Source organism: Saccoglossus kowalevskii, chromosome 17 (genome assembly GCF_978046115.1).
Source record: "Saccoglossus kowalevskii chromosome 17, keSacKowa6.1, whole genome shotgun sequence".
Taxonomy (NCBI): domain Eukaryota; kingdom Metazoa; phylum Hemichordata; class Enteropneusta; family Harrimaniidae; genus Saccoglossus; species Saccoglossus kowalevskii.
In genome coordinates, this window is record NC_140657.1 from 15,437,379 (window position 1) to 15,509,467 (window position 72,089).

The window sequence follows — 72,089 nt, forward strand, 5'->3', positions numbered from 1 at the left end:
AGGTTCGTTCATCTTGATAACACCAATGATTGCCGTATGCACTTGTGTGTAGTAATCCAAAGTTCTACCAACCTAGAATGCCATTCCATTTCGACCCATTCAGTATCACAGAAATTCTTTTTATGTAACTATTTTAATTCGGTATATCTTATTGCGATGTTCATGTCACTGTCAATTTGTACAAGCAGCAGTATCATCACATTCCTGGCCTGAACAAAATATCCATATCACGCCTTAGGGGATACTCATGTGCATCGTTCACTTGTGTTGGTCACGGTAAACTGACTATATGTTTGCTGATGCAGTAAATAACACTTAAAATAGTGTTTCCCTATACCAGCATTCATTGTCTGACTATGTGATTCTGGTTTAGCGAGAGCTTGTTTTTAATTAAGTAAGCCATAGAGAAAGAGTCGAAATGATAAAATACTCAAAATGCTAAAAAAAATCGGCAGTGATCCCACCCCAAGACTTGATGCTTAACTTAAAATCCCTACAGTTCAATGCCAAACACGTTGCGAACATTACTGAAATGATTTGATGTTATTAAACTTTCCGAAATGTATTAAGATTAAATTGCAGATGCTTTCCACTTCTCTATCTCTGTTTTCATAATTAATACACTAATATATTTTGTCATGTATTATTTTGAGGATGAGGGTGGAATAAAGAACACTACATGAATAAAAGTCGAGTGATTTGTATCTTGATTCAAAATGTTATCACGGACTAAATTTAAAGAAAGATTTGGTGCATTTTACAAGACATGTAAAATAAGGATACAACATCCCATTTATCTACAGATGACCACTTGTGTGAATAGTGTAACAATATTTTCACCGAAAACAACTTGGGTTATTTCCTAATACAACGTTGGCTTTAGTCAATTATGTAGCCGTGTTGGTGCTTTCAAGTTTCACAACAGCAAACTGACCTGCACTTTCATTTTATATAATTTCAACATAGTTCAGTTGAAAAAAATATTCTCAAAAATATTATTGTTCCTTTGACTAGATGAATGTTAATATGATAATCACGTGATCGTGCATTGGCCAACATATCAATAATAATATTGTACTAATAACGAATAATTGCATCCGTCATTTCAATGTTATGAAACAAGAAGCTGATAGTCGCTGCAAGAAAATAATTAAAGCTGTCAGCGGGGCCCAAGTTAGTTGGTGATCAAGATATGTTTTTCTGTGCATTGAATGAATGCAATATTAATAGAGATTGATATTAATATATATTGATGAGGAAAATCATGACATTGGCTGTTACGAGACTGCTAAAAATTGCATGCAAAAATGGTAGCACACAAATCGTAATTTGTCAAAAATAGTTCAGACTTCTAGTTTTGGCTGAAACGAGGATAATAGCCAATCGAGAGGTCAAAACCCATGTGCTTTGAGTTTCATACTCTAGCGGCAATGCAGAAAAATTACAATTAATTATAACACACAATTGGATCATTAGATAAATTTTAAACCTGTTAAAGAAATAATTGGCCACAGACCTACTTGCTAACCATGAATAGCTCTTATCTGGTAAATGAAAGCAACTTGTTTCAAAAACAAAGTGTCACATTCAAATACTTCCATGATAGCAAACACTAAGAATTGTTATTACTCAAGTTTTATCGATGTGCATGGTATTGTACATGTCAGTGATGGTTAAAGAGATTGATTGAGATCCTTTTGGAAGTATGGAGGTTTATTTTTAAATATTTAAAGTATATGTATCTAAACAAATTAATTGAATTCATGTGAGGAGCCTACATATTTCCAACAAATCTAGCTTGAGGTAGAGATGCAGTTTACGTGACAGGTATTTTAATTAGTTAATTAGGAAACCAAGATGACCTCCCTTGTCTACAAAACTAAATATTTTCGGAAAGCTTATTGTATGAATTTTAAAATTTTTGGTCAAACGTGATTTAAAAAAATTAGCTTCTAAACCATGTTTCTGTTTCCTGTCAAAATTGGTTTATGGGTACATCTGTTTACTATGAAGAAAGTGCCGTCTTGAAAACTGTTTACCAGTTGTCAATTTTGCAGGACAGCATCTCAAATTTCACTACTTAAAGTTTATGACATAAATTAAAACCCTAGGCTAGTTGGATGTACGATTGTTGTAACACATTGTCAATCATTTGTGAAAATTTCAAAACAAAATGTCAAAGCGTCTAGGAGCTATTTTTTTAAAGTTCTGGGATGTGCACTAAAAAGAAGCTGAAATAATTGCTAATTTGCATAACAATTCACTCAGTAAGAAGTTTGCTCTTGCTCATAATTAAAATGACTGTAACAGTTCCAAATTTAAATGTATTATCGTTTTGTAATAAGTTAAATATAGTGCATAATATGGAGATCCCGTCATTACTTTTTTTCACCATGTTTCTTTTTTATTATTTATGTACAGCCTTGCTAAATCTTGCTAAGCATTCAAAAGAGAGAAAGTTTGAACCTGTTATCTATATTTTAAAATCGTCTTTTGAGTATGTTCCATTATTCACAATTCTACAAAATTTGCAAATTTTTTGCCATATCTCGGGATCTAAACACTGTAGAAACATAATTCAAACAGCATTATCATTTTACGACTATGTATGATCATGACAGCAATTTAACAATTGATGGATATATTTTATTTTATTTGGTTTTTGTATTAGATTTGAATATATACACAGCGTACAATGCAGTAGTGTTGAATGTACCAAATAATAATAGATACCCTGGATATTCAATACATTATATGAATGCTATTCACTATGAGTATTAGAACAAGCACTCAGTAAAGTAGCCTGAATGAAGTAATAGCGCCATCTATGTTGAGAGTGAGTGTAGTTACCTTTGACCTTTGCTAACTTGTATAATCATCAGAGGAGATCTCATTGTGTATCAGTTTTCGTACATTTTATCCCATATACAAATATTACATTCTGTTTGATGGTGAAGGTAGGTTGTTCAAGTACAATATTATTATATATTTAGTGTTAAATTGATTCGCACTTTTCGCACTGATATTGAATAATTGCGATGCATACTAACACATGTGTACTCATTCAGAGAAGCACTGAATATTCAAAAAATCACATTCTACCTTATCACATGATAAGAATTATCCCATGAATATCCGCTCGCATAATTGGTGGCTATACAGTTGTAGCATTTTATTTTACAACAGAAATAACAGATGTTGGAATTACTAACTTAGATAATTCAATGCAATGATCAATAAAATAAAATACATAAAACACAGAACATCCAGACAACATCCACATAAAGGCAAACAATTATATACGTGATACACTACATTATATTTCAGAAATATAATGGAGTCAGAAAGGGAAGTTCCGACCAAGTGCAAGCCAACAGATTTCAGTCTATGCATAAAATGCCAAGATTGCAAAAAGAATGAAAAAACCACTAAGAATGTAAGAGATGTATCAACATACAAAACATTTCTGCACTGCGTGACTAAGAGAGCTGAGCTAGGAAATCCTGAATATATTAGTGTGGGACAGCGATTGAAAGGATTTACAGAAGAAGGTCTCAGTGAGAGGGGAGCACAGTGGCATCACAGCTGTTATAGTGAAACAACTAGTAAAAGCAAAATAGAACGAGATGAAAAATGGTTTAAATTTAATGCTGACAAGACAAGAAAGAGAAAGGGGAGACCTTCTGCTACATCAAGTTCAACTGATAACAGATGTTTGCGATCCACAGTTGAACGATTCAACCGCCAGGAATGTTTTTCTGTCAAGGAAGTGATTCAAGCAAAGTGAATGAAGTTGTACATGCCTGTCAGAGTGAAAGCAGTGGTAAATCAATACAACAAATTGTAGAGAAGAGTGACAATAAAATATGGAAAGTGCAGTTAGCTGATATCATTGCAGAGGGTGACTTTCTTGCAAGAGACATGGTTTACCATACCAGCTGTAAAACTACACATTGGCAAAAGTTTGTGCAAGGCCCAGAAAGGCGCAGTGCTTCTGTCAAGAATATGGAAGACAAATTAAGATTCATAGCTGCTGAAATGGAATTTTATGATGAGCTTCAGGAGCGAATTGAATCGGGAGAGTACATTACTACAGTTGAGGTTGAAACACTATATGAAGACATGATATGTGATCACAGGGTAGTTAGCACATCAATTACACGCAGAGCCTTAATGGTGAAAGTTACAGAGAATGTACCAAATGTTGTGATGTCTCCAAACAGAGATAATTACCTGGTGTTTTACATTCCAAGAAAATTGGTCGTGAGGCAGTATATATAGCCAGAGAAGAACACGATGTATTTGCTGATTTTACTGTGATCTTCAAGTGTGGAAAAATCATCAGATAGTTGATTACCAATGCAAAGAAAGAGTGTCCTTGGGTCTTTACAGCGTCACTTGTTGGCACCAGTGAATGTGGTGTGCCAGTAGAACTGATGATATTGTTAAGGTGGATATTACAGGGTTCTAAAGCGGCTACAACTAATAAACGAGACGAGGAATTGCATAGATCATGTTTAATTATCTCTCAAACCATGATGCAGGACAAAGATGATGTAAGATAAAGAAACAAATGACACATGATGCCAAATCTGAGTCAGCATCATCTACTTTTCGCAAACGACTGGAAAGCCCATTTGCTGTAGGTCTATCACTTTGGATGTATCATAATCTTCGTAGCCAAAAACTGATAACTCTACTCAGTAATGCATGTGCTGGTATAACATTCAACAGAGTAACACATGTCTCCAGTCAAATAGCCAATGCTATATTACAGAACATTCAATCACATGTGGTGTTTGTTCCAGTTGGTATTGTGTAAGGAAGAACAATACGTACATCGGGTGATAACATTGACAAGAAAGTTGATACTCCTGATGGCAAGAATAGTTTTCATGCAATGGCATCGTGTATATATCAGTCAACCTCTGATGGTGAGACATTGGTTGAACCACTTGACCTCTTCAAGGTACATTCTGGTGCTCTGGTGGGTGTACCAAATACATGCATCGATCTGGTAAATTGCAACATAAATGGTAATCCAAAACCACGTTCTAGCCCTTCTTATAGTTCCTATAAATTAGACTTCCATGAGGAGATATTTGAGTGTGCACTCGACAATGATATGGCATGGATGATTGCAAGATATATTAACCGTCCACCAGCACAGCCACCCACATTTAATTTAGAGGGAGGAGAGATGGATGTTAGCACAGATCAAACGGATGATGTTATTGCTATCAATGAACCTCCTACTTTTCCAGCAGGTGAATGTAAGATATCACCAAATGAGGAAACACCACAATCACTGCTGCCCAATGCACTGGAGATATCAACAAAACAGTGATGTAAACGAAGTGTCTTCAAATAGAGTGCCCACATTACCTGGTGCCAAAGTGAATTATATTTCTAAAGATACTTTTGTCTATTAGAAAGTGCCTGTATTGTCAGCTTACAATTCACTTGTAAATACATCAGAATCTGTAACCCATCCATCTATTATCGACTAAGTATTTACATTGCCTATTATCAATGCCCCAGTCCATGAATGGTCAACACTGGTCACTACATTGTATCAACTCTGGAAAGTTAATGAGTTGGTTACAGGCAGAGGTAAAAAACTGATAACAACATTTGATATGGACCTGTATAAAAGAGTCCTGAAGCTGGAGTATCTTGATGATCAATACAAAGGAAAAGTGGGTATTATGTCCAGGCGCTTTTACAATACAATACAATACAATTTTATTTCACCAGATAAATTACATTACAAAGTACAAAACGAAGATAGAGATATACATAACTATCTGGCGAGGACAAGAGAGGTAGTTCTAGTAGAACTAATCTAGTCTCTAGCCCTTGCATATTCACTGATAGCAGAAAAAAACTGATAAGGACAGTGAAATCATAAATCATATTAATATATTGTTTAAGAGTACATAATACATAAGGAGAAAAATTATATGAAATATGGTGGTAATAGTGAAATGACAATACTGTAAATTGAATGATAGAGAAATAACAATAAAATTGATGTTCAATTATTTAAAAGAAATTGTTTTAGGGTAAGCTTGAAGCCATTTCTTGATGTTAATGTTTTACTGGAAATTGGAAGATCATTCCTGTGTTTTACTAATGAATATGTTAAACTGTTTTTAGGTGAGCTTAGTTTTACTTTTGGAATTTCAAGTTTGTCAGAAATAACTGATCGTGTCAAATAAGAGTGAGAGATTGAAGAGGCATAATGACCCAGAGAACGAGCATAACGATCGCCCTTCAGGTCATAAATAAACATGCACGTTTGGAACTTGCATAATTTATGCACATCAAGAATGCCCAATCTTTTAAAGAGTTGTGAGCTACTTGCACGTGGATTTGAAAAAGTGGCTAAGCGAATAAATTTTTTCTGTAATTTTAAAATTGGATCTATAACGGTACTAAAAGTGTTGCCCCATATTTCAATACAATAGCTTATGTGTGGAAGAATGAGTGAATTATATAGTAATATTATAAGTGATTTGGGTAGGTAGTGACGCAGATATGAAATGAGTCCAATCATTTTACTAATTTTTTTAACAATATTATTAATGTGAGGTCTCCAAGTAAGTGATCTGTCGAGAGTGACACCAAGATATAGCACAGAGGAAGCAAGTTCAATAGGATAGTTATCAATATTTAATAAACTTTGCATATTTGTCTTCTTTTGAGCTGTTTTGAAAACCATAAAATTTGTTTTATCAATATTTATGGTTAATTTATTTGCCTTGCACCATGTGCAAACCTTATTCAATTCTGAATTAAGTAGGCCAATATCAATAGAATCATTTTTAACGGAGTGAAACAGATTTGTGTCGTCAGCAAAAAGCCTAAACTGGAAAGTGTTGGATGATTTTACAATATCATTTATATAAATTAAAAACAAAAGTGGTCCAAGAATGGACCCTTGTGGGACCCCACAAGAAATTACTTTATAATCAGAATTACAATTATTTAAATTAACATATTGCTGGCGGTCTTCTAAATAAGATTCAAACCAACTCAAAGTAGACCCTCTTATACCATAATAATGTAATTTAGACAATAATATGGTATGGTTAATGGTGTCAAAAGCCTTTCTGAGGTCTAGAAAAATACCAAATGTGATAAAACCGTCATCTATTTGTTTTGAAATCTCAGCAGTAAGGTCAGCTAAAGCTAATTTGGTGCTGTGATGCTTACGGAATCCATATTGGTTTTCATCAAGAATTTGGAATTTTTCTAGAAAAGCACACATCTGTTCATTTACTAAAGATTCAAACAATTTGCTAATAATGGGTAACACTGATATCGGCCTATAATTACCAACTTCAAATGCACAACCTTTTTTTAAATAATGGAGAAACCCGGGCTATTTTTAATTTATCAGGGAATATACCCGTGTACACAGAACAGTTAAAAATATGAGCCAGTGGTTCAGCAATTTGTTCAGCAGCCTGCTTGATAAGTTTAGGGAACATATTATCATAGCCAACTGCTTTATTAGGATCTAATTTATCGATCTCTTTTAAAATATCATGAGCACAAACTGGGCTGAAAAATAATGAATGTGATTGTCTACTATCAAGGTAATCATTGAAGTTGGCATTACAATTGATTTTAGATGCATAATTTGGACCAACATTAACAAAATACATTGCTGTGTGCAATCAGATGTTTAGGAAAGACTATAGAAAGGAGTGGGATTGATGAAGCCTGGGTGGAAGCAGGATTGTACAGTTCTGTAACAGTTAGTCAGATTATCCATGTAATTGAACACGAAATAGTATGCAGTATTGATAAGTTTATCGCCATCCATTAAAATTCAAAATAGTAGTCATTTTTGTTTTTTCATGGTTTCTAAAATAAAAGCAGGACTTATTCTTTTCAGGAAAGCCGTTGGAATGAATCTTCTAGGCAAAATGAAGGTTGATATATCTTAAATATTATTACCAATGTATTAAGAATGGCGGCCATTTTGAAATTCAAAATGGCCGCCCTCAAGGCGGTTGGAAAAAATGGCAACAATTGTTTTGGAATTTCCTGATATAAAATGAATATTTCCTGAAAATTACTAAGATTATACCCAAAAATGCATATGGGTTCCACAACCTCACAGACTAATACATATTTGAAATTAAAGATGATTTACTGACACCTTATTAAATTCTTGTATGTATCAACTACTTTTTACTTGCATGAACAGTTTTACCCTACTTGTAAAGTATTTAATCAGTTTCAGAAATGTACATACCCACAAGCTATGCGTCTTTGCATGGGCCTCGGAATTGGCCTAACAACTTCTATTTGTATTTACCAAGCAAGGAACGCGTATCTCATGGTATCATTGGAATTAGCTTGTGTGTCCGGTGTTCTATGGAGTTCGTATGTGTCTGGGTGGTGCACCATCATAAACCACGGGAAAATTCTAGATATTGCCTTCCATAGTATTGGGAGCAGTTCATAAGATCTGCAACATCTCTTGCATGGGTAGTGAGGAACATATTATGTTATAATAGTTGCTATACAACGGACAATCAAGGCAAGTGTATATGTGTAGCTATGTTGTGTTAATTGACATGTTTGTGTTGGCTGTTCAGCATAGGTCCTTTCGAACTCATCCAGTTCTTGATTTATGTTTTGCAGATTAACATAACCAATCAACTCGCCTGTAACTCTGTCATACACTAACTGTTTTTATCTTCATTTCTCATAAAGCAGCACAAAATATCTTTTGTGTTGGGGCAACTGTTTTACCTTGTACTTGTACCTTGCAACACATGTTTATTAATACCAGTCTGGAGTTTAATGTTATTTCTATAGTCTTGTAATGCAGTGCATAATAAGCAGGAGACTACACAAACACCATCTGATAATTGTAGGGTGTCATCTCATCTGTCGCAAATTTCCAAAGTTTTCCGCTTTTCTTTTGTTCTTCCCATTAATACGCGCCTATTTCTTTATTTTGCTTGTTTTTAATTGTTTATCTTTCGATGCCCCCACAATGGTTATAACATATATTTACGTGAGAAGACCTTAAATGTTTCCAGGCGAACAATTTCATAGATTATTTTACGTGTAATAGTTTAGTTGGGGGGAATTCGACTAAAACTGAATCTTGGGATCCAGCACGCATTTAGTCACAATCGAAAACAAGTATTCGAATAATCTCGCTACCTTAATGCATTTGATTGAACAACAACATACACAAACCACTCTGTATTGTTGCATTAAAGGATTTCCCATAGTCAACATACACCAGTATAGCAGTACAGGAGGTGTACACAGTTTCTCTAAAAAGGCTTCTTGGCACTCTCTGGTCCATCTGTATATCTGTATGGGGACATCTGCAACCAGTTCAGTTTTCGTTGGCTGCCCTGCAGTCAACTGATGTATAGGTCGAGCTATTGCTGAATAGTTTGGAACAAATTGTCGATAGTAACCGACAAACCCTAGAAATAAACGAAGCTCATGGACATTAGTTGGTGTTGGCCAACTACGAAGCGCTTCCACCGGTCTCCACACCATGCTCAGGCACTATTGTCTCATGTATCTAACTCGATTTCGAAATAACCGAGACTTGGAATACTATATCTGGAGGGCACTTTGTCTTAATCGTTGAAGCACTTACTCAAGTCGACTCACTTGGTCTTCAAATGTTTCGGAGAACACAATCACATCATCAGGTAGGCCTGACAAAAGCTCATGTTATACTCGCCAGTGCCTTCTCACTGCTCTTTGGCGGGAAGCACCAGCATTCACGAGATCAAATGGAGTCATGGTGTACTCATCAAAACCAAACAGGATAGCAAACGCTGTCTTTCTGATGTCTTGTAGCTATCTGCCAAAACCCACTATTTAGATCGATGGTGGAAAACCATTGGGCACCCTTTAACAGATCCATCACCTCTTCAATCCTTGGTAACGGGTATGTATATGGGATTGCCTGGTTATTAGATCTCCTGTAATCAACACATATTCATGTGGCTCCATCCTTCTTCTTAGAATGGATTTAAAAAACTGAGTAATATATAAGAATAAAAAAATCACATTTTAAAACGCGATTAAGTATTCGATTATAAAACTGACAAAAGATGGATAAAACTACTAATCTATATAACGGCAGGGAGGGATCATACCTACATCTTGTCGTCTCGTCCACTCTGGACGAATCTATATAACAGCAGCGGAAAAGGTGTCAGGAATATGAGCAACGGATATTTGGATTTTGAAATAAAACGAACATACCTGACAACGCTGTCGATTTGTTGAAATCTCTGAACAGTTCAATCGTTAAGGATACACCGCGCTTGTTAGGGTAGCCATTTTAACACATAGGTTTGCCCGCCAAAAGAATTTACAGTTACATACAGATTTTGGATGGACATAACATACGGATGAACATGTTCTCACCTCTCGGAGCGATGGTAGGACTTTCACTAGTTGATGGACGCATTGTACCACTGTCAGATGTTTTTGGTGTAGCCAGCAAATTCGCAACTTTGCGTCGTTTAATATGAGTTGAATTTTTAGAAACAATGGGCTTGAATTGTGGTGTAGTATTAGACTTACTTTGTTCATATGTCGAAGGTAGCACGTCCTGTACGAGACTGCCAGAGAAATCATTTAGGTATGTGTGCAGCTGATTCTATGCTATCTCGAAGCAACGGTAATCAACTATAGAAATGAATTGTAATACTCAAATCTTTGGTTCAAGTTTTAAATCTCCATCACTGATTCGACAATTTCTCAGGGTAGAACATTTTATTTATAGAAGTGTTGAAAAACACAAGCCACAAGTTACGACATTCCTCGGATCCATTAAACTTGGTGATAACATAGATACACCACCACTATGTCAACTATAGAACTGTTAAATACAGATGGTACAAGATAAACGTCCAAAGGTTGTTTTGTTTACTAAAAGGGCATGTCAGCATTTCTTGTAGTAATCGCCATTGCACAAAAAAAGCAGCAAATACTGTTACTGAAGCACAGAATTTGCATAAATGCTTCTCATGGTAGTTCGCGCCAACTGCAAATCAAGTCTTTTACTGCATCCATAGTTGTTGACACTTTCATCCGCCTTAGTGGATGCATTGTGACGTATTTTTATCCCCTGATTCTGACCTTGCATTCTGGCTACATTTACTGCCCTTTCATACCAATTCGATTTCCTTTCATTATTTCATTTATATGGAAATGGTATGAAATCATAAAATGCGTGGACAGAAAATACATCGAGCACCACTTTAATGTCATCCGGAGTGCATAAATCTCTAGTTGTATATCATATTATAAAAGAACAAAAAGAATCTCTCAACCTGTGACTGTCCACAGACGCCATGTATAAGGTTTGACAACAAACTTGAAAAACATAAAATACAATGCTGACAAATTACAATATAAAATCCATTGCTTAACAGTAACATCTGCGTCAAAAAATGATGGGGGTGGCTAGGATCGACAGTGATAAAAAGAGGAAACTTCGGCGAACTTAGCAGTACGCAAATCCAAGATGGACGGATGCTGGAGCATAACCTTCGACCGATCAAGGGAAAGTGAATGAAGAAATTGCTCCCAAATAAAAATGGTATTAAATCTAAGCATTACAATATCAAAGATAAAAAAACATACAATTAGGCACTTTACAATGTCAGAAAAATAATTTCACAGAAAAATCTCAGAATTATCAAAAAGGGTGTACTGCAGTTGAGATTGATTGTACATTACAGTCAACCAGTCATTGTCTAGATTTCAGATCTCGACACTTATGCAAAATTTCGTGCCCCCGCATTTCACATTGTTGATTGCACTTTCCTTCGATCTGCTGTACATTTACTAGAAATGTTGATAATAACTTGCAACATTTACATAATCAATATCGTTCAAAGAGTGACTGAAACAATAGTAACTATGATTACTCAGTACAGTAACTACGAAGGTATACATTAGTTCTATGGTTATAAAACAATACAAACGCAAATTCGGAAAGTACAGATTACAGAATACCAGAATGTGCTAAGGTTATGAACCCTTCCTTCATCCCCTCTCTTTGCTCCCCTCCTCATTTATTACCACTTCCTCCCCTCCACCTGATGAGGAATCGTTGGTTAATGAGGATGCAGATGATTTTTCAGATGTTGAGTCTGTGGGTTCTGTAGTGTCGGACGGTGTGCAAGATCAACCGGAGTTTAAAGGGCGGCAGTCGTCGCGCCGCGTCCTGTTCGATATGGGACTCATAGCGACGTATACAACGCGTGTAAAATACATTATTTATTTACATGGAATTCGAACAAGCGCTGCGCGACGACCACGGCGCTTTAAACTCATAAAATTTTGCGAAATCTTTGAATCATCTTGCCAATTGGGTGTTTTCCATTTGCGTTGTCCATACCTGACCCGACCCTAACCCTAATGCCAAGACACGTTCCTGTTAATACTTGTAGCTCAATACTGATACTTTGTTTTGCACTATCTGTGGGTAAATTGCATCAAACAAGTCGCGTTTAATTAATTTCCACAATTAACAAGTGGTTAAATTGTGACAATAAATGTGTGGACATATATCTGAGACATATTTTGGTGTAAACAAGTCTTGTTTAATTAATTTCCACAATTAACAAATGGTTAAATTGTGAAAATAAATGAGTGAATATATATTTGAAACTTAATTTGGTGTAACAAGTCGCGTTTAATTAATCTAATGTGGGTTATTTGAGTTGGAATTCAACTTTCGCCAAATGTTGTTTAATATAGCCACTTACACTTATTATATAATTGTCTATAAATTTGGTGTTAATTTTCATGTTACTTGTGTAATACTTTATGTAATGCAGTTGTTTTCAGTGTTCAGTTTCCAGAAGTATACAGTGATGTGGATGCAAAGCACATTACTAAACTTGTGCTATTTTTACTCTATTTTTGGATTTGATTTGGTGCGGCCACCCTCTGGGTGAAACCGCATGTGTTTGTGTGTGCATTATTGTTTAGAGGGGTTTAAGGCTTTATTATTTGGGAGACTGGCTTGGGACCTAAAATGAGTGGTTGGTCAAAAGTTTGATGAGTCAGGTACATCTATTGGCTAAGCTTGTTGTACATAGATGCAAATGAGTATAGGAATCATTAATGCGGTAGGGTGTATTGGGAGGGGTGGAGGATTTCATTTTTATAATGTAAGTGGATAACAACAGTCAACACAGTAACAGACATAGCCTTTTAATCAGGATGGATATTGAGCAGTTCCAGTAAAGAAAACATGAAGCAGGTAGACACATTTACAAGTGATCCATCCAAAGTAAAAGAATTTATTGAGAAATACATTTGGAAAGAAGTGGAAATAAAGTTGAACCAAAAAAGTGTCAGCATCAAATCAAAAACTAACCTGAAGGAAGTTTGGCTGAAAGCAGTTAAAGCTAATTTCCCAAAAGGCAAATATCGCTATGTCAAAAAAAGCAGCTGGGAAAAGTAAAACAACTACACCTTACAGAAGGTGCTAACATGATAACAATAAACACAGGCACCATGCTAGTTCAAAGTAACAGTTATAAACAATGATTAACAACAACTGGAGTGGAACTATTTACAACAATACAACAACTACTTCACTTGAACATTAAGATTAACTCCAATAACAATATAAACAATACAACAAGATAACAAGATTTAGACGTGATACTTAACCCCCTATCCGATATAATCCTGATGATTATGAACTGAATAGAGATGAGAGAACACAAAAACAAGACATCACAACTGTACAATCAAAGACCACCAACTCATTAACAAAGACGAAAGACACAACAGACAAGAACAATAATTCAGAAAACAATTCTGCTGATTCAAGTAAAATCAAACTATAGATATATCACCCACTAGATCATCAAGTAAGTTTCACGTAAAGGAAGATACACCTTGTAGAAAACCGGTGAAGGTGAAAGATGGATCACCTACCATGATAAAACAACAACCAAATATATCTACAATCAGTAATCACCAACTAGTGGAATTATTTGAAGACACACATCATCAACATGTGTTACTGCTTACATCAATAGACACTAAAATCAGTGATGGATTCAACCACATAATTAGCAATAAATCCTATTCAAAAATACCATACTGTATTGCTTAGTTGCTGTGTTATATCCATGCAGGTTACTATGGTGCTGTAACTGGGGGTAATATATGGAGTCGACAGACGCTCGATGAGGACGAATGGCAGAAGATAGATGGCAGTTGTTGTGTTCAGTCAATGACAACCTTTCCATATGGTACAATCGCGGCATTGGAACAAATGATCAACTTTAACGCAGGTCTAATGATAGCAGTGAATGGGTTTGACCTGATGCAGATAGTTGCTGTGTAACTGATGTTACATACATGAGTGATGGCTCGCTGCTCGGTATTGGCTTTGGTCAAAAGTTATAGACGCGTCCAGGAATTGAAGGCAAATGGGTTTGACCAGTAGAGGATAGTTGCTGTGTTCAATCCAGTTGGCGTCTGGAGAAATGCTTGGAGTTGGTATGAATGGAAAACTATGGACTAGGCCAGGAGTTGAAGGCAGCTCGACAAAGGTGAACAATGGTATAGTTTCTGATGTGACACTGAATAGCGATTGTAACATCGTTGGTATTGGTACAACATATGGTTTATTTGAGAGAGAAGATTTGCACAGTGAATGAGGAAGTTAAGTTAAATAGCAAATGTGTCACGGAAGTATCAGTAATAAGTTCTTACTGGTAGTGCAGGTAATTCGATGTTTGGCAGTATAAAATTTAATATTATTTAAAACATACATTCTAATATCATATAAGATTATTTTCACGAACAATGCTCATCTATCTATCATGGTGTTTATTTTTACGTTATCTACGATCTCTCTTGAATCCGTAATTAGGTACATCAAACGATGCTTAATAATACCTCTACTGAAGCTGTATATAACAACCCCACCAAATGCTGGTTTGCTAGTTTTATATCTTTCTACTATATACTAAAAAAAACCACATGCTATCTCCAGTATGCGAACAGTTTTTAACAATATAATCTCATAATTTTACAATTATCTTGACTTTGAATCCTGAAATATTATTAGAAGACGTCAGAAATCAACTGAAAATTAATAAAACTCTTTCGTAATCCACATGTGAGATACAGCTTTGTAAATGACATTGAGAGACTGATGTACTGCTAATGCAGATCTATCGTTTTAGGGCTCAGCAAATCATTTATTCTTCCATCATAGTGTCATTACTTTTTCGCATCAATCCAAACTGTAAGAAGATATCGACATATACCAACGCATCTAGATCGATATGTTAGCATCGTGTTTATTCTACTTAGTAAATTTCATATCATTTGTAACTAAAAATCACTTTCTGACTATTCCAGTGAACAAAGTCAGCCAAAACGAAGACGACGTATGATGCCATTTATGGTGCCAGATAATGGTATATTTATTATATGATTTGCAATTTAAATTTAAAGATATACTTTGGTGTTCATTTCTATAGCACATAATCTGTATGGTATTAGCAGCATATCCCTATCAAAATAAAAAAGCTTTGTGATGTCACATGCAAAAAAGGAACTGGAATGATCGTGTAATACGTCGTCCTAAATCTTTTCTATTTTACTGCTTGCTTGTCGGATATTTATTAGTGGGTTATAAAGATAAATAAAGCGTATGAATACATCAATTATTATTTATCATGTTATTCAGTCTAATTCTTACTTTTTATATTGACCAGACAACTTGTTAGGATGAATATTTGAGAATATCTCATTTGATGCGTGTTTTATTTCAGTAGGATTTGGAAGGTCTGACATTTACTTTATTATTCCAAAACTAGTGGCGTGATTTAAAACTGTTATTATCATGGATCAAGAAAAGAACACATTTATATCGTATAACCGATATGTTAGTGTAAAGAGATGTAAAACAAACAAAACGAAAGTATTTCATTATTCTAACACTGATGGTGTGATGGAAAACTGTTATTATCATGGATCACGAAAAGAACACATTGATATTGTATAATTGATGTGTTAGTGTGCAAATGTAAAGAGATGTAAAACAAACAAAACGAAAGTATTTTATTATTTCAACACTGGTGGTGTAATTTAAAACTGTTATTATGATGGATCACGAAAAGAACACATTGATATCGTATAACCGATGTGTTAGTGTACACATGTAAGGAGATGTAAAACAAACAAAACGAAAGTATTTTATTATTCCAACACTGATGGTGTGATGGAAAACTGTTATCATCATGTATCTCAAAAAGAACACATTGATATCGTATAACCGATGTGTTAGTGTGCAAATGTAAAGAGAGGTAAAACAAACAAAACGAAAGTATTTTATTATTCCAACACTGATGGTGTGATTTAAAACTGTTATCATATATCTCAAAAAGAACACATTAATATTGTATAACCGATGTGTTAGTGTGCAAATGTAAGGATATGTAAAACGAAAGTATGTTATTATTCCAACACTGGTGGTGTAATTTAAAACTCTTATCATGGATATCAAAAAGAACACATTAATATTGTATAACCGACGTGTTAGTGTACAAATGTAAGGAGATGTAAAACAAACAAAATGAAAGTATGTTATTATTCCAATACTGGTGGTTATATTTGAAATTTTAATTATCATGGATCCCAAATAGAGAACATTGAAGTCGTATATCCGATGTGTTAGTGTACGCACGTAAGATGTAAAAAAAAAACTAAACGAAAGTATTTCATTATTCCAACATGGTGGTGATATTGAAACTTTAATTATCATGGATTTCAAAACATATTGAAGTTGTATATGTTAGTAAGTGTACAGATATGTGTGAAAATGGTAAACAAACAAAAGTATTTATCTCAGGTGTTTTCTGATGGCAATCTGTGCTAAAGTTTACATTAAATAGTTACAAAGTGGTGGTAATATATAAGCGAATGGCGATCATTGTGTCAGTATTGGAACAATTGTTAAAAAGTTAATAAGCTACTAGTATATCTCAAATTGTAGACTGGTTACATAGAGTGAAAGATACACGTATTTTTATTGGTTATGCACTTTTTGTCATTTTTTTAAAAAGCCGTAGAAAATATTACCCTGGTTTAACTCTGTGTTTTCTCTGCAACTCATTTTATTAACATCATGTTTTAATATGTAAATACATATTTGAACGTGACATTTGAAAATTCATGGAGAATCATTTCATAGCTGTATGTGTGATGGGTTACCATTTGATAACAGTGATTGCTCTTCGCAAAGCTCAGTTGCCACCAGGAAACACGAGGCACGGAATGTAAATTTATTATTTTGTGTGTAGTATAATAAAACGTACATATAATTGAAAACCACGTGTGTATTTTTTTATGATAATGTGTGTTTATTGTGAATCTGTATAAAATGATTTGCGTTTGAAAATAACTTTTATTTATGTGTATTTTAAAAATGACGAGTGTGTTGAAAAATGTATTATGTGTGAGGTCGGGGAGGCAATAGAAAATAAACGAGTGCATTACCCTTTTTATGCCTTTATGTTGAGGGCGCTCTTTTTTATCGAATTTGTAATTGTCGTATAAAATCGCGTGCGTTAATTTATGCACACCTTTGGGGTGGCGTTGTCATTTTGGTAGCCATTTTGCAACGTAGCGGTAGGGGTAATGTTTGTGGATTTCTATAACGTCAATAAGGTAAAAGATAAAGAGCATATTCAGCACGAACGTTTCATTTATACGGCTCTCTACTTTTACCGACTCTATGTAAAGCACTGTGGCCTGGTGTGTGATTGGTTGCTGAAGACGATATCGGAACATGTCCCGATCCAAGTCCAGACGTCCATTTACATGTCTGTATTAATTCAGCAACCAACCACACAACTAGATATCCTGGCCGCTGTAATGCAAATTACATTACCGTCAGATGGAAATCATTATCAGTGTGCTGTGTATTCAGTCGCAATGGCACTACGATTGGTGTAATTTAAATGTTTATCTGTTGATTTCTTGGTATAATGTACACTGAACTGGTTGCGCGTTACATGCACCTTTCTTGTATCATGGATATACATAGCAGAGTGGGCATACTCCATCCCGTGCAGGCCGATTGTGATGACGATTACTAGTTACCGTGATAATGATATAACTCAGTAATGATGTCAATTACACCGCAACTTCTGATAGACAGATTACAGGCAAAAAATATAGATATTGTATTAAAAATGGGTATTAATACTTAATGAAAACTACTCAGATTGTTCGTTTAGCTTGAGACATAATCGCAAACACAAATCCAAAAATGGAAGTATTCCATTGTAAATGTACACAGAACTACAACGGCAGATATGTTACACTGAAATTAACTAATAAGCCAAGTATTTAATCAATTATTTAATATATAAACAGCAGTTACTCATTGTATGGGTTTGTGCCGTGACACAGTAACATTTTATCAGCTTTTGACTACAGTTGAGCATGTTAGTTTATGATCATGCATGATCAACAATGGTAGTTCTAGATAACCACGGTTGATCATGGTCACTGACGATGATATTTAGTTGCCAACAATGGTCAATTACCACTCGCTCAAACCGTTTATTCGTCTTGTATGGATTAGAGTGAGATTGTCTGAATTGTCCCAAGAAGCGAATTAACTAAAAAAAACAGATTTCGGGGCCTCGCCATGAGTGCGTTTTTATTTGTGTATTTTCAACTGTTGCGTTGACAAGTCTAATGCTTCAATGCCTATCATTGTAGAAGTTGAACAGACAACTACCAGAACTAATTTTTATCATAATTTGATTTAAATGTGATATGTATTAAAATATATATATATGTGTGGTTGTGTAGTGTACGTGTTTAGGGATTGAATTATTTATTTGAATTTAATTTATTTCTTTTGCACTTATATGATTTATTATTGTTTATGAATTGACATTATTAATGATTTTGCTTGTGCACAGAGTATTTCCTTAAACTTGTATACAGTAAATTTGTATTTGTAAATTTGTTTTAATTACATTTTAATTATGTTTAATTATTTTGGCAGATAAAGTGTGTTTCAAAACATGGCGGCCTCGTATGTAGAGATCAACGTGTTTCCAATAATTAGTTTTCACTGAGCCAAATACTCGTCATTAACATTTTCAGTCAGGTCCCAGTATTACTGTTTATGACCAGTATTGTTCAAACGTGCTGCTCTGTGTCTTAATTTAAACATGTTCATTTGGTGATGCCAAGTTCTCCAGACGGTACGCCTAAGCATATGTTTGTTACAAACGTATTGATGATTTCACTAAATTAGAAAACTAACAATGTCCACCTGGGTATTAAATATACAAGTAAAACTAATTATGCAAAATCAAATAATGAGCTTATATTGTCCCACAACTGAAGTTTATGTGCAAAAATATAGATGCATTGGTGACTTCAAGTGGTACTAATCATATGCTCTCGTAACCCTCGGGGAGTGCAATATTCAATAGCCAAAATGTTATACTAGTATAACTAAACAGAAAGAGTCATAAACTTTCATGGTTGAATTTTCATGAGATGAAAGAAAAGTTAGAGCACAGTTAATATACATTTTATCAAGACCTGATTTAGCAAGATAAGTGACTAGACAAGGTTAATAATAAGCACAGAAAAGGAATTCCGGAAAGAAATGTTGGGTAGTGGTTCAGTTCACCGGGTTTACAACGAGGATTCCAGAAATTATCTGTTGTGGTCGAGATTAGATAATATTGTCTTTGGTCTGCCAGATGAAACATAAAATACTATTCCTGCAGATTAGCATCATCAATAAATTTGTAATTATATTGTTTTCAATCATGAAAGCAACTAGAGTTTGATCCAGGATATAAATCAACAGAACTCAATTTATGAACTTCAAAATAAATATTTGTTTTTTATCTAAATAGTGATCAAAATAGGAAGCATGGTATTGGACTTACTCAGTATCCTATTTCAGCAAATAAATTACCAGTTGTATTAGGTCGTCATGTAGATACCAAATATTTAGAAAAAGTATGTAAAAACTTTGTTGGGGATAAAATTCATTATCTTTTTAAATGTACAAATAAAAAGATTTGTAAGAGTAGGAATGAATTATTTAATGCTTTATTTATATCTGCACCATATTCGGGTAAAAAATGTAATAGTTTGTGGTTGTATTTCTCACAAGCAAAGGGAATTTATTTTGGCTTAACCAAATTAGTCACTTGTATTTTAGAGTCTATTGAATGGTACATTCATCTGTGATTAATTATTGAGTAAAGTATTTGTGAAAATAGAGGGCCATGAAATTGGAAACGACAACTCGGAATCACACCTATATGTTGCAGTCACTTGTATTTTAGAGTGTATTGAATAGTACATTCATCTGTGATCAATTATCGAGTAAAATATTTGTGTAAATAGAGGGCCATGAAATTGGAAACGACAACTCAGAATCACAGCTATATGTTGCATCGCGCTGCCACAGCATCGATATGATATTAAAAGAAACATCAATCCAAACAACATAATGACCTCTAAAGAAAAAGTTCCACAAATGTAGGAGAATGCAATTTACAGTTTTTTTTTTATATCACTTTTCATTCTCTAGATATTCAACTTTTCATCAGTATTATGTAGTCAACCATCTTTATTTTCAAGCAAAGGATTATGGGTAAAGTATGACATCATAGAATCTGTTGTCAGAAATTGAGAAAATGATTTCGTCATCTATAAGATGAATTCAAATTGGCTGAAAGTTTAGAAATAGGTAGCATACATGTACTGGTGCCATCCATGCTTATAAAATAGTTGTCATGGAAACAGAACTGAAAATATTTATGTTTATGTTTCACTACCAAATGCTCAAATTTCCTTAGATTGTATACAATTTACCAATGTGAGTAGGTTATATAGGTGATATATTACGTGTTGACCACAAAAAGGGAACAAAAAAGTGTCATTCTATATTTCACGACTAAAATATCAATTTTTATTTTTTTTAACATTTTTAGCAATATCTTCACTTTATGTGTATTTGTAATATTCTAATTTCCATTACTATAATTATATACATGAGTAATATGGACAAAGAAAATTTGAACTAATTCGCATCAGTATTTTTCATGTTATAGATGAAATAATTTTCTCAATTTCTGACAACAGATTCTATGATGTCATACTTTACCCATAATCCTTTGCTTGAGAATCAAGATGGCTGACAACATAATACTGCTATAAAGTTGAATATCTAGAGAATGAAAAGTGATATAAGAAAACTGTAAATTGCCATCTTTGCTTTTGTCAATTTTGTATTACATGTCAGAATATCACAAATAAGGACACTAAACAAACTAGGTTGTTTTCTACTTGTGGTTTGAATAACAATTTTACTGTCCAGGGATGAAAATTGCCAGACCCGATTATTTGTACATAGCTCCCTGTTTTGTTTTGTCGTGTCATTTGAACAAAACGTATACACATCGCACATATACACTTTTTTGTTGTGTCGTGTCATTTGAACAAAACGTATACACACCCCATATACTAATTGTTAAAATAAATTGGTACGGCTGGCAGGACAACATGTGTATAACCCAATCGTTGTTTTTTTTATATCAGGACTTTTATATAAGTTTTTTATGCAGGAAATAGCGTTTCAGAGAGTCTATATTTAAACAATATTTAAGAGGGAGCAAGCCCCCGAGCCCTCTGGTAAGGTCGCGCCTTCGGTGCAAGGTTAGTGAGCAGATCTCACCCCATGCAAAATCCCTTGCCGTCAACGACCTGAATTACGATAAAGTAGTGGAAATTCAATATCATCTGGCAGACCCAGGGAAAGCAGTACGATTACACTGTGAATAATACTTTGTGTTTGTGTAAAGGTGTGATTGGAATTAATAATATTAGCAGAGTATATGGGTTATTCAGTTGATCTGACCATTTCATACCATGGTGAACAAACAAACAAACAAACAAATAAACAAGCAAGTGTGTGTTCGACATAATTCTGAATCATTATTATGCAAATTGCCAGACCACTGATTTTTGTACATAGCTCCCTGTTTTGTTGCGTCGTGCCATTTAAACAAAACGTATACACAGCCCATATATTAATCGTTGAAATAAATCGGTATGGCTGGCAGGACAGCATGTGTATAACCCCATCGTTCAGGATTTTATATCATTTTTTTATGCAGGAAATAGTTTTCTGCGCAAGGTTGGTGAGCAGATATCGCCTCCAAATTTCTTGCCGCCGCCTCTGTAGATAAACAATTTCTGATGGGTCTGTCCAGAGATAAATAAATGCAATCGACTTAGTGAAAAATAAATATGGCAGCATGTATTAGGTAAATATCTTACTTGTGTTCAATCAACTGTCTGCAATAAAGTACTGGAAATTCAATCTGGCAGATCCAGGGAAAGCAGTACGATTACCCTGGGAATAATATTTTGTATTTTTGTAAAGGTGTGATTAGAATTGATAATATTAAATGATTTTATTAGAGTATATGGGTTCTTCAGTTGATCTGGCCATTTCATATAGTGTGTGCAAGAAGACTGTGAAAACATCTGTCTGTATCTGAACATTAAGTTTTTAACTGTGACAAAATTTGATTGGTAAGGGGGAAATCATTCAGTATATTTTGTCGGACTGACGGGGTTATACATCGGCACAATTACACAAGATAGTAGCGCCTTTAATCAGATGTATGCTGAATTGATTCTGAATACATGAAATGTAGTACTGAGTGAGATACCGTGGTGAACAAAAAACAAACAAACAAACGAGCAAGTCTGTGTTCTGACATACTTCTGAATCATTATGGCCTCTCGCACTCAAGCAAGCACAATACATTACAGTTACAAACAAACGCAAGCGGCTCATTAACTTTGATGGTATTTTTTTCAAGCAACAAAGGAAAACAATGAACTGAACGCATACATTGCATACTGTGATTGCCGGTACAAACTTTTGATGTGGTATCATTTCTGGCGTGAGCTCATGAAAAATACTGCTCGTCAGCTGTAGCTCACTCTTACGACAGAGAAAAGTGACATTATGACAATATTAATGTTCAGTTTAATTTTTTGCAAATTACGATTTCAAAATAAATAAACGATTGCATTGGAGCCTGAAATCGATCAGGTAACTGAGGACATGACTGTCTGGGAATATCAACACAAATATTGGGCATCAGGCAACGTGATTTATTTTTCGCTGTGAATAATTTCGGACCGTTGATCGATCGTCAGCAGATTGTTAAATTACACTTTCATGGGCGATTGCTCTCATCTCGTTTTGTTTACAGTTCATCTTTTGAACATTGAATGGCTGCCGTGATCTCAGGTCAGCGCCATGACGTCCATTTGATTTGCAGTCACTGAGGTACGCTCTTGATGACAATAATTGCGGTGGATTTATTATTAAGCATCACGCCATGTCTTTCCTATGAACGTTTCTTTTCATGTATTGCACAATAATTGATCCATATTTACAGCGACAATAGAACTCCGAAGTTTATTTAAAGCAACTTATTTTAATTAGTATGGACTTAAGTGGAATAGAGAGCCAATCCGATGTTGCAACGCAGGTCTATAATCCATCCATACAAACCATCGTCTCTGCATAGCAAAAACATTTGTTCATAAAAATAACAAAATAGATAAAATAAAATGAATGTATAACCATGAACAGCTAATTCATTACACACACCACCCACATTGTCAGGTAACACACATGCGCAACAAATGGCAAATATCAATGTGAAAATGCGTAAAATATTATTGAGGACACATATGGGCTTGTATTTAAAAAGATGCGACGTGTCCATTGATGCAATTCCCGTACTGCGCGTTATTCTCGCAATAAACTCATAATATATATTCAAATTCAGGTAGTTGAATTGGCGACAAAATGGAGATAAAAATTATATTTAATATTACGGTTTATCTTTTTTCAGTATATCCTGCAGCCATACATATAATCACTGGGCGCAGTGGAAGGTTACCACTGAACTAAATTGAAGCAGAATTAACAATTCAAGTATTATTTATGTTGTGTTTAAATATAATAATTGAATATAAAATATCAGTATGATATACCGGAACTACTTGGATTATGTAAATTATGCACAAATAGAAATGCATTCAGATGGTGCATCTTTGCATCTCTGAAACAGTAATAATATATATTGGGTAGACGTATATTGGAAATCATACTACGACGTGTCTCAGCGATAAGAAGAATGTTGCGCTTACTAATACTACTCTCTATTGCCAGTTTTACTGTAGCAGCTTCGGCGAGGTAAGTTAACAATGAACAACCTCGTCTTGCTTATTTTAACCAGTATTTAAATTAAAAGTGATAACCACTCCAGCTAGCAATGATTACCCGTATAACGGCGCGTATCGCTCGGACCAGTAATTGAAAATAACACTTTTCACTTTTAAAGGAAGTGCTCTTCTATGGAAAAAGCAACCTTATTAGCATTGACATTAGGAACATTAGAATGTTTGTTTTTTTCAAAAGTGTAAAAAATAATTTTAAATATGTGTTATTAACCGAAGCGTTTTTGTTTCTGGTCATTTACGTCAGTTATAGTATTAGTAAATCAATAAACTACTCGGTTTCACTCACTCACTCGCCAGGCATTGCCTGCTAGATACATATTATGTCTAGAGTTTGTTTTATGTATGCCAGGAGGGTCACTCTATATGCCGTTACTACCCTATGTGCGCTTCAAAATTTAGCTGGAAAAGGGGGGTCACCTTTAAAGTGGGCCCGCGCGGGAGGTAAATAGGCCCCCTTTAACATGCCTGCAATAGGCCCCAGGAATAAACTCACAGGGTTGCTGCGCCCGATCTTGCAACAACCACTCCCATACACCGCCCTAGACCCCAAATTGGCGGATTCATAGCCCAGACCAGGCCCCAAACGCCCACCCGAACCTTCCTACCGGAATTTTCCCGCCACTTCCAACACGAGTTTTTTTCTTCAATATGTCTGCTCTAGGGGGTTGTCGCGCGGAGATCGAAAATTCCCATTTATTGTGCAATTATTGATCGATGGTTATACAAATGTTTTTATGTTCTAGTTCGTGTTTATAGTTACTTATACATGTTTCTCTGATTACGATCCGGCCTTTAGTCGCTGAGTTATAAGCATTACAAGTTTAGAAACAAACACAATCTTACCAGATTGACCATTTTAAAAGTCGGACCCATTGCGAACGTAGGAGAAGTAATCTCAACGATCACGCGCTATACACGTAAAAACACGCGTCCGACCAAAAAGCACGTTTCACTTGTGAGTCTTGTTAGTTTTGTCATCCAGTTTCTTAATAAACGGAGTAGTCCTTCATTTTGACTGACTTCGCATACTGAGATTGTCTTACTGTGTGTTAATAAGGGAAAGGACCTGTGCTGGACTTTATCCGTCCACAACATATGGTGCCGAGACCAGGATTATTGACACTTTTGTTCTTCGTTGTCCGGATACAACAATCTAGCTACAGCCATGACAAAGCTCAACCAACTAAGGAAGAAGCGGGACAAAGCTAGAAGGGTGCTTGTTAATGCACTAGAACCTGAAGAGGACTCAATTCGCACCTTCAATAGCCAACAAGACAAACCGTCAGCCTACGAACAAATAGCAAGTCGACTGTCGCGCCTACATCGACTAGAAGAAGACTCTATCGCCGCGCATCGTGAATTGTACGACCACTTAGAAGTAGATGATCCAGAATTCGACGAGGTTATAAAGGATAACCAGGAACTGTCCAACAGATGTGCTCGGGTCGATTCGTTCGTCGAGAAACATCGAGTTGTTTACAATCAATCGCAACAAAGTCAAATCAACGCCAGCGCGCGTAACCAGTCTCATAATTCTGCGGACCAACATGTTCAATTCCCACCATCACTGACATACAGATCGTCTATGCAACTACCTAAATTGGAAATCCCTAAATTCAGCGGAGACGCACTCGAGTGGAACCAGTTTCACAACAATTTCTCATCTGCGATCGACAGTGATGACCGATTATCCGAAGTTCAGAAACTCACCTATTTGAAGAGTTTCCTCACAGACGAGGCCAAACGGACAATAGATGGCTTACAAACTACACAAGCCAACTATAAAATCGCCTTCGATTTATTGAAAGAGCGCTACGGACAACCCAAGATGATTATCGACGCTCACATGCGGTCACTTTGGGCGCTACCGGCACCGAACAACGATCCCACGAGTCTGCGACGCTTCCACAATGAGGTCGAAACTACTATACGCGGTCTACGAGTTCTACACATGAACGAGAGCAGTTACGGAGCTCTTTTGATCCCCATGTTGTTGGATAAATTGCCAATTACCTTCCAACAACAACTCGCACGCAATCACGGGGATGACGATTGGACACTCACCGAACTGACCGCTGCTATGCGAGCAGAAATACGAGCTCTCTCTGTCGGCAATAAATTCTCTACACTTTCCTGTGACGATGAGACTGATACAAAGTCTACAGTTGCCGCCTTCTACACAAATACACACGCGAAGAAACCCCACAAACCGAGAAAACCCGCCTACAAGCCGCCCGCTGAACGTAAATGCGTCTACTGCCAAGAAATGCACAACCCGACTTCATGCGTCAAAGTGGCCACCCCAGAACTAAGATTGCAGTATGTCAAAACCAATCAGCTGTGCTTTAACTGTTTGGGATCTCATAAAGCCAACTCCTGTAAGTCAAAGTATAGTTGCAAAATATGTAAGAAGCGACACCATACTTCGCTACATCGTCATAACAAACAATCGAACGACAATAGCTCAAACAATTCAGGCTCTGAAACTCCCCCTGTGAGTGTGAATTTTACCCATGCTTCACAGAAATTGGCGAACCGAAGCGATCGGTACTCAGGCGATCGTAATATTACACCGAGTAATCCCCCAAACCGTGTGTTGTTAAAAACAGCTACTATTCCAGTGTCTTACCGTGGTAAAATGGTCTACGCTACAGCTCTGTTTGATGAAGGAGCCGATCGTAGTTTTGTGACTCACAATCTCGCCCAAAGGCTTAACGCCAACGTACATTTCACTGAACAACTCAGATTGAAGTCGTTCAACAACCCGGATGCCGAATGCAAATCCGTGCCATGTACTACGTTACAACTACATACTAGAGACGGACAGAAAAAGCCCATCGATGTTCTATACGTTAAGGAAATTTCCGATAAGCTCACTAATGTTGTGACAACCAATATTACCAACATGCCCCATTTGCGAGGATTAAATCTAGCCCAAAAACCGATGCCCAGCGAGTCTACTATAAGAATAGACATTCTGATTGGAGCCGACAAGTACTGGGACTATGTCCGTAATCATGTTATTAGAGGCCCGGGACCCACCGCCGTCGATTCCGTATTCGGATATTTACTTTCGGGGCCTGTCGACCGAAACCACGTAACACGCGCAGCGGCGTTCACTGGTCAAACACACGTACGAAATACGCGCTCCAATAGTGTAACCGCTTTCCATTTCACCGCCGAAATACAAGCACTACGAACTAGTCAGGTGTTAGACAAGAACATTGCATCATTTTGGGACTTAGAATCTATAGGGATCCGTGAACAAATCAATCAAGATCCAGTAACAGTTAGTCACACAGAACAGTACAAGCAGTATAGTCAAAACTGCTTGGACGTAGTCAATGGTCGATTTAGCGCCAAGTTGCCATGGAAACCAAATCACGATCCCCTGCCAACTAACTACTACGCAACTGAACAGCGCACGCGAAACATGGTACGAAAATTACCACGTGACATTATTCAGGCGTATGATAAGGTGATTACCGATCAGCTGGATAAAGGTTACATAGAGAAAGTTGTACCGGACAATAACAATACAGGTCACTATCTACCGCATAGGGCAATAAAACGAGAAAGTTCTGCCTCCACCCCAATTCGTGTCGTCTATGATTGCAGTGCTAAATCTGGGGCCGGTCAACCGAGTTTGAATGATTGTTTAGAGATAGGCCCTCCCTTGTTGAACGACCTCACTGGTATCCTACTGCGCTTCAGAGCGAATCCGGTTGCCATAACAAGTGACATTGAAAAGGCCTTTCTACAAATTGGATTAAGTACAGAAGACCGCCAATACACTAAGTTCTTATGGCTATCGGACATCAAAGACGTCAACAGCGACTTTTCTACTTATCAATTTTGTTCTGTTTTATTTGGTGCAAGTCCAAGCCCGTTCATATTAAACGCGGCCATCAAAACACTCATCGACAATAACACTGACGTACCAGCCGCGAATGATCTTCAACAGAACATTTACGTAGACGATGTCGTAACCGGGAGCACAAACACGAGTGAAGCCATCCAATACTATCACGATGCGACACAGTTATTGGCTACACGCGGGTTCAACTTAAGAAGTTGGAGTTCTAATGACGCTGCTATACGCGAACTCGCCGCCCATGATGGACGGGGAAAATCCGATAACCCCGTGACAGTTCTCGGTATGAAATGGGACACAAATCGCGACATACTACAATGTAAGCAAATCGAGTTGCCTAGTAACGACCCACTGATTACCAAACGTGACATTGTTAGTTACACCGCTAGTTTGTATGACCCATTGGGTTTGTTGACGCCCGCGCATATCGCCGCTAAACGATTAATACAAACGTTATGGAAACAGAATCAACACTGGGACACTCCTATCTCTGATAATTTACGCAACGATTGGGAAGTAATCGCCGAAAACCTCCACTCCGCCTCCAAGATAAACGTGAGAAGACGCTATTTCAATGAAACGGACAATACTGTCAACAACGAAGTTGAAATACATGCGTTCGCGGATGCGTCTGACAAAGCATACGGTGGAGTTGTATACGTAAAATCAGGAAATGGAACTTCGCTCGCCATGTCTAAGACACGCGTAACTCCAGTAAATAACCAGACATTGACCTTACCAAGGTTAGAATTGATGGGAGCCGTAATTGCTACGCGGTTGAGCAAATTTGTATCTACAGCACTGTCTACAAAGTATAATGTTGCAAAACAGTTTTTCTGGTCGGACTCACAGATCGTTTTGCACTGGTTAAATGCACGCGGAAAACAGGACACTTTCACTGCAAATCGCGTAAGTGAAATCGTCAGTTTACCACAAGAGTTTAAGTACGTGCCGACCAAATGCAATCCAGCAGACCTGCTTACTCGCGGTATCACCTCCAAGGAATTACGCGATTCTGAATTGTGATGGAAAGGTACGGAAGCGTATTAGTGCCATACTCTTAACAAAATAATAAAAAAATCTCGTTATAACGAGTTTATTTTTCTCGTTATAACGAGTTTTTTCTCGTTATAACGAGTTCATTTCTCGTTATAATGAGATTTTTCTCGTTGTAACGAGTTTATTTTTCTCGTTATAACGAGTTTTTTCTCGTTATAATGAGATTTTTCTCGTTATATCGAGTTTATTTTTCTCGTTATAACGAGTTTATTTTTCTCGTTATAACGAGTTTTTTCTCGTTATAACGAGTTTATTTCTCGTTATAATGAGATTTTTCTCGTTATAACGAGTTTATTTTTCTCGTTATAACGAGTTTATTTTTCTCGTTATAACGAGTTTATTTTTCTCGTTATAACGAGTTTATTTTATAGTTGTCCCAGCTGGTGTCATATGCTGTGCAATGGCGGATAGAGATGAACTCATTACATTTTACTTCCGCCTTGGTCTCAACTACAACGAAATATTGGTCAACCTAGCTCACAGGCACAATGTAATTTTAAGTATCCGGTCTCTCAAAAGATGGTTGCGGAAGCTAGGACTCTTCAGGAGAAAAAAAATCACCAATATCGACGACGTGGTCAGTTTTATTCAGAGACAAATTCAGGGATCTAATCAATTGCCAGGCTACCGATGGATACATTTAAAGTGTATACAAAGTGGACTTGTTGTGACCCAGGAAACAGTGAGACTCCTGCTGAAGTTGTTGGATCCTGTCGGTGTTCTTCTTAGAAGCCGTCGTAGGCTGCGACGAAGACGATATTATAGTAAAGGTCCGGATTTTTTGTGGTATCTAGATGGGTATGATAAACTCAAGCCATATGGAATATGTATCAGTGGGTGCATTGATGGATTTTCCAGATCAATCATATGGCTTGAAGCATATAAAACGAACAATGACCCTAAAGTCATTGCAAGCTACTATGTAGAAGCTGTAAAGGCTAGACAAGGGTGCCCACGAATAATACGCGCAGACAGGGGCACTGAAAATGGCTATATTGAACAAATGCAAATATTTCTGCGGAGAAACCACACTGATTCATTCGCTGGATCTAAAAGCTTCTTATATGGACGGAGTACTTCAAATCAAAGAATAGAGTGTTGGTGGAGTACGATGAGGAAGCAGAATTCCCAGTTTTGGATAAATCTGTTTGCAAATATTAGAGATGATGGTTTGTTTTCTGGAAGTTTTCTTTATGTAAATATCATCCAGTTCTGCTTTATGAATTTGATACAGGTAATGCTCATTGAAACGTTTCCCATGTACACTGTCGTATCGTCACCCATGTGGTCCTGATATGTATGTAATGTCTCGTGATTTATCACTACCATTGTTGTGTGAAATGGTATTTCATTGATTCTTTCGCAACGCTTCGTCTATCCCTGGCAGCTTTTCAGGTTTCGAGGATATGACATTTCAATCGTTCTGAAATTACTAAATCTTACAGATGTATTACACTCGTTTGCACTAAATTGCATGACAAACCTATAGACACTGATTTGTAATTCAGGTATATTATCTATTACATTTAACGTAACCCGTATTGTAGTTTAATCATGATCCATTCCGTAAAACTACACGAATTACCTCACCACAGAGCAATCCATTACTAATCCCACCTCGTCACATCTCGTTCTGATGGGTGTGTGGAATTTATACACTCCCTCAATCGCTAATAGGTATCCGCCTAGTTTAGATTCTAAATTAAATTTGGATGTAGACATTACATGCCATGAAGAAGTACTTATATGCGTTTATTTTCGTTTATTCAGTTATCACATAATAGTGTGTGGTACGTCTTTGTAAATTCCAGTCGCATCGAATCGTGACAAAATGTGCCGAAGTGGCCATTGCCTGTCGATCATTTATCTGACGTCCAATAAAATAAAATAGTTTTATACTTTCACATTGACACTTCTTTTCATTTCTTTTAAGGCGGAATTGGACGAAGTTGCCAGAATTTGGAACAGCCACAGGATTCGATCTTCTAGAAATCAAACAGCACCAAGCGGCCGCCCATTAATGATGTATTCAGTTCCAGAGTTGTATGAAACTAGTCATCAGATACGTGATGTCGATGTAGAGGAAATTTGCGTATGTGAAGGGGAATGCACTCCCAAATCGGAATATCCATGTGACGAGACTATATTTGAGCTTAGCTGCATAATTATGGAAGAAAACGGTTGGTTTAAACCCTCAGATCCGTTTGCCGCAGCACAACTTTACACATCGCTGAGAGGTGCATTCAATGCCGTTTTGTGAAACTTTGATACAGTAGCGCAGACTACTAAGATCATAGGCTCCTGTGTACGAAGTAAACATTGGGACCCTGAAATATATGCGACTGCTATGATTTGAATAAAATATGCATGGATGCTTTGAGGCTAATTATCATTTGGTGCAAAGGCAATGTAACCAGGGTTAATGATCTGAATCCTGTACCACAAAGTGGACTTCAGCACATATCTATGCTAATTAAAAATTTGCATACCAATTAGCAGTTTTCCAGAATGTGCTGTATCGACGAATATCTTTATTGGATTTTGATGAATTTCACATTTCTGTAACCTACAAACACTTTAACTGTATTACTTAACTACTTGTATGAACTCCTTTTGTCATCACAAAGCACATTTTAAGCACATTTCATATAGATGCATGTAATACCAGGATTGAAGATTTGAGCATCATTTTCAAAAACCTGTTTTTTTCCGCAAGATAAAGCTTTTGGCGTGTGTTTCTATATCAGGTTTCCTTGAGCACTGCAAAGTATTTCCTAATAGTGCCCCTACATATCGGAGCACTTTAATTTGTAAGCTTTATTTGCCTTTTTCTTTGTATCAAATACAATCAGACCAGAGACAAAGTTATTTGTGTCTTTACTGGCCAATATACATTTGTACTAGTGAAAACAGTGCAACCAGTTTTTTAAAATTCGTTTAAATGTATTTGAATGCATTTCAGTTCGTAGATATTAATACAATAAAGATAAAACCATACTTTAAGGACTGCCATGTAATTTCTGACCATTGGTGAATATGCTAGATAACGAAGTACTCAATTGAGATTCAATGTTGGATTTCTGTAGTGAAGGGATCATCATGGGCAATAAACAACTCTCAATTAACGTAGTGCCATTCACAAACATTACTTATTAATTCATGGTATAATCTTCAACAACACAAGTAATTATCTCACACTGACTTTTGCTTGCGTTATTCAGTGCACGAATCTATGTCGTTTTCATTCATTGGATTCACTAAATATACATGACACGAACAGAGGTGAACTAAAAACAAGATTCCAAACTTTGATTTAATGATAACACTCATAATAACAACATGAACAGAAGAATGTTTATAAAACGTGATATAAAGATATATTTGTCTATACTACACAGGTATATAACTTACTTTGAAAAAACCCTAACAATGGTATAATATAATAACAACAATGTCGAATAAGAAAGCGATCAGAAATCCACCGGCTTTTTTGGAGGGAGGATTGTTGCTATTAATATGTGCATAGACGTATATTAGCATACATTTTCTAAGTCATCGCCATGGTAGTCACAATTACACCAAGCACAACAGGTTTCATCGGTGCATAAACCAGGAAGTTATATGGTAAAAACTTGGTAAAGACGCTAATTATGGAATAATATATGCAAATATGCAAATAAGCACCAACAATATATGTTGTCGCCACCGCACCCATGATAGCACCAAGTGAAGATCGACAGAGAAATGAAAGATATGACTTAGTCAACAAGCATTAAAATATGAAAACATATGCAAATATGCAAAATATCACACACACTACATGCTGACAGCACTGGACCCATAAGTTCAATAACTACACTAAGTTTGAAGTCACAAATATTACTCTATACGGACTTGGATCCATAATATCCCCTGCAGCACCTACATGTTGTGGGATAATAATGTAACTAATTTTTTCCTTGAAAACACATGATAGTATAGTAGGTTGGCTAACTCGCTCTGAAGTTGAATCAAGGCTTGCTTTTATGCATAGCCAATTGCAGTTACACTACAACTGTATAGACCAAAACAATATACTGTCATCTATATCAATATATCATCAAAGAAAACTTTGAATGTGTAGTAGCAAAGTGGTCAAAGGTCACCTAATGTCAATTTGTGGAAAAAATGTTATGCCAAATAGTCCCCAATCCTCCAAACTCTTTACTATGCACGCAAGTGTTGCAGATGCGTAGATATGTAAAAGGTCAAAAGTCATCAAATTACCATCACAACATTTTTGAGAAATGTTTTGCCAAATAGTTGTCCCCAAACCTGCAAGTAATTGTTTGAAGATTAGATTTGAAGATATGTAAAAACAGGTCAAAGGTCATCCAAGGTCACCCCAAATTTAGGAAAAAAACATCTGGTCCTACTATAGCCGCCCACCATGTAAACATAATGTTTGTTAGTGTTGTGGATGCCAAGATATATAAAAGTAGGACAAATTGTGGAGGTTTCTTCAAAAGAGGCAGCCACAAAATTTACCCGAACAAGCCATACAGTTAAAATAAATAACTTCAAAAAAATACCTAATTAGTACTGAATTGCACAAAACTTTTTTCAACTCTTTAAATGAATGTATAGCTTCTTCAGGCTAAGTTGGTAAACATTGACCAAAGCATTTTAAAGATAGCATTAGACAAAGGCAAGTGTGACGCACAGATAGGGTAACTGCAAAACTCTCGTGTTTTGTGCTTCGCACACACAGGAACCAAATACCTACTAGTATACATTGATTATGTTCCTTAAAAGCGCATTATTTTGCTAAAATAACTCAGAACATTAGAAAATATGGGTTTTTTTTTAAACATAACCAAATGTGGCAGACGTTACGTAAATTAAGCAGATGCACTTTTGATCTGAATTTGAGACAAAATAATTTGTTGACAAATTCAGATTCAATTCATGCCAACTGACATACACATAATCTATGTATTCTATCACTAGTATTATCTTACAATACTACATAAACACTGTCAACAGTACACATCCAATAATAAAAGAAAGGTAAATGTGGTTATTTACTAACTGCATGTAATAAATGATGAACTAAGGACACAAAGACTGTTTACAGATCTTTGATATCATTCCTGGTTCTCAAGATATCATATATTTAGTAGGCTTAATTTAGAGTATGCTATAAGGAGGTCGGACATCATCTCATATAATGCCAAAATTGAAATAAATGTTAATAACCATAGCTAATAATAAATCAAATTGATGGAAATTGTGTGTTGAGTAATAACTACAGTATTTCTGCCTATACAATTGTTGCAATGCCAACATTAATCACACAGAGACCCAATAAGCAACATTTTATTTCTGTGATTATGGTCATTATGACACATACTTTTTGGCATATAAATGATAAAGATAAAACAACTGACCTTTACATGTGAAAACCTACTTAACATAATGACCACTATTTTGACCCATAATTCTTAGTGTTGCCATGGCAACAATACTATAAGCAGAAATACAATTGGAATTGCTCGTACGATATCACACATACAATTTCAGACAATTTCATATATTATTTCTTAAGATCGGAATGACGTCTTTAGGCATCACATATGTCAGGCCCCCTGTCTTAGAGAGTATTTCTCTTCGAACTAAAAATGGCCAATCACCATACTCTAAATTAAGACTACTAAAATACGCAATATCTTGAGAACCAAGGGCAAAGATCCATAAATGGTTTTAATTTCCGTATTTTATACTGTATTAATGCATCCTGAGAACACTATGTTATATAAGATGGACAACAATCTAAACAAAGTCCATCACCCAAACATTTGCATCCAACTGATTTAAATTCCGATCTGAACTGCAAAAAGTTGTCATATACTCTTGGTAGTTCAAGAACACATCCACACATGTGTCCAACTGGTCTGCGTGCAAGCCCTGTTAAACTAGTAAATTGCACAGATATTTCATCCTTAATTAGTAAATCTGCACCTGTACAAAATCGCAGGAACTTCTTCAGCATGGATTCATCAAGTCCACGTAGAAATCTTTGCAGATGGTTGGCAACTTCATTTTCTGTACAGGATAAGTTGTCTGGAAATTTCAAAATCTTCAAAACCTTTCGTGCTGTAGGTTTCACTTTACCATATATTTCTGACAACTCAGCATATGATAATGGCATACATTTGAACATTTGTTGCCAGCAATCAATAACCTACATAGGTTCCTGTATCATTTCTTTGTGTGCTATCTCATCTACAATAGTAGCTATATTATGGCATGTAGGTAATGATTTGCACTGATGGCTATCAAGTATATCAGTCAATTCATCTTCATCTACACTGGTGAAATCATTAACCGCTTGCTGAATCACTTGGGCCTCTGACTCTGGTAAGAATAAAGCGTATGCTTCAGCTATGCTGCTATGAACACAACCATAAAAGCAATGCTCAAGAAATGGTGGAGCCAGATTAACTGGGAAATATCCCTCTTGTTTCCATCCAAATTATATTATTCTAGCAACTGACATCCACTGTTCCTTGCCATAGTCATGTCTAATGCATGGAACCTTATATGTAGAACCCATAGTGCATTGTTCGTAAAAAGAATCCCAGAATTCAGACAGACAGTCTCTTGTAACACCACCCGTGTCCTCGCCAGCTTCAGTAACACCATTTGGTAACACCATTTCAATAGTAATTATGTCAGTTCCAACTCGCAGTGAATCATCATTAAATGCATTTATCATTTCCTTCAAAACATTTCCACGGTGCACACGAATAGTTCTTATAGTTACTGCTGGGATAGTGGCATTATGGTCAGTGGTTGAAGGACTCAAAGGGCCAAATTCAATTTCACTATCATCTTCATCAGGAATTCTATCATATACATGTAAATCTAATCCTGTTGCATTAATACCATCACTGGTTGACGCTCTTGCTCATCATTCATCACATGACCACTGGTTGACGGGCCAAGATCACCGACAATCATATCACCACTGGGTGACGACACTGGATCACCTCTCACCACATCATCACCACTTGGTTGTACTGTATCTGCCATACCATTTACATCATCACTTACGAGTACACTGACATCATGCGAACAGCTATACTATTGGATTGCATACAAGAGATGCACTGCTTCACTTCAACTGCATTGACGTCATTTGAACCAAGAGATTCCCCAACGTTGCAAACTTGTGCTTTATTTTGTGTACGTGGTTTACGGGTACTGGCTAAATAAAAACGCAGTGAAGTCAGTTTTGTCTCAATGAACATCTGTCCTACAGTGATGTTCTCATCCACAATATCTTCCGTGAAACCACAGATGTCAAACACAAAATCACTTTCTGGTCCCTTCGTTGATTGTCCATGTGGGAAAAACAGACTTAGTCCTTCTTTGAGCAAGTCAGTTTTGTTGGCTTTTTTATGAACTTTTAGTTTCCTTGTACCACCACCCTGCTTGGTCCGTACATGCTTACTGTAGCTCACATCTTTCATAATCCAACCAATTTCAACTTGCCTGTAATTTTTCTTGGCATTTAGGTTGCCAACCAATTTACTAGCGGTTGTTTGACGGGTTGGACAAAATAAACTTTTGTTATCATCAGAAGAATCACTTTTTTCAGATGATGTAGCTGATTTCAGTTTCATTTTTTTTCTCAGCTTCTGAAAGAGAAGTTGTTTGCGTTTGGCTTCAGGAGCGCTTCGTCTGCAAAACTGGAATATAGCCAGTCTATCACCATACTGTTTAATATACATGGCTAGTTGTTCATCATCCATGAATCTGATAACACTACTATCAATCTGAAATAAAATAAATATGATACAAAAATCAAGTCAACTGAGCCATACAGAAAAACAAGTGATTCTCTCACTTGAATAATAATTATTTATTTAGTGCAATAAACAAATGAACAATCAAAGAAAGCTTAGAAATAACTCTCATGTACTGAGAGTATTGGAGACAAGAGACAATGTAACAGACCATCTATGTACCAAGTTTCATTGAAATGTGATTAGAATAAAAAAATTATAAATTGTTATGCTAATTATGGAAATAGTAGATTTTAACCCCAAACTAATCAGGCTTGCACATTGACCTAGAGCATTTATGTACCAATTGAATAATTAGTACTGTGAAAGCTTAAAATTGATTTAATTATGCAAATTAGCTAATTAATATGCACAGATTTTCACCTAAAACTAATCAAGTCTGCGCATTAGTTCAGAGCATCTATGTACTAAGTTTCATTAAAATCCAACGACTGGTTCTTTAGATATCAGTGAAACAGTCATGAAACAGTTAAAAATTTGCTAATTATAATGCAAATTAGGTAATTAATATGCATAGATTATTACCAAAACCTAATCGAATCTGCGCATTGCAAAGACTCCTTTTTGTGCTTCGCACACGGGAGTCAAAAATATGATAAAACAAGTCTTACTAAATTACATAATCCCTATCCCCCTCATGACAATTTCTGTGCAATACCTACAACACAACCAGTATAGTACTTCTGTGCAATGTTTCAACTGAATCCACCAAAAAAATACTGGTAGCGAGGAATCAGCACGCACATGGAAAAATGTAAAATCTCAAAATGTAACATAATAAACATGATCATTATCCAATGTTTGAATCACCCAGTTCATCTTCGAGAAACAGTTCCGGACATGTTTAACCATAATAAATAAGCAAATTTGATGACTAAAACTTTGAGCAAATGACAACGAAAATCTTTCTGCATCTGTACATCATCATACACTATATTTAGGTAAAGTTTGAATGAGATCGGTCAAAGCATGTTCAAGAAATGGCTCCGAGTGCACAAACGAACACAAAGATGGAACTCGTCTATCCGAAATTCATTTCAATTGTGTAAGAAACTTTGTGTGTAACTTACTAATAACACTAAATCTCCCAGATTGTGCACCAATTTTGAGTGTAATTAGTGTATTAAAAACAGTGTCTGCTAGGGTACATTTTTTAGGACCATAGCATAATTTTGAAATTAATATCTGAAAACATGCTAATTATTACTGGTGCCCGAGAGGCAGTGCAAGTAGGGCATTCAGTGCCGTCTGTGTGTATCTATGTATGTGTGCATGTATGTATGGGTGTATGTACGTATGTGTGTTTGTTCACACCAAAAACAAGACCACCTATGGTGCTTACACTTGGCATGTACATTCACCCAGCCGAAAATAGAACGTGATATATTTTGGGGGTCAACAGGTCAAAGGTCAAGGTCACAAGAACCATTAAAAAAACAGTTCGTGCTATAACATCTCAGCCTCAGGTGCTTAAACTTGGCATGTACATTTACCCTGAAGGAAACGGGGCATGTTATATTGGGAGGGGGGGTAAAAGGTCAAAGTTCATGGTTATAAAGCCCCAAAATACAGTTTAGGCTATAATGCCACATGTCACAGGATAAAGAAAAACACAATATTTTGGGATGTTACTTTACAGCCACAAGGGCTACGGTGTTTATACAATTGCTTGTCAACCTGATGAAAACTGGTCGTGGCATAATATGGGGTTCAGGCTATATCGTCACAGAACCTAAACACAAAAGGTCAAGGTCAATCATATTTCTCTGAACTTGCAGTATTAAAGTCTGGTGGTCGTTACGCTGTGTCATGTTTGATATGGGTATCATAGCGACATATACAACACATGTAAAATATATTATTTGTTTACTCGAAATTGGATAACGCACGATAACCTCCGGCCTTTAAATCAGTTCATTCAGATGTGTATTCATCATATTTATACGTTCTGTAATGAAATATATATCTGTCCTCAATTATGTATATCCACCCTGAAATAAGCTAGACCTGACATGTAGGGGTCAACGGGTCAAAGTCATGTTGTTCAGTACAGATAGTTGGTAATAAATTTGCTTCTGTATAATTATTACACTCTATTGGGCATTCCACTGTGTTGAATTTTTGGTGTTTAAGTTGCTTGATCATAAGTTGTAGTCACTATGTGTTTTTATTATAATATTATACATTATGCTGATCGTGAAAAATGATTATTTGATGGGAATATGTATTCGTAACTATCTGGCCATTTGAACATTGTCTAATGTCTGCTAATTTCCACTGTCTACTACTGTCTACTGGGAGTGTCTGCTAGCTTCAGCTCATCCACATCTTGAATTTTCAAGGTGAATGTTCCGGCGAAGCACTCCACTATCACCTTGAAGTATTTCATTAGGAATATGTGTATGTGACAATGCCCTCACAGTTTAGAATCAGTTTACCAACAGCCAATCATATTGCTTCTTTCATCAACGCGCTTGACCAAGCTATCAACATTGTCGGGGCAGAGCTAAGTCACAAGACGTTATTAAAGACGCGCACCACTCTACCATGTATTTCTATGGGCTCTGTGCGAGCTGCTGTGGAACGCCGGTCGAAAAGCCGTTGAAAATAGCTAAAATCGAAAAAACAGCACAAACTTAACTTTAAAGAAATCCAAAACAACCAAATTTAAATATGTTGCATATGCAGGGTAATCTTGTTACACGGTTCAGGGAGTGTCAACAACCATCCCAATGTACCGTTTTCTGGGAGTTGTTGGCCTTTGTTTTCACCATGATGGTTGCCAGGCGGTGAAAATGCTCGCACAGTGGAAGCTGTGTTGGCTTGGATGTCGAGGCAATACAATATTCGGACAAAAGCCGTTCAGGGTACTTAGTTCCGAGTCTGATGTGTTCGTTTTTAGTCGCACTGGAAATGGTAAATCATTATGTTATTATGCTTTACCAGCCTGTTGAGTATTATAGAAGAGTAGGTGTTATACCTCAAAGCTCATGGTGTCACTGCAACATATATTGGCAGAAATGAAGCCGAAGATGAAGACATCAGAAATGCAAAGCCCGAAACGCTTTTTGGTAGTCATTGTAACAAAGCTTTCTATTGGTCGGTAAACTTTCTATCGCGCAACCACGTGACATACACGGTTATGAATAGAATTACCGCACGGTGTTGTGGAGGGAGAAATGTTCGAACGGAGCAACACCGTGCAGGCGGACGATGGCTCATCCACGACACAAGCTAAACACTGGTCCTACCATCTGGGTTAAAAGACCCTAACCCCGCGAATGACACGATTTCTCTCGTATTTCTCTCGTCTACTATTTAAGTTCCGTCTGATTCCCGCCAAGTGTCGCGTGCTGTCCGGCCCCCATACAGCAAAACTGCCTCGGGGTCAAATTTGCTTGCTAATTAACGGAGCATAAACATAACACACATCTGTTAAATATTCAATTCACTTTCCCCAGACTTACCTTTTCTCTGGCTAGCGCTGTTATTATTGTTTCATCTATTCCGCGTTCTCGTAAAAACTGGTTGAACTTATCATCATCTGCCATTGTAGACCAGAAAACTTACATAAAACATAAAAGCATGCCAATGAACCAGAAATACATTCATATTTAAAATAAACGCTGAGGGCGCAATAAACACGTTATAACGAGAAAAAAACTTGTTATAATGAGAAAAAACTCGTTATAACGAGAAAAATAAACTCGTTATAACGAGAAAAGACTCGTTATAACGAGAAATAAACTTGTTATAACGAGAAAAAACTCGTTATAACGAGAAAAATAAACTCGTTATAACGAGAAAAAACTCGTTATTACGAGAAAAAACTCGTTATAACGAGAAAAATAAACTCGTTATAACGAGATTTTTTTTATTATTTTGCTAAGAGTATGGCACTAATACGCTTCCGTAGAAAGGTCCTCCGTGGCTGGGAAATCGTGATTCTTGGCCAACATGCGATTTGTTTGACAAGCCAAACATATCTGTCAATCACGTAGCATTGACACCAACTGGGGACATTGATTTCGCACCGCTAGTTCATCAGGATATCCCCGCTACCTATGTCAACAAAGAATCAATGACGGCATCATTAGATAGAAGCCCCGCAGTGACGTCACAGACCCGGGAAAGCCTTACCCGTGAGAATACTCCGTCGGTACCAGTCGGCAGTCACAATGCATCGCGCAACGTAAACACTAAGGAAGTACCTGTTGGATTACAATATGTGATCAATCTGGATGATTACAATAACAATTACAACAAACTTTTGCGAATTACTGCTTATGTGTTGAGATTCGTACAACTACTGAAATCGAAAGAGAAATGCACCCAAGATAAACCCAGTGCCACGGAATTAAATAATGCAGAAATACACTGGATTACTGACATTCAACATGAACACTTTGCTGATATATTCGCGTCTACCAAAAATGACAATAAGAAATACGGCCATCTTAGAAGCCAACTAAAGCTATTTATCGCCGAGGATAAATTACTACGCCTAGGCGGTCGTCTTCAATACGCAGATCTACCTTATGATACCAAACACCCGATATTGTTACCACGTGATCATCAGTTAACCCGACTTATCGTACGAGCTACACATGATCGTATCATGCACCGCGGACCCCAGTCTACGGTTAACGCCTTGCGAGATCGCTATTGGATAAATTCTATACGCCGCGTTGTGAATCACGTGCTCCACAAGTGTGTGGTCTGCCGGAAAGTCAGCGGACCAGCTTACGCAAAACCGATATCTACTCCGCTCCCAGAATGTCGGGTAACCGCGACACCTCCATTTCGAATCAGCGGTATTGATTATACTGGCGCCTTATACGTGAGAAGCGCACCCAACAAAACAGTAACTAAAGCGTATGTTTGTCTGTTTACATGCGCGACTACAAGGGCAGTTCACCTTGAACTCGTACCGGACATGTCTACCCGATCTTTCCTGCTAGCTTTTCGCCGATTCGCTGCCCGCCGCTCAACTCCATCAATGTTAATATCGGACAATGCTACTACATTTATTTCCGCAGCTCACGAACTGAGACGACTAATGAACGACCCCGAAGTTCAAGCATTGTTAGCGCATCACCGTACAATGTGGAAGTTTATCCCGAAACGCGCGCCATGGGTAGGCGGCTTCTACGAGCGTATGATTGGAATAACCAAATCAACTTTAAAGAAAGTACTGGGAAAAGCATGCGTGACGTTTGACGAACTGCAAACTATATTAACAGAGGTAGAATCTGTCATAAATGATCGCCCGTTGACGCACATCGCTAGCCACGCAGACGACTTGGTACCACTTACCCCATCTCACCTTATGATCGGGAGAAATGTATACAGTCTACCGTATGACGCGTCAAACCACCTGAGTGATCCTATCGCACTAACTCATCATAATGTAAATCTTCGCTTTGAACATTTGGCAAAACTACAACGCCAATTTGGGAAAAGGTGGTCAGCCGAGTATCTCACCGCGCTCCGAGAACGCCACACTCACACCGCCGGAGGTGTGAAAAACAACACTATAAAAGTGGGCGACATTGTACTCGTTCATAGCGACGTGGAGAAACGAGTGAATTGGCACATGGCAAAAGTTACCCGCTTACTACCCGGCAAAGATGGACTTGTACGTGTCGTCGAAATCAAGACCAAACTTGGAAAAACAAATCGTCCCGTTAATAAGTTGTATTTATTGGAGACGAGTCAAGTCGAAGAACAACGGACTAGCGCCATACAGTCGCCACCAACCGTCCCGGATGTCGACAACGAACAGCTGACTGAGGGAAATCCAACTATGACGTCACCAGTTACCGGGAAACCCCCGAATGAGAACGGTGTCCCAGAAGACGCAACTGAGGACAGAGTAGACCAAATGTCCCCCACCAAGAATTCAAACACAACGCAGTCATCGCGACCACGGAGAGAAGCATTTGAAGTCGCCAACCTGCGTCTGATGTACAATAATAAATAAACTGACATTTATTCATTTCTCAATTACAAATATGAGTATATTGATCTCAGTTTGATGTTATTATGTTTGAAACTTCCCATACTATGAGCTATAGTATTACGTTAATGTTCATTTCATTGACAGGGTATTTGTTAATTCTGAACAATTGATTCATGTTTATGTTACAGACTTTACTTTTACTGTGAAATCGTCAATAATTGAGGCCATTTTGTCGGCCCCCGGAATATGTCGCGCGGAGATCGAAAATTCCCATTTATTGTGCAATTATTGATCGATGGTTATACAAATGTTTTTATGTTCTAGTTCGTGTTTATAGTTACTTATACATGTTTCTCTGATTACGATCCGGCCTTTAGTCGCTGAGTTATAAGCATTACAAGTTTAGAAACAAACACAATCTTACCAGATTGACCATTTTAAAAGTCGGACCCATTGCGAACGTAGGAGAAGTAATCTCAACGATCACGCGCTATACACGCAAAAACACGCGTCCGACCAAAAAGCACGTTTCACTTGTGAGTCTTGTTAGTTTTGTCATCCAGTTTCTTAATAAACGGAGTAGTCCTTCATTTTGACTGACTTCGCATACTGAGATTGTCTTACTGTGTGTTAATAAGGGAAAGGACCTGTGCTGGACTTTATCCGTCCACAACAGGGGTACTGAATTTACATTGCGTCCGCAATAGGGGGTATGCTTTGCCAATGTGCCGCCAGCCCTAGGGGCCTATCATTTTTTCAGCAAGAATGCACATTAATATAGAGTGACCCCCCATTATTGTTTCTTGTGGGACAGGAATATCAATTTAAGGCTAAACTTGGGATATTTTAGAAGCGGTCAGTCTTCACAAAGATTGTGAGACGATATCGACTGTTTAAGTTAAGACTGTACCACTCAATTAATTAATTAATGAATTAATGATTTATTCATTCATCTACCCCATGATTCCTATTTCTGTTTATAGCGAAGATTTTTTTTTCGAATTTACGAAGATAGTGGATCGCAAAATAAGGGTGAAAGTGATTGTTTTTATTGTATAGTCCATGCCAAGCCCTCGCAATTGGAACAAAATATAGTTATGGACAACTGATAATGTTTATATCGCGTAGTGTATAATGCAACTTTGGTGGATCGTTATCGCGATTTACAAAAATTGCTATTTGCATGTTATAATTAGAACTAATATAAATATTTAATAATTTTTATTTTTAGCGACGTTTAAACTCGTTCAGCTGGGATTGACTTGGGTCGAAGCTAAAGCTGCTTGTGAAGCCATGAATTTAAAGCTTGCAGAGATTCGCTCACAGGCAGAACTAGATGCAGCATTGGAATTTGCGGGTATGATATGAATTATACATAATTCTATAATGTATATTTCGAAACGTATTAGTTAATATGTGTGATATTAATTACTGATTGCATTTGTATGGTTACGTCTAAACAGGGAATAGCTATTTTTGGCTTGGTATTACCGATCGAAACGTAGACAACAACTTTGAATACGTAACTGGTGGAAGCGCCACTTTTTTTAACTGGTGGTCATCGTACGGTTATCCGAAATATTCGACTTCACCCACGTGTGTATTGTAAGTGTATAAACGACAATGTATACTTGTCTGACAACAAAATATACAGATGTGATATGAAATAATGTTTTTCCAATAAAAACTTTATAAAAAAACAGAATATTTCGTCGTTTCCATGACAATAACAAAATTCTTATTTCTAAATTTTAGCTCATGTTTGAACGAAGAACAATTGGACATTGAACAAGTGCCTGGAAATTCAATATATCACTCTTACCGCATATTAATCACAACTCCGAAATAACGCATCCTGGGTCTGAAAATAAATCTCTGATATATACTGTTAGAAATTCTGAACGCCGTGATCTGATTGAAAGAATTGTTTAATTGTTTGTAGTGTTGTCATCATTTGTCACTCAGTCGAATCAAACTGATATAAGCTAATTCCTTACAGATGTAACCCAGTGGGTTTGTGGGCGAACTTTCTCTGTAATTACCAGGGCTATCAGTATTCAGCTCTATGTGACGCTGGTAAATATATTGCTTTGTTAATTATCATATTCAAATTATATATTTATTTTTCCACAAGAAACGCTATAGTTCTTTCAAACACATGATTAATGAACACTGGGATTTTGATTAGAGCAAGGCAACTTCAAAATTGTCTCACGTGTTCTCTCTGTCATCACTCCCACATTTGATCATTGATTTATGCAATTATGGTACTTGGACAATAAACGCAATTGCGGGATAAAACAAAAGCCTGACAGTGGTTAAAGGCCAAACAGGTACCATGGTCCCCTCGCTCTTTACAAATATTTGCATTTAAGGTAAATTCCATGGAAGTCTCATACATCGTACTTTCTGTATAAAAAAATGTGTCTGTACAAGCTGAACAATATTTATATTATGTATAACCGGTATGGTCTTGGTAATTTGTCCACGTGATTAATACAATCAAAATGAATTCCTTCTGTTACGAGATTATATATGAATTAAATAAAATTCAGGAATGTAAACTGCTTTGTATTTCTATTGCAGTCCCAGTTGAGCCAGATGTATCAGGTGATCCACATATGACGACATTCGACGGTCGTCCATTTAGTTTCCAAGGTTTATGCTGGTATACTCTGTTTAAAGACTGCTCGTCTAATCCTGCCTTTGAAGTAACAGCTGAGTTGAGCCGAGGAACGACAATACCGTTCAACAAGTCAGAACGCGGACTGTTTCTGTTAATGTAACTGTTGGAGGTGACTTTGTTTTCATTAATGGATTGGATGTTTTTTATAGTAAGTAATTTGTTCATAAAATAGTGTAAGATAGGCCCAAATGGTTAAATTGATTGGTTTGACAACTAATCAAGAAATAGCTGCATGCTATGATGATGTTGTCCAAAGATCATATAAAACGTTAGTGCAACTTTAATATTTGAAAAGTTCTGGAATATTGCAAGTACTTGATGAAATATATTTATATATTAGGGTTGAACTGACGGGTATATGACTGAAGCAAGACGAATACACGTCCAAAAAGACGATAAAACAACAACGCTGACCTTCACCTCCAAGGATACCACATTCACTTTGTACTGAACATTGAAAAAGCACAGGTTACGAGTATCTATCGCTGGATCTGACTACCGTGGTCATCTCTGTGCTCTACTGGGTAATGATGATGGTGACGCTCGAAATGACTTTTTAACACCTGATGGTGTTGTAGTCTATGATGCTACAGAGTTTGGAAAAAGCTGGGAAATAGAGGGGAAAAAGTAAGTTAGTTGACCAACCTTAAAACAAACAAAAAACATCACACGTGTAATTTATCTCATCGGTGTTACTTGATATTATCAAATATTATGATTATGTGTTCCATGAATACGATAAGTTTCACAGTGTTTACAAATATGTCAGTATATATGTCAATGTTATCATGTTAATGTTTTACTCAAATCACAAAGTTAAGTCTAGTCATTATAATTCAAATGTTGTGTTATCTTTGTTATAGATGCGACTAACACTATTCTTAAATCGAAGAAGCTGACAAGGCAACAATTGTGTTAATGTGGTTATAATCATACCATCTTATAGTTAATCACATTTAGTTTACTTTGGTTTTGGATGTTGCTCAAGGGGAAATTGGTATTACAATATTTTCAATACATATTTAATGTGGATAATTAAAGATGCTGATATGGGTACAACTGTGTTTGTGTATTTACTACTTATGCAGTACTATGGTTTATATTTTTAGATTTTGACAAAGTAACATAAAGAGTGGAAACTAAGCTTAAATTGTAACACTATTATGTAACATGTCAAAAAATAGATTTTACAACATACCTTATTACGTGACTATTACTGTGTTCATGTGATTCACTGGCCTATGCATACAATAAACCTTAGACGTAATAAGGCCTATAAAATGAGCCAGATAGCCACGACAGCATCCCACCATTACGTCCACTCCTAACCAATGTAACCATGTTATTTAGAATGTGGGATGCAAAGATGAGATAGAGTTGAACACTATTTGAGAGACAAATGCTGGTCTTGTTGCACTTTAACAAAATCTCGATGCTCATTTACATCTAACATCGAATGTGATCAATAAAAATAAACAAAAGGCCCACGTTACGATGTATTTGACACTGTAGCCTTGTTATTATAAATACTTTTATAACGAAAACATTGTATGTCTCCTACTGATAACAAACTAATTGTATGTCCTCAATTAGTTTGTTCTAACAAGATTACAGTATAAATAATAAACGGTACAACCCAAACCAGATTAAACAAGCCATGCATGGCACAGTCCCCGTTAGTTATCAAATTTAAGATATATAGTTTTGTTTATAGTAATATAGTTGGAACATAAGCATGTCAGAAGTATGGACCCAGAAAGATGTTGCTTGATTATGATGATTGTTTAACATCGTCAAATGAGTCCTTATCCATATTGAGAAATATTGCTCTGAAACAGCATTAATTAAAACAAAATGGCCACCAGTCGGCCATTTTGAATATCTATAACATGATGGAAAACGAATATATAAAATTTAAACATAATCAGTCAAAGCATATCAGAGATATGGCTCTAGAAGCGCATTAATTTAAAGAAAATGACCGCCAGTGAGCCATTTTGAATCCGATCTGACTAATAAACATCAGTCACGATGGAAAACATTTGCATTGTTTTTTATCTCATGAAAAAAATTAGTTTGATTGATATGTATCACTTAATTTATTGTTATGTAAAATTATTAGTATATACTATGCCAGCAATTGTAAACATACAAATGAAAACGCACTGATGGCGAGGACTCGACATTTTGAACAATAATTTTGTTAACTACTTAGGACACCAGAGTAGCATCAGGCTATCTTACTCTCGTCCATACAAGACGAATAGATTGAAAGGCTGGATATGATCAGCAGGATATAAACCAACATGTTTGGCAATTAAATACCATCGACGATGATCAAAATGATCTATGGTAATCAAGAACTACCATTGTCATGAATGACCATAAACTACCCAAGCTGGTAATATTTCACGCCCTCGCGTGTCAAAACAAGTTTGAACTGCTGATTTCAATTATTTTTTTTAAATTTAAATACTGTTTTAGTTAGTTTTTAGGTAGAGATGCAGTTTATTTGTGAATTTCAATCAAAAATAGTTTTTTTCGTTTTTTATATAGATTTTTATCTAAAGAACATTCTGTGAAAATTTGACCAATGAATTCTTATTGGAACTCCATTAAAATTGCTGTTTATTTTCTGGTTAAAAATAAAAAACACTCACACGTGGCAATGTTTATGTCCAATTGCCTAATTTGCATGAGTAAGCAAATAACTGGACCTTTGATTGACAATATGCATATCGAGATTGTACGGGTCATAGTTCATTCAATTCACGCGCATGTGCAATTATTCTCGAATCAGTTATCGCTCGCTAGCAAACCAAACATTATAGTTCCTCGGCGTTTTTTCCTAATTTTTATCATTACATTATGCGTGGTGTGAAAAGAAAGAGAGGTAGAAAGAAGATTCAGATGATTTCTATGTCGGAAGAGACAAAAGCTACACTGAAGGCATCAGCCCGCCGAACGAAAAACAAAATCGATGTGAGCGTCTAAACGTGACTTTCCCTGAAGGCGTGAATCCGAGTTTCTGATTGACTGAGAGATTTTATTTTTAAATAATTGTTCTCAAAAAATAAACTGAGCATGTGAATAATAATAATAATAAACCACTTTTGTCCAAAAAAGCATATTTTTGACCCAAAATCAAAAACGCATTCTGGATATTTAAAATAAAGACAAGTTTTACAAAGTTTGTATAATAAGCTTTCAGAAAATATATAACATGCTGGATATATAATACCATCTTCATTGTTTAATTACTCAATTAAAAAGCAAGCCAAATAAACTGCATCTCTACCTTAAATGAGTTTCACTACAAGTACTAGTTTTGGTCGTGAAAGCAAAATATGGACCAGTTTAACATGCAGTATATGTTCCTGTTAGTGGAATTTGGGGTTTTTCGATTAAATCGATTGATTGGCAATGCGTCTCGGGTACATACTAGTTGTATTTTCTGATACTGACCCAGGATATCAAGGATAGTCTTCAAAAATTACCCCTACTCTCAAAAATAAAAAAGGCAAGTCAAGCCACAACCATTTGTCTTACAATCACAAAGATACTTATGAAAAACGTCAAACCACCGTCCCCTGACCGACCATTTAATGTATACCAAAGTCCCATTGTCATTGCCTCATATGTGTCGAAACTCACCCATGATAGAGCCATAGGGAACACATTTACAGATATGACAAATTAAGGTGAGTAGATTTCAGATCGTACCTGATGAGCGCACTCTAAAGTCTCAACTATCTGAATGCATAGTTATTTTATGGGGGCGTAAAGTATTATTTGCCCAATTTTGTTCACATTGTTTTCGGGGAGATCAACACATGTGTCTAACATTGAATGCGTTTCTTTTTTTAATAACACCACCCATTCTCCATATTTTTCCGCAGTATTGTAGGAGCAGAGTACTTGCTTGTTCTACTTACTTTGCAAGTTTTGTTTGTTGTTAGTATTATTGTCTGCTTTCTGTATACCTGTTTGCCTGCTATGAGTAGTTAATTTGTACATATACTTTATATTTCTGTCAATATTACTGTAAAAATATTTCTATGTTTGAAAAATTTCACTGGAATTCAAGTTCATGAGCTTGACCGGAAACTGTTCTACACGTTCACATAGATTTAATTTAGAGAACTTCGCTTATCAACGAAAATTGTGAAATTAAAAACCAGCCATTTATTATATATTAATAGCACTCTCAGCACGAGGGTTATTTCTCTTAAGCCTTCTTTAATTTATATTCGTATCTTTTTGTAATTTATAAATATTAGTAACTTTGGTCTCGCAGTATTTTAGAATGAAAAATCGTGGAATTTCTTTGACTGTTTTTCACATACCTTTATATGTGCTTCAAGTATGGTTTCTATTTTCATTATCTGTGCCATCTCTGCTATTAGTTATTCCACGGGCGCTTGCAACAGGATTTATGGTTAAGGGTAGGGTTGGGTAGGGTTATATACTAATAGAAATAAAAACAGGGTATGAAACGTCCGCACTTGGAATCGCTGTACACCAAACGAATACGGCTGGTTTGTGAATAAACTCGCACACTACACTCACCACAAAAGCGATTCACTTGACTATAAGACTCTTATTTATCCAATTTTGTCATACGTTTGTAATAATTTGCCAGTAAATTCACAAAAAATGATAATTTCTGGCGCTATCGAGCGTCGCGACGTGAAAAACACAACTACTCCCTGACAAGCTCCGCCCATCGAACGCTCATTGGTGGAAAGGTCTAGGGTCAAAGGGTCACACTGATTTCAAATACAATAGCGGTCACCTACGAACGCAAATACGGTAGCCAAAATCCGGAAAAAGGGGCGTTTCATCTCTTGTGAAAGTAGTGAAAGATGGCATTTTATAGTTATTGGTAGGTACTATCGCATTTAACATCAACTATTTTACACCAAACTCACCGCGTTGGTAAATGCTTTTTCGAAAATTCGCTGCTTTACAGGGGGTGCCACTCTTAAAGTAGCATTTCGTTTGCACCGATTGCTTTAAAGTTAAAACAACACTTGTAAAACACGTTTAAAACGCTATTACAGGTATGTTATAATAAATAGATGATCGAATATGAATGTGAATAAAATATAATTTATTTTGCACCATAAATATACAAATATATAAATATATATCAATGTACACAGTATATATACAGTACACTGCAAGTTAGTTCGTCGTCTTTTTAAATTCCGTTTTTACATGTATATGTATATACAGGATTTTTTCAAACTTGAGAAGTGCAAATGAGAGTGATGGTATTGTGGGTCAATTTACAAAGCGCATTCTACGTCATTCGCGACCACCACTGGAAGCAACAAGATTGTCAGTAAAAAGGTACATAGACTAGGACTCAATCAATGCTCTGTTTCTGTAAGATCCTATTAAATATCGTCTTTTGTTGTGTGTTGTTATAGACTAAGATTTCTTTTATTAGTAATGTACTATATCATTATTTTTCCATTTTAATGGCAGATATTTTCTAGAGCTCTGAAATGTCTTGTACCAACAATATATAGGTCTAACCGCAGTAGACCACCGTTGGCTGTGATTGGAAATAATAAGACAGAATATATACCGAGAAGTGAAAAAAGAAATGTTGAAGGTGTGTAAAGAATGTCGATAAAACCGGTCACACTATTCGTGCTTACGACTGGTCACAGTCACTCTAGTTACCTTAGCTTGTGTTCCCAGTCAAACTCCAATCACAACGTAACTGAGTCATTAACAGTCACTGGATTTGTTCAGCCTCTAGGGGGTACTCCCGTTGAAAGGATATACACATATGTGCCACCAGATGGGGTCCGACATTCAGCATTTTTATATGGAAAGAGAAAATGTCATTGCATAGCCATACACAAAATAATCTGATTGTAATGTGTCCGGTCCCTCGTGAAATTGAAATATTATGAGTTTATCTTAAACTTGTATCGTCGGAAAAACATTTTTGCAAGCCTTTGTAGATAATTTAGAAATCAATGTATTCATTCCAATGCGAAATCACAATCGGTATTTTGTTATTTAAACAATAATTGCAGTCGCTAATTATTATACAGTTAATTTATTACACGCAATTATTATTCGCAGTATATTTTTCAAAGTAATTGAGGTTTTCAAAAATTTTCTTCGTGGTTCCTGTGATAATAATCTGACTCTACAGAATATAACTTAAATATTCTAGTACTCTTCTTAGACAAGATAAACTATGCACTGGTGTAACCAAACCATGTAATATTATTGTCACACTAAACCTATTAATTGGATCTAATTCAGTAAATAGTAAAACGGTTCAAAGTGTGCGTGATATAAAGTGTTGTCGCATATTATCATGGGCTTCTGCTTCCGATATTTGTCGAAGTTGTCAGCAAAGTTCTGCTATCAGAAAAGCAACCAGCCAAAAACGAAAGCCAACTTTAGATGAGCCTAATCTAATCTAATCGGAAATGAATGTAAGGGATGTGTTAAACATATTAATAGCACCGAACGGTGATTCAAACATGCTTTCGTTATTGACTTCAATAATCAATAATAGTAAAATGCAACCCAAAGAACGTAGATGGGACAGGCCAGTAATCCAGTTTGCAATTCAACTTTGGTGCAGGAGTCCACAAGGTTACCAGGATATCATTGGCAACAAGTACTTGATTCTGCCGTCCACGAGATTGTTAATGGTGTATAAAAATGTCATTAATCAAAGGCCTGGATTCAACCCAGATGTGTTTAGGTGGATGTATGACACAGCTAAACAACGACGTGTACGGAATGTGGATTAACTGGTGGCATAATAATGGATGAAATGAGCATACAAGAAGATTTGCAGCTTGACAATAAGGGCGCCAAAAATCAATATGTCGGTGAAATTGACCTGGGCAAAGAATGCAATGACATTGACATTATTAAGCATCAACGGCGAGATGCCAGACTTGCGACTCAAGCACTAAACCTGAAAGTTCCGAGGGTCCTGACCAGTTAATTGTGCGGCTTAAGAATTATTTTGCTAAATGGGTTGAGTTGTCAGGCACTGCACCAACATATGATGGTGTTACCGACTTGATGGTGAAGGAGCAGTTTATTGGTGCCTGTACAAGAGATCTTGCAGTTTATCTTAAAGAAAGAGCACCCAAAGATTTAGATGAGTTGGCAGTAATAGCAAAGCACCTAGTGGCACATGGTCGACAGTTATCCACGAAGGACCAGGTGAGGCGTAATGATAATAAGACTGCCATTAGAAATACTGATGTGGGACAGGGTAGTAGTATCCGGTGTTTTTTGTATGTCAGGGTGTTGGTCATCGAGCAGCACAATGTCCATCCCGCGTTACTGATGTCAACCATGACAAAGGTGAACAGTGCCTTCAGTGTGATGCCATAGGACATGTAGCTAAGTTCTGCCGTAGCGGACAACACAGGGGTCAAGAAAGAAAGAGTGTCAAACCCAGCACTACTACTGGTGCAGCTGCAGTGGTTAAAGAGGAGTCTAATATCAGTGCTAGCTGTGCTGTTCAAATTAACAGTGATGTGACTAAAATGACTGAGAAGGACCATTTGTTGTTGGCATCGGGGGAGCAGTTAAAGGTTGTGAATGGTGCATGTATGGATCGAAGTGGTGTTGTGGAGGACAGGACTTTGCCTGTGGGTCAAGGGAAGGTTGGTGACACAGCTGTGACCATGTTGAGAGACACTGGGTGTAATGGCATTATAGTCAAGAAGAGCTTGGTACCAGATGACCAGTATACAAAAAAGTTGGGTCATATGTTGATGGTTGATCGTACTGTAAGAAGGGTTCCAGTCGCCATGGTGGAAATTGATAAGCCATATTTGAGAGGCACGGTTGAAGCATTATGTGTGCCCGGAGCAAGACCATCAGATGACCCGGATCCAGTGTGGAATGTGAGTGGAGCAGTAACAACCAGAGCGCAAGCGAAAAAATCTGGTAAGGTGAAGCCGCTCAAAGTGTGTGATGTAAAGACTGGAGCACATATAACAAAAGACAAATTTATCGAGATGCAGCACATCGTTGAAGAAGTAGTATAATAAGAGAGAACCAGAAATGAGAGGGCACCATACAACCGAGTTCCAGGTATATGGAGGCTTGCTATATCGTGTGTATTGGGATCGTTCAGTTCCAGGAGGCAAGAGGGTACGTCAAGTGGTTGTGCCGAAACTGTTGAGGACTCGTGTTATGGAGATTGCCCATGATTCAATATTTGGTGGACACATGGGGATAAAGAAGACAGAAGACCGGATTGTGACTAGCTTTTATTGGCCTGGGCTACATCAAGATGTTACCAGTTTTTGTAGGTCGTGTGATGTGTGCCAGAAGACTGTTTCAAAGGGATCAGTTGTGAAGGCCCCATTAGGTAAGATGCCTTTAATTGATATGCCATTCAAGCGTGTGGCTAAAGATGGTTGGACCAATTACGCCAGCCAGTGACAGGGGTCATCGATACATCTTAACTATGGTGGACTATGCTACACGGTATCCAGAGGCGGTTCCACTTAAAAATATAGATACAGGGACTGTAGCCGAGGCGTTGATTGACTTTTATAGCCGATTGGGGGTTCCAGAAGAAGTACTAAGTGACATGGGGACTCAGTTTGTGTCAGAATGCATGCAAGAAGTATCAAGATTGCTCAGCATTAAGAGACTGACGTCTACGCCCTATCACCCCATTTGTAATGTACTGGTGGAAAAGTTTAATGGTACTTTGAAGAAGATGTTAAAGCGGTTGTGCCATGAACAACCAAGGCAATGGCATCGGTATATTAGTGCTTTACTCTTCGCATATAGAGAGGTACCACAGGAGTCAACTGGTTTTTCCCCATTTGAGCTGTTATATGGTCGAACGGTTAGAGGCCCAATGAAGATCCTTAAAGAGTTATTGGACCAAAGAAAGCGATACTCCTGAGGTAGTCAATAGTTACCAGTATGTGTTTGAGTTGAGAGACATAAGGACATGCTGCATCTAATGATTTGCTACCAAAGAAGTTTACCAGAAGGAAGATATTTAGATGCAACTATCGAATTTTTACAGAATACAAGTACAATGGTGGCTTTATTCAATGATGATAGAGAAATTACAGATATCGATGATATAAGAATACATCAACTGCTGGATGTGCATACCTGGTTTTGCGAATGGGAGAAAAGTGTCCAATCCCGTACTGACATCTCCAATGGTCAGAAAAATAAATTACTGATGTCTTATGAGACGAGAGAAGATGTCGGATTTTGTATTGTTGCATTTCTAGAAATATGTAAGAAGCGTATCCAGAGGGGAAATTCAGTTCTCCCATCTCGAATTAATAGCGATGTTGTGGAAAATTTCTTTTGCTAACAAAGATCAAAACATCATGGTGCCAATTCAAACCCTACATAATTGCAATACGGGAGGGAAAGGAGTTAACAGTGTAGTGCTTGGAAATAACAGTCGTTCTTCTGCCAAGAAAGCTAATGCATCAACAAGGATTATGCAGCCTTTCAACTTCAACACACCAAGATGTTTGCGGCAGTGATATATATGAGAATACAAACCCAACTCACAGAGATGAGTAGAAATTCAGATCGAAATCAACCTACAAATGAACCCAAATATTTTGAACTTTCATCTTCAATCTTTAATGTCATGCTTATTTGGTGGTCTTCAAAAGCGGTTATGAAACTTAGTAAACATTGTTGTGTATTTCCACCATCCTTGATGTACCATAGAAATACAGTGGATTTAAACATTTCAATCTGCGAGTACAATGTAAGCTGATTTTGGTCAATAAACTCATCTCAATATGAAAACATGTTGGTGTTATACTTATAATATTATTATACCGTAATTGAAATATATTACACTGTTTTCATTTTTCTTTAGCATTTAGCATTATACTGCTAATGAAGATCGGTGTAAAGAAAGAAATATCATTTTTTCAACTGTTGGTCAAATATCTATATAAGAGAGGGTGAAAATAAAACTATTTATGTATATTTAATATGTGTATATTTTTTTATTAATTGTATAATGGCCTCCGGCCCATTACAATCATGCAAATTAATTATTGACAAGAAATAAATTTACATTACAAAATATGTATGAAAATATAGATGAAGAGTGTGTCAATACATAATATATGCCCTATATAATAATGTGATGGGGATATTAATATATATATACATACAAGCTTATTAGGTTATTCTCATTTGATCTTTGATTAAAAAACACTTATAAATAAATAGAGCTAACGAGTTAATGATTTGGCATTTAGAGGAACTTAATAGTTGTACTAGATTATTCAAATTTGGGGGTTGTGTCTCATTTGGAAGATACGTTTTCCTGATTGTGTCCCATGCAGTGCATTTTAGTAAAAAATGATATTCATCATCAATTTCTTGCAGGAACAAATGACAAATACGGCTCTCCCTAGGGATATTCTAAGGGGTGGCACGCACATCTTAATCTTGCTATTGCTCTGCGCAATTTTAATTGTGGCAATGACACATAGTTTTCAATCCCAAAATTTGTTTTGTATTGCCTATAATACTGCGTTTTTTCGCCAGAACAAACGTCTATATACCAATCTGTAACTTTGACCCGTTCACAAAATTTATACAAGAACATATCAGAGTCCCCCATCCCTTGATTAAACCAGACTTAACCAAATCCATATTTAAATAGCAGTTCTTTAATTTCTGTGGCCCATGACCTTTGTCCTTTTTCGTCCAGTGAAAGTAGCATCTGGTAAGCTTTCTGGGGTAATCTGTTTTCATCCATACTAGTAATTTTTAACAAATATTTCACACATCGTTTAACATGGTAACAAAATAAGGGTAGCCTCCCACAATCCCCTAATACGGTACAAGTTGGAGCATTTTTACCTACACCGAGGTATTGCCTACAATAAGATGTATGTACACTTTCTAAATGTCGATATTGATCATATCCCCAAATTTCAGACCCATATGTAAGTACAGGTTGAATTAAGGTGTCAAAAATCTTAAAATACAAGTCTGCTTTAAAACATTGCATATTTCCTAAGTATCTTTTGATTGCAATCAATTTCTTTTTGCCTTTTATAGCTAAATTTTCTGTGGTAATATTAAAAGAGCATTTACATGACATTACCAATCCCAAGTATTCATATGAACTAACAGTACTAAGTTGCTTGTTCCCGAAGTACCACTTTTCATATTTACTGAGATATCCCCCATTTCTGTATACTACAATTTTAGTTTTATTTAAGTTGATATTTAGATCCCACTTGTTTGTAAACTCATACAATATACTAATTAGTCTTTTCAAGCCCAAAACAGAATTTGAAAATAAAGCAATGTCGTCATCATACAATAATGAATACAACTCTAACATGTCGTTCGGGATCAATTGTATTCCTCTATACCCAGAGTCATCCAACATGCTTTGTAGCTCATTAATGTAAAATGAGAATAAAATAAGGCTGATCATGCACCCTTGTCGAACCACATTCTTCAATTCAAAGAATCTCGAAGTGACTCCTCCTTCACGAACACATGATTTGACGTCTTTATAAATACTTTGTAAAATTACATACATTTTCCCGTTGAAACCATTATTGGCCAGTCTAAACAATAAATAATCCCTGTTAACTGAGTCGAATGCCTTCTGGAAATCTATATAGAGGCAATACAATTTCCCCCCTTTCCTGGCTAACTATTTCTGAATTATGGCATATAATGTGAATATTTGATCAATACTTGAATAGCCCTCCCTAAATCCAGCCTGTGTCTCTGGGATTATATCAAAAACCCTTGCCCATTTTGATAGTCGTGCTTCAATGATACTGGTGAAGATTTTTCCAAATATACTCATGAGTGATATAGCTCTATAGTTACCGGGATCATTTCGACTGTTTTTTCTTGTGGATAGGAATAATAATACCTTTTGACCAACCTTCCGGAAAGATACCGGTATTAAAAATTAAGTTAAAAAGGGCATTCAAAAATGTTATCGACACATCACATGAAAATTTAAAAAATTCAGCGACTAAAAGGTCAGGACCTGCAGATTTGCCATTTCTAAGTTTATGTATTGACTGAATAATTTCTTCATTCGTTATTGGCACATTCAATGTTGTGTCAGTTTCATAAAATTCTGTAGAATGCGGATCAAAACTATACAGAAAGTTTTTAACTTCAGTAAGATGCTCTCGATCTATGTTATTGTTACATGAATCCTGGTTATACAGTTTTTCGAAGTACATGGCCCAATCTTGTAATGGGATTATAGATGTTTGATTTTTACTCTTATTCTTTCTAATAGTTTCCCAGATACATTTTTTACTTGTTATGTTTTCTCTAATTGTATCCTGCAATTTTTCGTTATATGTATGTGTCTTTTTTCTCACCAGTGAGCGAAATGAATTACGGGCACTTCTGTAGTTATTTAAATCAATCTCACGACCAGTATCACGATATCGACGTAAACGGGAAAGTTTATATAATTTTGCTATGCGACATTCCTCATCATACCATGGTTGTTTATTTTGTCTGTGTGAAGATAATCTTTTTTTAGGGATCTGTACTTGCATAATTTCTCCCGATTCTTTTAAAATATCTGTAAATTGGGTAACTGTTTCGTTTAAATTATGAGCCCCGAGTTGATTAGCCAATAAATTAATTTCAGCAGTTTTCTCCAGAACACGTGTTTTATAAATTTGCAATAGTTCGTTGTTCCAACGAAATTTCACAATGGAATTATTTCCAATCGAATTTTCGTCTGAATTAAGTACACCAGAAATTCTAAGTTTATAACAAAGTGGAAAATGGTCAGACTCACTCCTGACTGGTATTGTGAAAGATTTAATATAATCAAGTATATAACGGTTATTATAAATATATAATATCTTACTTATCACTATGTTAAGTACCTCGAACAAGCAAACAAGCAAGCTGTTCTTTCACTGCCAAGTCAGCTAGTCACACGGTGCTTCATGAGCCACCCAAAACAACTTAATGAGATTATGAAGTAGTGGTGCTTAACGCAAAAGTACACGACATACATATTAAAAATAAATATGACATAGAATGTTAAAAAATGCCGAATGTACCACTTTAAATAGTGTTCGACTAACTGTCTAGAAATTTGATGTAAAAACTGTATGTTGATTCATGTTCCAGTTGAAGCTTCCAACTAAATGACATTATAAGAGAAAGGTTTATAACTAATATGTAGCTATTAATTAAAGTCAGAATCGTCATCATATTCCCTCTCACATTTGCAGCACACAAACTTTAGTTGCTCACTTTCCTGGTGACTTTGAAAATCGGATTGGTTAAGGGAGGAGCATTCCAGATGTGTCCATCTATGACACGAGTCGCACATAATACAATTATCTCCTTCATCAAACTCATCGTCATAGATTCTACATTGGTTTTCCAGGGACAGCTTTGCCTTTTACTTTTACTTTTGCCTTTGCCTTTTGCTTTTCCTTTACCTCTGCCTTTATTATTGGAGAAGGCTTGGGGTTTAGTTTTCGTAATTGAAGTACCTCTCATGTTAGTAGTATCTTTTTCTCCGGGTTATTTTGCACCTCTTTTCTGTATTTCTGTTCTTAGAGCAGATTTCTTCTGTTTACCTATTTTGTTTAGCTATGTCTTGCGGTACTGGTTATTGGCAACCATGAAGAACCTACGGATTATATCCTTGTACACAGATTCAAGCAACTCACCGACTGGTTCACTGTCGACAAACAACCCACGCCAACGTTGTTGCAAATCAAGGTCTTCAGCAACCAATTGCTGCACATTATCAATCACAACGCCGCCGTATACATGGAATGATTCCACAGTTTCCCCAGCTTTCTTCGTTTAAGGTCAAGGACACAGAAAAAGTAGAAAGCTGCATCAGTGATATGAATAAGGGATCTACGGGTATTTTGTCGCCTCACAGTTTCCTCTAAGGACGAGAATTGGTTTGACGAGGCTATTAAAACGGACTCATTTATTTCTAAGTGACTGAGTAGTTCCAAGACCATTCGACACTGGCTATGCAATTCACGGTCATTGTACATATGGTACTTGATTTTTTTAATGGCGGAGTGTTTAGCTTTGACAACAGTTCTGCCTCCCAAATATCTGAGTTTTCCATTTTCAGTGTCCGACAGAGTTACTGATGTTTCATCAACCAATAACCGTTCAATTTGTTTGTCAAGTAATGGTTTGCTGTGCTTATGGAATACGTTTGCTCTTAGCTTACTGGCGATGACTACAGCAACTGCGTGTTCCACAGAACTGGTGTTTGGACTCTGAAAAGGTTGAGCAACTTCGCTTCTGAATTGGTCAGAAGTGACAAACAGATAGAAATGCGTCATACATTGAGTGATGTCTTTCTGCTGTATATTATCACGTTTAGGAAAACAGTCGTCGTAAACACGTTGTAAATACGTTTCAGTAAACTCTCCAAACTGCACCAATCTATCACTAGCTTGTATATTTTGCAACACTTCCATTCGTTTCATTTGTTCTTTTGTTTCCATCAACTGATCTACTATCATTTCGTTCACAATATTTACTGCATTGGATAATACTTTTTCGGTATCTATGTTATGCGTCCTATTTTCTGTGACGCCATGCTCTTGATCTTCATTGGATGTATTAGAATAGTCTCCAGCTGTAATGGAGATAAGTTAAATTTGTTTAGCCACAAACAAAAGAATAATCCATTACTCAGAACTGATTGGTTAACCAGAAGTCTATGAACTTCACATCCATTGTATTTAGTGGCAAATGTGGCAGATATACACAATGGGCGAATATAATTCGAAAAATCATCCACAAAGTAGACAAATTGTTAAACTGTCATTCACGTGGCGCAAATAATTAGCTAAACAATATTAACTTTAAAATTGTGACCTGATTCAAACGAACCAGGAAATATGGAGGTCGATTTTAAATCAACAAGGCATCAACTAAATTGCTGAATAATGCTGGAACGATTGTTGGAGGACTTACACTATAATAATTATTTGAAAGAAGCCTACCAGTAGCAATGAGTTCATCAATTGCGAGTGGCTCATTTTCATCCCAATTGCTTTCCTCGTCGTCCTCATCATAAGCATTACTCGTATTATTAGACACATTTAGATCCGTGGATACTAAAATTTCCTCTCTTTCATATAACTCAAATACAGTCCGTGATGGCATAGGACACTTTATATACTATAATTTGTCAGTTGAAGGTTTTCAACGGCTTTTACCCTTCCAATTCCGACAGCCAACTGACCAGGCTTAAATACATTTTTAGCATCTACTTCCACACTTTTCAGCGTTTTTCCTGGAAAATAAACTCATATGGTAATTTCAGCATACAAAGACATGTTATGTCATACTATGTAATGTATTTTTTGAATCGTATACTGTAATTGTAAATAAATGATACAAAGAAAACTGTAAATGGTTCTATTGTTATTATGTTATAAATACTGTTACGGGCACACACGCACACATCCGAACGTAGCCCAATATGCAAGTTCAACATTAACACGTAATCAGTTACCAAACGTAATATATATTGGAAATACAAAAAGAAAACTGGTTTACTAATTAATTCAATTGTATTCTATATACTAGATGTACCTTGTGATCTATGGAATGTGATGGCAAAAGACGGTTTAATTGGAAACTGGTATCTGCGTGCAATAACGCACTTTTGTTTTGGAGAATATTGCGTGAACTCAACTCTCTCCACTTTTACCATATTGCCATCTCGTAAATTAACCATGACGTAATCATCCTCAAGTGCTACAACTTGTCCTTGGTGACCATTGACAATGCCACGGTCTAAATTTCTCAATATCATTACAGGACAATTCTGTTTTAAGATACAGCACTTCAGATGCCATAATGTATTTAAAGTATCTTTTATCACCTGAAAGAAATGATAAAAATATGTATTGCTAAATACGCTTCAAGAACTCAGGGTACAAAATATACTAGTACTTATGCAGTTGTTTTTCAAAATGGAACTCGTTTTATTTATTTCACAGTTAAAATGAGTCATTGCTGTATTGGTTTATACTACAGTGGTATTTAATTTACAAAGATATTTGTGACAGGGGGTAGTTGGAAAAAATCGCCAGACAGTATTACTTGTAGTCCACCGAAAACTATAGAATCTTTTTCTCTTGCAGACTTGCAGACACTCTGCAATAAATCTAGCATTGTTTTACTGATCTGTCAAGGAAAACAGAAATAAACATGGTTGACGTCATGTTTACATTTAAATGATTTCTGAGCTAAAAATAAACTAGTAATTTCATATATTAAATGTGTGTTGTTTATTGTACGCTGGAGATACTAACCATTGACATTTCGTCTAAAATAAGCAAGTCTCTTTCTTTCACTCGATCTTTGATATCTTTGTGTGACGAATCATTGTACAGTTCCAATAGCTGTGTGAGAGTGTAACGTCCATCCTATGTATATACAACACATCAAAATAGGTAAGAAACGACTTTTCATTTTTTTATTATTAATTGTCGACAAATCACACCATTTCAAGAACTTAAAGTTGACCATCCCCGGAAATACAGCATTGGCGCAGTTTTATTATGTTATATCATATAGTTTGCTTAATATGTTTCATCGTACCTTCAAACCCGCCCAACTGTGTATTGTGGACGCACCAATGTCCTTCCGGTATTGCAGTGACGCAATGCCGGTGGAAGTTGTTACGGCAACCTTCTTTCCAAGAGCGCGAAAAACACCGAATATTTTAGATATTAGGGTCGTCTTCCCCGTCCATGCCTGGCCTGTCATCAAAATGTTATGACCAGAAGACGCCAGATTCAAAAAATCCTCTTCCTCCATGTCGTCTGCTTGGTGACAGCGTGACCAATCAGCTGATTTCCTTCACTTACCGGGCGGCGTGAAGGGTGGACATTGCACATGCGCGATCTGCGTCTATGGTTTGTGCGTGTATTGGCGGGGGGGGGGGGTAGTATGTATTTTTTTTAATTCGTCACTTCGTCTACGTTTGTATACCATTTACTTTCTGGTCACTAATATTAATTTACGCATAACCCTACAATATTGTAGAGTCTATGTTATGTGATGATCTATAATTCTGTATATGGGTTTATATGGGTAACATGCACGTGTATTTATTCTCCTGTGTTTCTAAATGACTGAATGTGTAAATTGGTTGTCTATTTTCGATACGATCACAGTCTCTCCATATACAACATCGAACGAAGCGGATAGAGTACCAACCACTGTCAACGAAACGAGTCACCTTTTGATTGTATAGGGTGATATCCCCCGGTGAGGGGAGCGATAGTGTGACCCTTTGACCCGAGACCTGTCCACCAATGAGCGTTCGATGGGCGGAGCTTGTCAGGGAGTAGTTGTGTTTTTCACGTCGCGACGCTCGATAGCGCCAGAAATTATCATTTTTTGTGAATTTACTGGCAAATTATTACAAACGTATGACAAAATTGGATAAATAAGAGTCTTATAGTCAAGTGAATCGCTTTTGTGGTGAGTGTAGTTTGCGAGTTTATTCACAAACCAGCCGTATTCGTTTGGTGTACAGCGATTCCAAGTGCGGACGTTTCATACCCTGTCTTTATTTCTATACAAGCTTATAACCCTACCCAAGCCTATCTCCCTTAACCATAAATCCTGTTGCGAGCGCCCGTGAGTTATTCGTCATATTGTCTAGCAAGTACATTTGTATACATAGTAAAGCTATGGTCAGGATACACGTATTAGTTATTAGTTATCAGTTGGAATCTTATTGTGCATGACTTATGGATATTATTGCATTGGTGATCATGCTAACCATCATCATTCATCTCTGCATCATATATCTCGTATTGGCTGTCATCTCACGGTTACACGTGATGTATAAAATACAGTACATGGTTCTTTTGCTCTTGCGTATTCATTCATCGTTGATACTGAATACTCTCATATGAACAGTGAAACAGAATAAATATTTAGTGGAGGCAGGCGACCAACTATTATGCATTAGTATTCGTACAAAATTCACCGTAATTTATTCACACAGCCAACGTTTGGAGTCTAGTGGTGGTGTACCATGTTCAAATAGTTTTTATACACAAGCTTGCAAATGTACGTTTCTCTGATGTGTCCCCCCCCCCCGCTTGATATCTGTCTTGATACTGACTTGTTGTAGGTGATATGACCGTATACGCTTTTGTAGCCTGTTACAGTCCCGACTGTGGACTATCAAGGGGGAAGCTGGCCTGTTATTTTGTTATTCTGTTATGTGTATATGACCACCTGTGCTTATATTTTACCTATCCCCAGGTGTCCGTCTATTAACGCTGGTGTAGGAGTATTTGTTCATTCGTAAGCAATCTTTATAAGGATGTTCATTCATGTGATATAATATACTTTTAAATTTTCTAACGCGAAAACATTGATGCAACAATAATTGGCATACAATGCTCAGATACGGGATAGTTAACATGGCACGAACACAAGAATGAATGAGAAATAAATAATTTGCACATTTGCAAACTTGTTTATGTAGACGTGTGTTTAAACATGATATACTAACACTAGATCCAATACTTCATTGTTGACTGTTTGATGAAATTATCAAGTATTTGTTGCAAACACTAATTCCCAACTCTGATTCACTGTTCATGTGCAAGTAACCTTTATCAGCAATATGCATGAATGTACAAGTACAAAATTATCATACATTTATTCTGTGGATTTGACCCATAAACCTGTTATAATGTGATGTTATAAATAAAGGTGTATGTATACTCTTGGTATGTCAGTGTTAATGTGGTTATGTTAATGGAACAACAACAAAGGTTTCATCGACTCATTTGTCTTACATGTATTATTGTTTAGAGTAATCAATGTTGAATATTATATGTATTTATGCTAATTATTTGTACAGGGGACATTTTTTGAATAGGGTAAGCTTCGTTATCACTTTTGTTTGTTCAAAGTTTGGTTAACTTTACGTATGTACGTTGTGTTATCCTCATGCAAAATAAATGTGTATATAATTTATTTAAATGCTTTTTTTATATTAATGCCTTATAATACTCATTTATACATTTCTACTCCGAGTTATGTTGTGTTCATGGCCGTGCGGTCTTCATATTTTTGAACGTCTTTTATTGTAGCTAGAGCTAGAATAAGCTTGTAATTATAATGTTCAAGTAAACGCACACTCTCGAACTTGATAACATTCACTTTCAGACTACGAAGTAAATAGATGGAAATACCAGTAACATCACTCATGACGGTTGATACATCACTTATGTAGATTGATGATTCGATTGATGGACGGAATAGCTGTGTTTAGCGTTCATTTCTATGCAATGTAAAATAATATCATGATGGCTGACAGATTGTTTTGGTTCTACGGCTCTCCTGGCACGGACAACTGATTTACTATTCCGACGTGTTCTTGGTTGTTAATTACCTGTCAGACCCTGACAAGTAACTAAGTAAGTACTTGTAAATAGCTCTGAAGATATCGTCATCATACAGTATCCAATTAATGAACGAAATTCACATTACGATTTTATGCTTATAATGCGATATTTATGCTGGAATACGGTATTGTAAACTGTCAAGTACACGATGTAGTCAAATCACTAGGAAAATATACACCCTGTGATATTCATAAAAATGTAACTACAAAATAAAATTGAATATTTTTGTTTAAATAATCTTTCAGCCAACATGGACAAGTTGCGAATCCATAATATTGCTAAATCGTCAGTTGTGAACTTTAAATCTCCTCTATTAGGATTTTCTAAATGAAGTTTCTCAGAAAAATGCATCATTATGGCATGGACAAATATTGACTTATTTTGTCCAGGTTATATAATAATCCATCTAAATATTATTTCATTTTCATATGTGCAGATTATATTTAAATGGTTGTGGGAATTGCCAAGTAAGTTTATACAATTGTGAACAAATATTTTCATATTGCAATTTTGTTTCAATTTTAAGTAGTAGTATTGCAATAAATTAGTAATAATTAATAATTAATATATATCTGTTTAATTCCTTTAAAAGATACTTCTTATTGGTAATGTGACGTAAAATGCGGGATCGGGCCTTTGTGGGGCTACTCCGCATTCAGGAGCTGGGAGCTTGTCTTCAATATACCAGTAACCAATACAATAAATCAACAGCACAATATATATGGTTTCTTCGCTTTAATAAATAAATAGTACGATGCGCCAGTCACTGGAACCAGCAAGGAATGGAGACATACAGTAAACAAATAAACGTAGGACCTGATCGATGCTGCAGGGAACACTCCACTCTCCGGTTAACAGCAGGGTACAATGTTGTGTTCCTTCGTATCTGGCACACTATCGAAGCAGCTGTACTACAATTAAAACTCGTGCTCTGTGTCCAGGGAGTATCGGCAACTCCACTGCTATCTGCTGCTACTAGTAGTAGCACCAGTACAACGGCAGCCATTCGGGCAGTGAGCGTCAGTGGTTCCTGTTGATCAGCAGGAATTACTGAACACACGTCTGCATACGTGTCCCGTTATAGGTTACAGCTCACTGAAGTCTAGAATCATCACAGGATGTTACAGGATCAAGTCAAGTTACCTTTCTGACTAAAGGTTTTCAAACATGTCTCAACTCAAGTACTACACCTACATTATGACCATGCAAACAATAAAATGTATCCAACGAAATGATTGGTTATCTCGAAATAGCCGACAAATCAGTGTATAGAGAATGCCAATTTTGGTAGTGGAATAAACCACTCTTTATCCAAGCTCTACAAATATAAAGTAGGAACGGCGTGTCAATGATCTTTTGATGATCTTTAGACTGGTTACGAACCAGTTGAGCAAGGCTAACCGAGTCGTGACCTCGATGTGGTTCGTAACCAGTCTTGTGATTGGTTGTTGACAAATGCTGAACAGGCCACGCCTCCAACTGTGCCATGCGTTCGGGCAAACCGTTAGGAATTCCTAAATGGGGTAAATTTGTGTAGTTTTCTTGATTTATTCTGCAGATATCGGTAAAATGTAGGTAGGGCTTTGGCGAAATTTGAAGAAGCAACTAATATTTTTCAACCTGGTATTTTTTTTTATATTTTTTTTTTCATTCTTTTCGTCTGTTTTTTCGAGTTTAAAAAATGTGAGCTGGCTGGAGCCTTCATCCCTTGTCTATTTCTTACACTATATACCAGCCGATACCCCCCCCCCCTCATAGAGACTGCGTATTACAGTTGATTATAGTTCCTGGGCTCCCTGTGATACAACCGGGCCTCCTAATTTCGTTGGGTTGTTCTTTCTAAAATGTTTATGATTATACGTTTCATTGGCCAGAATCGCAAAACAAACCTCTGTGCAGAAATTATAATAGTCAATAGCAGTAGTAACAGAAACACCCACGTGAGTTTTAGTGTAAACCGGAAACTTAATGCACCAAAAATACGGTAACTGTAGAGTGGTAGCAACAGAAAGATGGCTGTTTGAAAACCACGTTCCGTTGCGAGCAGAAACACGCTTTCCACAAGCGCGATGGTTACACCTCCACTCCAGTGGTTCCAGAGCTGGTGTGCGCTTGTAGAGAGTCACGTTTCTGCCACATGCATCACATGAACGTGATTTCGCAATCAGTCCGTTCTGTTGACACCATTTCGCAGTTCTCTATGGGTTAGAAGATAGTGAAAACAGAGCAGGCAGAGTAGGTCGATCTGAGCAATCTTGTTGATGGGTGCTTGAGCCATTTTAGAGTGGAAGTGGTCCTAGCTGGGAAGCAGTAGTATGCGAACTTGAAGTTGAACTTGAACTTGAGATAAGTTTCTAGTTCTGATGCAACGAAGGTTACTGGTTTGTCGATGCTTTATATATATGTGTGTGTGTGACGTGGGCTCCTGCAATTCGTTGCATCTGTTTTGCAAGTGTTTCGATTATTTGTGGCCTGATGTCTTTGCGGGCCTGGACCAATGAACATCAGTTATCCCACCTGACTTCAAAGTACATTGTTCGTGGCGTGCAAATGTGTGTTTGCTATTTGACTGATAATTTGTAATAATAGTTGGAACTCGATACATGCCGGACTGACTAACCGCAGCAGACGCATATATATCTAATTATTTATTGCTCATCAGGTTTGTTATTCTTCTTTTGTTAGTTCTGATGATTAAAATGTCACTTTTTCCACCTACACAATACTAATGTTGTGAAGTCAACATTACCAACACTGATTTCTAAGGCGTAAGAAATGCTTGCACTACTAAACGCTGGCTTATGAAATTCGTACGAAAATTGATATAAAGAGTATTTTAATTCCTAAATATGCAAAGCGTACATGCCTGATATCTGCTTTTGTTGATGACATAAATTTCTTTATAACTAGAACTAAGGCCTTTCAGAAACAGTCTTACTGCTTGGAAGTTTATGAAAAAGCTAGCAATGCACGTGTTAATTATGGAAAATCAAAAGGATTATGGGTTTGTTCCTGGAAAGGGCGCATCGATACGCCAATGAACATACAATAGAACAGCACTGATCTCAAAATACTTGGAGTATATATTGGAAACACCACGGTCTACAATAACCAAAACTGAGATGAAGCAGTGAAAAGAGTGAAATCTAAACTAGAATGGTGGGGTCTCTTTGCTCGTGCAATCTCCTATCAAGGACGCGTCATCCTAGTAAATCAACTGGTAGCAACAACACTTCTCCATCGTCTCGTCTGCTTTAGTCCTTCATACCATATTATCAAAGAGATTGAAATGCTTTTTATTAACTTCCTTTGGCAAGAGCGCCACTGGAAATCGGAGACATAGGTATATGCGCCACTAAAATATGGTGGACAAGGATTGGTTCACATCAGTGGTCGTATAAAGGCATTCCGTCTCCAATACATTCAAAGGTACCTGTACTCTCAAATATATCACCCATGTTTTGCTTTCACAAACTATTTTCTGCAAGAAACCAATAATTTCAACTATAATAAAAAGCTTTTTTGTTATAGATCTAACTTCAATTTGTTTGTACAGCAACCATGAATTCTATCGTGAGCTTCTTGTGACCTGGTCATCAATCATGACACTCAGAAACGATAAACCTTCATCAGTTGAATCCATTTTGAATGAACCTTTCTTTAACAATAACTTAGTGTCACACTCTGTTCGCAAAGAGCCTTTCATTCTCACACACTTTGTTGAGGGCGGTATATCCACCATTGGTGATTTAGTCAACTTCGTCGAGAAACGCTGGTTCAACATAACATAGATTAAAGAAAAGGTGCCAATATATTCCATGCGCGTCCTGGAAAAAGCTTTTCTACATCAGTCAATTCCACTGCCACTTGTGGAAAAAGTTAAACACATTTCTTGCAAGTGGTAATTCCGAACAATTACAGACATGGCAGTATTCATTGGAAATAGTTTTTTGAAAAGTATGAAACAATATTAAACTGTTCATTGTACAAAATTGAAAAGGGCGCCATCTATAGGTTTCTTATACTGTCACAAATGTATGCAACTATTCCCGATTATGTTGATACAGTTTGGCGGAATTTACCGTCTCTTCCCGATACAATTAGGCCAGTCTACAAGTATCGCTACTTACCTCTTACTACTAAATGAGAGGGAGACCTCCAATAACGTGTTTTGCATGGTGCATATCCAACTGACTGTTTCCTGCATGCCGCCCGCTACCGTCCCAAATCTGAGTGTGTTTTTTGTAATGACGAAGATGATCTCATGCATGTATTTTTCCAATGCCACATCTACCATCTGTGTTTGTGCTTACTGGAAAAATAAGTCACAAACTGACTGATGTTGACTTTATTCTTCCGCATCGGTGTTTTATTCTGGGTCCCCCGCCTTTCATGGGAGCCCAAAAAAAGATCTTGGCATTGCTAAACTCTATTTTGATATCTGCCAAACTGGCCATTCAAATCTCATGCCATAACGCCCTCAACTACGATACACCTGCCGATGTGATGCAAGTATTCATAGCAAGACTGCGCTCAAGAATCCATGGAGAATGTTACTTCTACAGCAGCACAGAATATGGAGTAAATAATTGTAACGACATATGGGGTATAAACAAAGCCATCGTTGTAGCAGAAAATGGTCAACTGCATATTTCAGATAAACTAAAGTGATTTTTAATGTAATTTTAAATAAATTTGTACTGTAACAGACTCCTATATGTACATGTATTCAACGTTGTAGATATAAGTATGCTGTTAATTTTGTATAATTTTAAATCGTAATTTTTATAACAATTTAAAACATCATAATTTTTTAGAGCAACCCAGATTATATTGTATTAAATGTTTTGTCATTGACATTGTCTCAAGTCATAAAGTTGCTAATAAATGATCATCCTAAAAATCAATAATAAATAAAACAAGAGTTATGTTGGGCAGAGCTCATCTAAAATTTTATTTTCGCTTGTGTAATACGCATATTGTGTAAGGTCAAGTAAGGTAACAAATATTTCTCCAGTGTTTCTAGAAAGTATAACATAAATTTCTTCGTCTGATCACAGGGAGCCCAGGAACTATAATCAACTGTAGTACACAGTCTTTATGAGCGGGGGGGGGGGGTATCGGCTGGTATCTAGTGTAAGAAATAGACAAGGGATGAAGGCTCCAGCCAGCTCACATTTTTTAAACTCCAAAAAACAGACGAAAAGAATGAAAAATAAAATCTAAAAAAAATACCAGGTTGAAGAATATTAGATGCTCCTTCAAATTTTGCCAAAGCCTTGCCTACATTTTACCGATATCAGCAGAATAAATCAAGAAAACTACACAAATTGACTCCATTTAGGAATTCCTAACGGTTAGTCCGAACGCCGAGATAAATGTTAAAGGGCATGTGCAAGTTTCTCAATATATAGACTTTTTTTTGTTGGGGCAGGCGAACCAAATATGTACCACCAGTGAGGAAGGTTAAAATCATTTTCAAATAGCCTTTTACAAAGAGCGTTGAGTAATACTAATAATGAATTGAGACGCTCACACTGGAGTAAAATATGTAAGAGATAGACTCGATATTCACAGAATGGGCATTTGTTTCAGGTTTGATGCAGGGTAGTAACCTTTAAAGTTGGGTTTAATGGAGGTGGGCAAAGATAATAGGTTTCTCCAAATAGTGCTCATATGATCTGGTAAGGCCACACTGATTTAATTTTATGGATGACATCCTCTGGAGACCCCAATGCGAAAGGGCGAAAAAAAAAATCCTGCTAAAACCACAGGACTACGGAGCTGCTATTACGAATTGGACCACAGAACACAATGTATCAAAGAACAACAAGAAGTCTTTATTTGTAGGAGGCACATGTTGATATACACATCTCGTACTGTATTACTGTCACAGGTATAACCATTTCAGACAAGCTCTAGTACATGTAGTCATGATGAAGTACCTTCAGTCAAAAACACTGCATGCAAGGTACAACATGGACATCATTTTCAGTACAAGTCAAAGCGGAATGTACATATCACTACTTTATGACAATAACTAACAAAACATTGCAATGATACAGAAATGCCCTTGCTTGCTCCTCTCTACACAGTAGGGGTTAGCTTTAACCAATCTCTCGTATAGCTGTGTAAACGTCATATCTCCCTGGCCGACGTCAATTGCGTACCAGTCTACAACAATCCCTCAGTTTTTCCTCTGAACTGTTATGCTCACGTATTCCCGGTAACGCGATACGCATGTGTAGAAGATCATTAATGACAAAATTGGCACGTTTTTAGATAGTCCAAAAAGAGTTTTACGACAAGCCGGCGCTTTGCTACAATATGAGTCGGCAAGTTCCGGACAGAAAACCGATCTGTAGAGACTCGTCGTCGGAGATTTTTTTTTTTTTTTGAGAAAAAGCGAAAACTAATGCGCGCGTGGATGTCATCCATACAATTAAGTCGGTGTGGCCTAACTTGTGAACAAATAATAAACTTGTAAATTTCCCTTTTCTCTTGTTTGTATGAAGGGGTGCTAAGTGTGACTGAATCAGTAATGAATCTTAGATCAATATTGTATTTTGTATCTGTACGTATAGCCAGTTGTGTGTCACAAAGTAGCCCAGAGACTCGGTTGTGATACTTTGCGTAGCTGCCCGTAATTACCGCCCAGTGAAACGAGCTGGATCTAGCACGGAAATCGGTGCGAGTATGTAAATGGTGAATACGGGTGGTATGAAGCTAATTGGACAACTGACACAAACAACATTACGTCAAAGCATCCCCACGTGATCCTGGTTTCAATTTCGAAAGAGACACAAAAAAAGTAGGG

At 36.7% G+C, this 72,089-nt stretch overlaps 3 protein-coding genes and 1 pseudogene across 3 annotated transcripts; 2 read left to right on the forward strand and 2 right to left on the reverse strand.

The window, feature by feature from the left end:
- The first annotated feature begins 25,540 nt into the window (after nucleotides 1-25,540).
- LOC100373392 (uncharacterized) lies at nucleotides 25,541-29,275 on the forward strand. Its single transcript, XM_002741881.2, has one exon. It carries the CDS (start codon nucleotides 25,541-25,543, stop codon nucleotides 29,273-29,275), a length of 3,735 nt encoding a protein of 1,244 aa, XP_002741927.2.
- Nucleotides 29,276-29,708: 433 nt separating this feature from the next.
- Nucleotides 29,709-31,568, forward strand: LOC146732682 (uncharacterized). The gene is made up of 2 exons (XM_085491899.1): nucleotides 29,709-30,542; nucleotides 31,242-31,568. Exons 1-2 carry the CDS (start codon nucleotides 29,709-29,711, stop codon nucleotides 31,566-31,568), a joined length of 1,161 nt encoding a protein of 386 aa, XP_085348025.1.
- A 3,551-nt stretch (nucleotides 31,569-35,119) lies between these two features.
- LOC146732683 (uncharacterized) lies at nucleotides 35,120-40,709 on the reverse strand (annotated as a pseudogene).
- Nucleotides 40,710-60,997: 20,288 nt separating this feature from the next.
- Nucleotides 60,998-62,654, reverse strand: LOC146732684 (ATP-dependent DNA helicase PIF1-like). The gene is made up of 5 exons (XM_085491900.1): nucleotides 62,436-62,654; nucleotides 62,147-62,260; nucleotides 61,935-62,018; nucleotides 61,422-61,713; nucleotides 60,998-61,119 (listed from the first exon to the last, which is right to left on the reverse strand). Exons 1-5 carry the CDS (start codon nucleotides 62,652-62,654, stop codon nucleotides 60,998-61,000), a joined length of 831 nt encoding a protein of 276 aa, XP_085348026.1.
- Between the last annotated feature and the right edge of the window lie 9,435 nt (nucleotides 62,655-72,089).

What these genes read in the sequence shown, in the direction of transcription:
- LOC146732684 (XM_085491900.1), bottom strand. Translation starts at nt 62,654, where the DNA reads ATGGAGGAAGAGGATTTTTTGAATCTGGCGTCTTCTGGTCATAACATT. An exon ending in ACAGTTGGGCGGGTTTGAAG is followed by an intron (nt 62,261 to 62,435) that starts GTACGATGAAAC and finishes GTATATACATAG; the next exon opens with GATGGACGTTACACTCTCAC. An exon ending in TAGTTTTCGGTGGACTACAA is followed by an intron (nt 61,714 to 61,934) that starts GTAATACTGTCT and finishes CATTTCTTTCAG; the next exon opens with GTGATAAAAGATACTTTAAA.
- LOC100373392 (XM_002741881.2), top strand. Translation starts at nt 25,541, where the DNA reads ATGACAAAGCTCAACCAACTAAGGAAGAAGCGGGACAAAGCTAGAAGG.
- LOC146732682 (XM_085491899.1), top strand. Translation starts at nt 29,709, where the DNA reads ATGGCGGATAGAGATGAACTCATTACATTTTACTTCCGCCTTGGTCTC. An exon ending in GCTTTATGAATTTGATACAG is followed by an intron (nt 30,543 to 31,241) that starts GTAATGCTCATT and finishes ATTTCTTTTAAG; the next exon opens with GCGGAATTGGACGAAGTTGC.